Source organism: Mauremys mutica, chromosome 15 (assembly GCF_020497125.1).
Source record: "Mauremys mutica isolate MM-2020 ecotype Southern chromosome 15, ASM2049712v1, whole genome shotgun sequence".
Taxonomy (NCBI): Eukaryota; Metazoa; Chordata; order Testudines; family Geoemydidae; genus Mauremys; species Mauremys mutica.
In genome coordinates this window covers 27582541-27654629 of record NC_059086.1, presented here as the reverse complement: position 1 = coordinate 27654629, position 72089 = coordinate 27582541, and the positions used below count along the sequence as shown (strand labels likewise).

The following is a 72089-nucleotide window of genomic DNA, read 5'->3' as shown; positions in this document are numbered from 1 at the left end:
TCCCATAGAAGTGGCTTTTCTCATCCGAAAGTTCTGCAGCCACTGCTCATCATCCCAGACTTGCATGATAAAGTGATACCACAACTCAGTGCTTGTTTCCAGAGCCCAAAAGCAGCATTCCATGGTGGTGAGCATGTCTGCGAATGCCACAAGCAATCTTGTCTGGTATATGTTACTTGAGTCAATATCATCGTCAGAGTCCTCACTGTCAGTTTGAATCTTAAGCAGTAACTCAGCTGCCAAACAGCAGTTCGCCTCCATTCCTACAGCCCGAAAGGGAAGACAGAGTGCACAGTACAAAAAACATTGAAAGATGGTGCCAAATGTGGTCAGAATCACAGGGATTGCTGGGATGCAAACCGACGCATCACGAGGCATTGGGACAGGACCCAGAATGCCCCTGCCCCCTTCCCACAAGCCACAGTGCCAGAATGGGAAGAGGAGCTCTGTTGGATAGCTGTGGGATAGCTGCCCATAATGCATCACTCCCAATGCCGCTTCAAGTGCCGCAAATGTGGCCACGCCAGTGCACTTGCAGCTGTCAGTGTGGACAGATTGCAGCGCTTTCCCTAACGCACTCTCCGAAGGCCGGTTTAACTCAAAGCGCTCTACATCTGCAAGTGTAGCCATACCCTGAGTGATCTCAGTGCCACTAGATGGGACTGAACACCACACCCAGGAGGTGTGTGGGTTACATTTACACAAGGAAATGGACTAGCAGGACTATACTAGTGTAACGAAACCACTGCAGTCATTTTGGGATAACTGCCCACAGGGACACTCTTATTTCAGAATCAGAGAGCCTTGGCAGGGTTCGTTTACACCACTTTCAAAGTGACATAAGTGTGACACTCTGTACCTCAAAGCGGCACCCTGGAACCCCCATATCCACCACTGTCATATAATTATTGTATGTTTTGTACAAAGTTTGCCTTGTGAGGTGTCATTTTAAAAGGCTTGATTTGTTGAGCATTAATATCCTGTTGGATTGTAAATGTTATCACTGTATGTGAAGTTATGAGGTATTGCTCTATGTGTTACTGAACTATGTTGTGAGGTTGGGAGATGCCCAAAGCCAGCCTTTTAGTAGGGACAAAAGAGCAGCCACCAATGGCCAGACAAGAATTAATGGCTCGTCAAGACCCAATCCACCATCCCAGAGACTTCTCAGAGAAGGCAAATACGCCAAGGGAGCAAACTAACCCAGGTCACAGCAAGGATCTTTCTAGCAGCTGGAAGTATAAAAGCGGGAGACTGACATCACCACTTGTCCTCTGTCTCACCCCCACCCCCATGTCAACACCTGGAAGAACATCTGGAAGACAAAGACTTTGAATTGGGGAAGATTGGTCCTGGGCAGGAGGGGGGTCCAGTCTGTGTATTGACAAGATGTAACCTGCTTGTACCATCTGTTAGGGTGAGAGACTGTTTGATTCAAATCTTGCTTAGTCTGTTTAAGTTAGGGTTTAGACTGTACATTTTTGTTTCTTAGGTAATGCACTTTGATCTCTATGCCTGCTACTTATAATCACTTAAAATCTATCTTTCTGGAGTTAATAAATCTGTCTTATATCTTACCTAACACTCTGGACTTGATTCATGGGTACTGGCAAATTCCCTGAGCTGCTGATGCCCAAGAAAAATCCACTTTTATAGTGGAATTTGCCAGCTCTGCCGGGCTGGGGTCTGTAAAGCACCAGATCCCTTGGGCTATGAGCAGTTGATCCCAAATAATGATGGACTCACTATGACTAACTCTATACCTGCCCCTTTGGGAATCTGCCATCCTACATCCTGCCCTTTGCCATATGTGAGGCCCCTGCGACCTCCTAGGGGCTAGTGGGCATTGGCCTGAAGGACTATGAGAGCTTTTCCCCTCTGGCCAGGAGGATGCTCTGATCCCCAGTGACACCTGGGAGGACCCTTGAACTGCTGTTCTGGGGGCAGACACGGATCAGGGCAGGTGTACATGGGCCCAGTGGGACACTGACTCTCTGGGCTGTGCGCTGGCCAGACCCCAGATAGACACAGAGATCCCAGTGCTCCCACTGGCTGAATCTCAGAGACATGTGAAGTCCTGCAGAGCCTCATTGGATGGTTTAGATGCTTCATCCCTCCCCCCCCCCCGTGAAATAGAGCCACCCCAGAGGCATGTGACCGACAGGGCTGGGAAGCCAGTGGGGCCTAATGACACAAAGGGAACCAAGTCTTCTTGGCGTCACTCATGCTGCTGCCTTCAGTCCCGAATATGGGGGAAAAAAAGGGGAGGGGGTAACAAAACTTTGAATTTTTAAGACGTTTTTGTTTTGAAAACCCGAATCGACACCAACCGTTTTTCTGGGCTGGAATTTCATGTCTTAACGTCCAAAATATTTTCTCCAAATAAAAACCGCAAAGCCACCCCCAATTTCTGACATCCCCCCACTTTTCAGCAGGAACATTCCAAAGGCAAAGCCTTTGGAGCAGTTCTACCCATGAGCCCCTGGGGGAGAGCCTGGGCCACACAGAGGTGACCTTGGATACAGGCCATAGGACGCTGATGGACCTGGAAGGAGCCCGTCTTGGAGGGCGGGTCCAGCCGGGCAGGGGCTGGAGGGAGATACGGGAAAAGAGGAAATGGGGCCTGGAGGGTCCCTGGGGCTCCAGAATAGCCCTGGGGCTCCTCCTGTCACCCCCCAAATGTATCTAGCTCATACTGGTTTCACTGTGTCCCACTGTTTGCACTGGGAGAGGCTGGGGTTTCGGCTGCAGTCCCTGGGAGCTCAGAACAGCTGAGCATGGGCAATCCCTCTCCAGTGCTTGGCAAAATGTCTGCTGGGCAGGGAGCCGTCAGCGCTGTGTGCTGGACATGACAGATGGACGGGGCATATTTCCTGTGCCAGGAGGGATGTGTTTTCACACCATAACATCCTCCCTGGGGTCCACCTTGACCAGCTACAGGGATGTGAAATGTCCACAGCCCAGAGGTGGCCTTGCCTTCACTAGAATCTGATGAGGGGAGCACTGCCTGGCCCATCTAGTTCATTACACACACATTTTACCTAGCCTGGACCCAGCATTTGTGGGTGGCCCTGCCCAGGGCTCCCCCTCCCACCCCATCGCTGCTGGGTCCCATCATGACCTGCACTAAACCAACAGCCAGGCCTTAGGGTTTAAATGCAGCACACCCAGCAGTAAAGCCAAACACGGCACACAGGGGCATTGGAGTCACACTTTACAGCTCCACACACAGCCACAGACTAGAAACTTACTTTTTATTTGCTTTTAACCAAAACTGAGATTCTCCCACAATCCCAGGACTCCAGGAGCTGGAGCTTTAAAGCAAACTGCAAATACCATGAGACTTGGCAGCACTTTAGCCACTCCCTCCCCTCCCTACAATTTTCAACACCATCTGAACCTCCCCACTTCCATGTTCCATGAGCAGCCTCTGCAGCATCATCCATCCATCCTACTGCCCCATGAGACTAGCCCATCCTGCTAGAGACCCAGGGAGGTCTCCAGTGGTTGGGGGTGGGTTCAGCTCTCAGGGTGCTGCTCAGTGTGAAGCTATCACAATCCAGTCTGACACGCAGAGGGCCCGATCCTGTTACCCACTTGCATGGCCTGAGGCTGGCAGGAGCAGCATGTGTGTGTCTGCAATGGGAGTTAGACAGTGACACTGCAAGACCCTTCCCCTCTGCATCCCCCGACTGACCAGTGAGTATTGAATTTGCTACATTTAACCATCAAGTTAATGCAGTTCCATCTAATTAGCACATTCCGATGTAACTGGGTGTCGGGTCAAAGCATTATCACGAATCGCTGCAGTTTTCCTTTGAGGTCAGAGGGAGGAAACATCTGACATGTCGCCATTTCCCCACCTTCCCTGTGGGGCAAGGTTCTTTCCCAGGTGTCCGCATTTGGGTCTGATTCCCCAGTGATATTTCCTGGCCCTGGTATCCCAGGAACAAGAGTCAGCTCCAGAGACCCCTCGGGAGTCAAGTTCGGACTGTTTTTCTCTGCGTGATTTCCTGGGGTTTGGCAGGGTGAGTTTCAGTCCTGGGGGTTTTGGCGTTTCTTTCCCCCCTTCTCTTTGGGGGTTATTTCCAGTTGTGGATGCTCCTGCTCTGTTTTATGCCTCTTCCTCCACTTGTGGATCCAGTTGGGGGACAGGAGCTTTTGGACATTTTCTCTCACAGTTGGCCCTATGCTGTTTCCTTTCACTTGCTTGTCTTCAGGGGCTGGGGCTGTTTCTCCTGTTGCAGGTGTCCCTGTGTTGTTTCCTGACCCTGGATGTCTCTGACTAACAGACCCACTAACTATTAGTTCCTAGTGGAAATCCCATTCATTCGGGGGGAAGATGCTGAGGGGTTTCCCCTGGTCCCTCCCTGCAGAGTGACCAGGGCTGAGGAAGGGGAACAATCTCTCAGAACCTTCCACAGGAAGCTCCAGGATAAGGGCCATTGAACTGACCCTATAGAATGAGAGACTCCCCACTTCTAGATCCAGATACACCCCAACCACTGTCGGTGTCACACCCCAGCTCTGGATCACAGTGTCGGCCTCCCTGGGGTGATACAACCCCTCCGATCTCCCCAGAGCCCAGCACTCCCCCTCAGGGAGTCTCTCCAGCCTTTCCTGTCTCACTCTGTCCCTCATAGACTCACCCAGCTCCCAGTCTGGGCTGTCCCCTACCTCTACCTCCCAGTACCCCCTGCAAATCCTGCCCTCCCTACCATGATCCCTCCTGGCCACAAACCCCTCCCTCCCCACTGCAACCAGGGCCCCAGAGGAGGCAGCTGGCCCTGGGAATAGGGGGTTATGTTGGACTATTCTGCCATCTGCAGACACAGTGAGGTCGGGGTGTTTGTCATCTGGATTCAGGGTGACGCAGACTGGGGAGAAAAACCAGAATAACTCCATTAGCCAAAGGTCAGTCCCCGATCCCACAGGAGAGCGATTCCTGCCAGCACAGCTGAATTGAAGGACAGAGTATTAAGGATTAAGTATTAAGACTATTGGGACTGACACCGCTAGCCTGGATCCGGCTGTGGGCTCCAGGGAGCTCCAGGGATGTGGTTGGGCCTGGCCCCTGAGCTGGTGCTGAGGTGGGGGGAGGTGCAGTGGGGGCTGTGCTCCTCGCATCCATCCTCTCACTCTCCCCTGCACAGGATCTGTCCCTGAGAGGTATTAGGGTTCTGGGGGTACATGGAAGGTGTCCAGGGAGTGAAGACTCTTCAGGCTGTGGAGGGAAGGCTGAGTGGAGCTGTTGGGGGAGCTAGGATGGGGATGGATCATTGTTGAAGGGCCATGGGAGATGGAGGAGCATCAGGACTAACCAGGGGGTGGATTGTGAGGGAGCTTCCCAGGAGTGAGACTTACAGCTCAGAGAAGCATGTTTGGGACCATTCATGGCATCCAGCCCCATGGCTCTGCAGCCAGCACACGCCCTGCCCCGCCCACCACATGGGGACCCCACCCCTCTGACAGCTCAGCTACATAATGCCGATACTGCTAACCCCAGTGCAGCGTCTGCTCAGTCCCTTGCAGCCCCACTCACCCATGTAGCTCCGAGCACTCCTGAAATCTGCAAGGAACCCAAAAAAACATGGTCAGGGGCCCAGCAAATGCGGGGAACTCGCTCCCACAGGAAATGCTGTTCTGGGAGTGGGGTCATTGTCAAATAGAAAGGAAACAAGCAATGTGAAATGTGACATGACAACACGTCCTTTTTCCTAGCTCTGAACTCTTACCTAGCCTGAACTGGAAAGAGACGGAGTTATCCCCTGTCATTTAGGCAGAGGGCTCAGTTCTGGGGGCTGCTCTGTGACCATGTGATTGCTTTACACGTGGTTCCTGGGCCTTCACTGCAAAAGGAGAAATGGCCCCACTCCCAGTTGTGTGAAGTGAGAAACAGGCCCTTCACCCAGAGATCTCTGCTAACATCAATGACCTGTTCTCAGAGATGCCTTTATATTGCTCTCAGTGATGCTGCTGTAAATCCACAATAACTCCATATGCTTCACTGGAGCACATCTGGATTTAGAGTGGTGTCATCTAGCCAAGCCTGTGAGAAGCTGGCTGTGGTGGCCCCCAGCAGATTGGGGGAATTTGAAGGGACACTAGTAGGATAAAATTCAGGTTCAGATTTACAAAGAAGTTAACCTTGTGTTGTGTATTTGGTTGTCATGGGTTTTGTTACTATGGCAACTGAGTTAGACTATTAAGGGATAGCTCAGCCGGTTTCAACCGGCTGAGTGAGCTCTCTGTCTCTGTAAATAAAATGGAGGTTTTGGTTAGCTGTCTGCTCTCTGGCCTCAAGTGATTTCTTCCTAAACCGGCTGCCCCAAGGATATAACACTGGCGACGAGGGTGGGATCCTGGTGCTGCTCCAGTAACAGAAGGAAGTAGAAGTCAAGGTAAAGACCAAACAAAGTAAAAAAGCTGCTTGTTTGCACTGACTGTGAAAGTGAAACTAAAAATCATGGCTACTCTGACCAGGCCCCTGGAGCCTTTTGATGAGTATACAGAGCAGTGGCATGTGTATACTGAGCGTTTTGAGCTTTTGGGTATTGCAAATGACATTACAGAAGCGAAGAAGGTGCCAATATTCTTAACTGTTATAGGGGCTAAAACCTACTCTCTGCTACGCAGCTTACTGCACCCTGTTAAGCCTGAGACTAAATCTTACAGTGACATTGTGGAAATCCTGGGGTCTCATTTCTCCCCAAAACCACTGGTAATTGCTGAAAGATATAGGTTCCACAAAAGAGACCAAAAGGAAGATGAAACAGTTGTACAATTTGTAGCCATTTTAAAAAAGCTAACAGAACACTGTGAATTTAAAGAGATGTTAAATGATGCCCTGCGTGACAGGTTAGTGTGTGGCCTCTGCAATGAAGCTATACGGAAGCGCCTACTGACAGAGGCTCAGCTTACATTACAGAAGGCTGTTGATATTGCTATCTCCATGGAACTGGCTACAAGGGAGGCATAATACATCGGTGCATCCCCTAGGGTGTAAAAAGTGTCACAAGAACTGACCCACAAAACGGTGCAGAGTCAAGAATGTTACCGCTGTGGTAAGCTGGGTCACCAGGCATCAGAATGCTGGTGTAAGGACCTGGTGTGTCGACACTGTGGCAAAAAGGGACACATCGAGTATGCCTGTAAATAAAAGAAAAAGAGGCCTGTGGTCTGGCCGACAAAAAGAGGAACCTTGCATACCCTAGAGCAGATCCAGGATGATCAAGGTGACACCTCCTCACAAGAGGAAGTGCCACTGCATGTTTTGTCTTTGGCAGCGGGCTCACATGAATACTGGGTAACCCCCTTATTGGAGGGCAAACCTATACGCATGGAACTAGACACCGGTGCAGCTGTCTCGCTGGTTCCTGAGACTGTGTATAAGGAAAAGCTACAGCATCTTCCGCTTAAGGCAACAAAAACTGTTCTGAAGACGTATACAGGTGAAGCTGTGCCCATGTTGGGCACTATTGATGTTAAGGTGGAGCTCAATGGACAGGCGGCTAAATTGCCACTGTTTGTGGTGAGAGGTGACTACCCAGCCTTAATGGGTAGGTCTTGGCTTGGGAAGATTCAGCTGAACTGGGCAGAAGTGCACCGGATGACTAAAGAAGAAACCAGTCTAACCCCTATACTAAGGAAACATGCTGCTGTTTTTGGAGATGATTTGGGAAGTATGAAGGGAATCACTGTGACATTGAACATTAAACCTGGCAGTCCACCAAAATATCTGAAAGCCCGAACTGTGCCATATGCCATCAGGCCAAAAGTTGAAGCAGACCTGGAGCGCCTGGTCACCAATGGAGTCCTAATACCAGTTACCCATAGCTCATGGGCCACTCCTATCGTTCCAATAGTAAAGAAAGATGGCTCTCTCCGGGTTTGCGGTGATTTTAAAGTCACTGTCAACCCAGTGTTGTGTGCAGAGCAATACCCGCTTCCCCGCATCGATGACCTCTTCGCAGGCCTGGCTGGGGGACAAAAGTTCAGTAAGATTGATCTGAGTCAAGCATATTTACAGATGCACGTCGATGAAAAGTCCCAAGAGCTGTTGACTATTTTGACTCATAAGGGGCTTTATCGATACTGTCGCCTACCCTTCGGAATCACATCGGCTCCCGCCCTGTTCCAGAGGGCTATGGACCAGATCTTGTGTGGCTTGTCAGGAGTTCAGTGCTATCTGGATGATATCCTGGTCACTGGAAGAAATGAAGAGGATCACTTAAAGAATTTAGAGGCTACCCTACAAAGACTGGAAGAGTATGGCCTACGAGTTCGCAAAGACAAGTGTGAATTCTTCAAGCCCTCTGTTGAATATTTGGGACACATCATCGATTCTGCAGGTCTTCATAAGGCCCCTGCAAAAGTTAAAGCTATTGTGGAGGCTCCCCCACCTCGAAATGTAAGCCAGCTGCGCTCATTTCTAGGACTACTGAACTATTATGGGAAGTTCATCCCACAGTTAGCCACACTGCTAAAACCACTTCATGAGCAACTTGGGCAGAACAAGGCCTGGAAGTGGACTGAAGCCTGTGATGTTGCATTTAACAAAGCTAAGGATGCATTGTTAAATTCTGAAGTTCTAACGCACTTTGATCCGTCCTTACCCCTGCAATTGGCCTGTGATGCTTCCCCTTATGGAGTGGGAGCGGTCGTGTCACACATTATGCCTTCGGGAGAAGAAAGACCTATTGCTTTTGCTTCACGCACTCTAAGCAAAGCAGAAACTAACTACGCCCAAATCGAACGTGAGGCATTAGGAATTGTTTTTGGAATTAGGAAGTTTCATCAGTACTTATTTGGGCGAAAGTTTACTCTTCTTACAGACCATCGACCTCTGACATCAATTTTTGGACCCTACACAGGCATTCCCCCATTAGCTGCTAGTCGTATGCAACGTTGGGCATTGATACTTTCTGCACACACATATGAAATCAAATATCGGAAATCCACTCTGCACGGCAATGCAGATGGCCTCTCAAGGTTGCCTTTACCGGTCAAACATCAAGATAGTGCCCAAAAGGAAATCTTCTACTTTGAACAGGTAGAGAATACACCCATCACTGCTACTCAGATAAAGAAGGCAACCCGCGTTGACCCAGTATTATCCCAAGTTATGGACCTGGTGATGCATGGAAAAATTCGACAAACCTCTCCGGTCTCACCCGACCTTGTTCCCTACATGTCCAGGCGGACGGAGTTATCGGTCCAATCTGGTTGTTTGTTGTGGGGGAGGAGTGTCATTATTCCACCACCCCTGAGATCACAGATGTTAGAACAGCTACATTCCGGTCACTGTGGAATAGTGCGCATGAAGGAAATTGCACGAAGCTATTTTTGGTGGCCTAGATTGGACAGTGCTATTGAAGAGAAGGCAAAAGCTTGTATGTCATGTCAGGGTGTAAGAAATGCACCCCAGTGGGCACCCCTACACCCATGGGACTGGCCTGAAAACCCGTGGCAACGTATTCACGTTGACTTTGCTGGCCCCCTTGAAGGAAGCATGTTCTTGGTGGCAGTAGATGCCCATTCTAAATGGCCAGAAGTCTCTATAATGCAGTCCACTACTGCAGAGAGTACTATCCAAAAACTACGAGGACTCTTTAGTCGTTTTGGTCTGCCAGAACAACTTGTGAGCGACAACGGACCGCAGTTCGTCTCTCAGGAGTTTCAAAATTTTATGAAGGCAAATGGGATACACCACATCACGTCAGCACCATATCATCCGTCCACCAACGGATTAGCTGAAAGATTTGTGCAGACAATGAAAAACGCTTTGAAATCAGCAAAGGGACAACACTCCATTCAAAAGCGTCTGGATACCTTCTTACTTTCCTATAGAAACACACCTCATGCTACGACCCAGGCTTCCCCAGCCTTTCTAATGATGGGACGACAGCTGCGCACTTGCTTTGATCTGCTGAAACCTTCTGAACCCAGACAAACTGTGCAACATCAGCAGCAATATCAAGTCATCAGACGGGCACCCAGAGCAAAAGACCGAACCTTTAGCCCAGGACAGCCAGTTTTGGCTCGGAATTATACTTCCAGAGCTAAATGGGTCCCGGCCACAGTCATAACTCAAACAGGACCTGTTTCCTATACAGTCCGGACTGCAGAGAATCTTACCTGGCGGCGACATGTAGATCAGCTGTTGCCAGGTCATGCCAGTCTACAGGACCCATCTGCAGTTGAGGGGTCTGACTTCACCCCTCCTGGTGAGACACCGAATCATGAGTCACCTGTTCCTGACTGTTCTCCTCCATTACTGCCGGCAGCTGAGATACCCCTTTGCCCAGCACGAGCTGATACCACCTCCTCACCTATTCGTGCTGCGGACCCTGAGCCTCTAGTACTTTCGGGTGCAACAACACCAGAAGTTCGCCATAATCCACCTAGAGACAGAAGGCCTCCTCATCGGCTGGATCTTTAGTTAGGGCGAAACCACGGTTATGGGGCAAAATAATCCCCAGGGTTTAGCCGGTAATGGAGGCAGTCTACCCTCCTTCTCTAGTTTAGTGTGTGTTTTATTTAGGGGATGTTCTTATTAGGGGGGGAGGAATATGTTGTGTATTTGGTTGTCATGGGTTTTGTTACTATGGCAACTGAGTTAGACTATTAAGGGATAGCTCAGCCGGTTTCAACCGGCTGAGTGAGCTCTCTTTCTCTGTAAATAAAATGGAGGTTTTGGTTAGCTGTCTGCTCTCTGGCCTCAAGTGATTTCTTCCTAAACCGGCTGCCCCAAGGATATAACACCTTGATGGTAAACATGTGACTGGATCTATACAGCTCTGACATTCTCAACACTTCTATCTAAGGAGAATTACTAACAGCCCTTTGGAGCATCAAAGCTACACACTCCAGGTATAACTAGGGGATGGACGGGCCGATGATTGGAGCTTTGATCTGGCCTTGGCAACAAAGCATGGAAAGGTGAGCCTGAGGGTACATTTACACTTACCTTCCCGGTCGACGCGGTGAGTTCGACTTCTCGGAGTTCGAACTATCTCGTCTGATCTAGACGCGATAGTTCGAACTCCGGAAGCGCCGCGGTCGACTCCGGTACTCCGCCACTGCAAACGGCGGTGGTGGAGTCGACGGGGGAGCCGCGGAGTTTGACCCCGCCGCGTCTGGACGGGTGAGTAGTTCGAATTAGGGTACTTCGAATTCAGCTACGCTATTCCCGTAGCTGAATTTGCGTACCCTAATTCGAACCCCCTTTTTAGTGTAGACCAGGCATGAGTAAGGTCTCTGCTCGTCTCCACATTCAGGTAAATGGCTCAGAAGAGCCTGCACTGCAGCAGGCTTTTATAGAAAGCAGCTGGCTCCCTTCTCCTGCATCAGAACAATGTGATTGGCATTGGCTTGTTACAGGCCAGGTGACACCTGTCTGTCTATCCAGGCATGAGAGCAGGTGACCCTGTGTCTGCCGCAGAGAGCTCACAGTGCTGCAGTGGGACTGGCAAAACTAATGTGACTCTGATTTCAGACCAAACTGTTCCTTCAGCTCTGCCCTGTGTTGTCTGTGCATCTGGATCTGCTCAGCACCGTGTGTGGCCAGGAGCCTCTGCCCAGAGGTTCTCTAAGGGAAGGTGGATGAACTTACCAAGCAACTGATGCAGCTCCTGCAAGTCTGGGGAGAGAGGAAAAGGAGATCATCATGGGTTCAGTATATGTCATTCTGAGCACAGTGACGTGAGGCTATTCCAAACTCTGGGTACAGCTACACTGCTGTGGGACTGGGATGACTCCAATGTGACTCTGATTTTGGCCCAAACTGTTCACTCAGCCCGGCCCTGCTGTGTCGGTGCTTCTGGACCTCTGCCCAGGGGCTCTATGGGGGAAGTGGATGAACTTACCTATCGTCATACGCAGCTCCTGGCATTCTGGGGAGAGAAGAAAAGGAGATCATCCCAGGTTCTGCATATGTCATTCTGAGCTGAGTAATGTGGGACTGTTCCAAACCGGGTACAGCTACTCTGCAGCTGGGAGTGAGCTTCCCTGTTTGGACAGGCAAACAGGTGCTAGCTCTGTGCTAAAAGTAGCAGGGTAACTGGGGGTAGCACATGCAGCGGCTTGTGCTAGCCAATGCTGGACAAACCCACTCAGACCCCCGGGTACTCAGGAGGCTACCCTGAGCCGCTGCCCCTGCAATTCCAGCCACATTGCCATCAAGCAGACCTAGCGTGTGTCTGGCTCTGGCTACCTCTGCTAGGCAGCTCGCTCCCAGCTGCACCCAATGAGCCCAGGACCCTGAACTGACAGGACATGGCAGACAAAACTGTTGTTAATGGACTACAAACAAGGTCCAAGATCAGTCTCTAAGCAGAGCTCACAAATTGTCACATGGGGCAGCACCTCCAGGTGACGTCACTGCTGAGAATGAGGGAAGAGGGCATCCCAGCATGATCAGACCATGTATCAGATAGAGAGAGGCCTGCACTGCTTCAGCCTGTCATCCTGGCCTCAGACCTCCTATTTCTGTGCTGGGCAACCCCTTTGTGGTGCTGATCTGCAAAAGTGTGTAACTCTAGAGTTAGCGGTTTGCAGAAGCTTTGCTGGGGAAGAGTCTGTGGGGCTAGATGGCCTTGGATTTACAGTCCAGCCCTAGAGCCATGGGGTAAAAGGTCCTGTCCTGGCTTCTAGTAGAAAAATGCAGGTGATGGGGCCTATCAGAGGGCACCTTACAGAACTCACACAGAGCATAGAAGGGTTTGGAGGCTCTGTTCATTCGAGGCCCAGGCCTAGACTTGGAGGGAGGAAAACAGGACAGAACTGTGGAGCTGACTTCTGGGATAGCCGAGAGGCTGTGTGTGAGGACTGAGGGATGCCAACAGAGCTGGGGTTGGGGGAGGAAGCCCAGGGCCGGGATACAGGGGGCTGTAAGCAGTGGAGGTATTTGTCCCATGGGGAACTCCTTGCACAGCTCAGTTACGGGGCCTCGACCAGTGACTTGGCATGTATGGTGTGTACCCCCTCCAATGTGATATGGCCGTTAAAAAAGCTAATGCAGTTTTAGGATGCATCAGGCGAGGTATTTCCAGCAAAGATAAGGAGGTGTTAGTACCGTTATATAAGGCCCTGGTGAGACCTCATCTGGAATATTGTGTGCAGTTCTGGTCTCCCATGTTTAAGAAGGATGAATTCAAACTGGAACAGGTTCAGAGACGGCCTACTAGGATGATTCGAGGAATGGAAAACCTGTCTTATGAAAGGAGACTGAAAGAGCTTGGCTTGTTTAGCCTAACCAAAAGAAGGTTGAGGGTGGATATGATTGGTCTTTATAAATATATCAGAGGGAATAATATTAGGGAGGGAGAGGAATTATTTAAGCTTAGTAACAATGTGGACACGAACAAATGGATATAAACTGGACACTAGGAAGTTTAGACTTGAAATTAGAAAAAGGTTTCTAACCATTAGAGGAGTGAAATTCTGGAACAGCCTTCCAAGGGGAGTAGTGGGGACAAAAGACATATCTAGCTTTAAGACTAAGCTTGATAAATTTATGGAGGGGATGGTATGATGGGATAGCCTAATTTTGGCAATTAATTTGGCAATTGATCTTTGATTATCAGCAGGTAAGTATGCCCAGTGGTATGTGATGGGATGTTAGATGGGTTGGTATCTGAGTTACTACAGAGAATTCTTTCCTTTGTTCTGGCTGGTGGGTCTTGCCCACATGCTCAGGGTTTAACTGATCGCCATATTTGGGGTCGGGAAGGAATTTTCCTCCAGGGCAAATTGGCAGAGGCCCTGGAGGTTTTTCGCCTTCCTCTGCAGCGTGGGGCACGGGTCACTTGCTGGAGGATTCTCTGCAGCTTGAGGTCTTCAAACCTCAATTTGGGGACTTCAATAACACAGACATAGGCTAGGGGTTTGTTATAGAAATGGATGGGTGAGATTCTGTGGCCTGCATTGTGCAGGAGGTCAGACTAGATGATCATAATGGTCCTTTCTGACCGTAAAGTCTATGAGTCTATAAGAGGAAGTGCCACTGCATGTTTTGTCTTTGGCAGTGGGCTCACATGAATACTGGGTAACCCCATTGTTGGATGGCAAACCTATACGCATGGAACTGGATACCGGTGCAGCCGTCTCGCTGGTCTCCGAGACTGTGTATAAAGAAAAGCTACAGCATCTTCCGCTTAAGGCAACAAAAACTGTTCTGAAGACGTATATGGGAGAAGCTCTGCCCAAGTTGGGCACTATTAATGTTAAGGTGGAGCTCAATGGACAGGCTGCTAAATTGCCACTGTTTGTAGTGAGAGGTAACTACCCAGCCTTAATGGGTAGGTCTTGGCTTGGGAAGATTCAACTGAACTGGGCATAAGTGCACCGGATGACTAAAGAAGAAACCAGTCTAACCCCTATACTAAGGAAACATGCTGCTGTTTTTGGAGATGATTTGGGAAGTATGAAGGGAATCACTGTGACATTGAACAATAAACCTGACAGTCCACCAAAATATCTGAAAGCCCGAACTGTGCCGTATGCCATCAGGCCAAAAGTTGAAGTAGACCTGGAGCGCCTGGTCACCAATGGAGTCCTAATACCAGTTACCCATAGCTCATGGGCCACTCCTGTCGTTCCAATAAGGAAGAAAGATGGGTCTATTTGGATTTGCGGTGATTTTAAAGTCACTGTCAACCCAGTGTTGTGTGCAAAGTAATAGCTGGGGGAGGGATAGCTCAGTTGTTTGAGTATTGGTCTGCTAAACCCAGGGTTGTGAGTTCAATCTTTGAGAAGACCATTTAGGGATCTGGGGCAAAAAGTGGTCCTGCTAATGAAGGCAGGGGGCTGGACTCAATGACCTTTTGAGGTCCCTTCCAGTTCTAGGAGATTGGTATATCTCTAATTATTACCTTTATTACCTGCTTCCCCACATCGATGACCTCTTCGCAGGCCTGGCTGGGGGACAAAAGTTCAGCAAGATTAATCTGAATCATATATTTACAGATGCACATCGATGAGAAGTCCCAAGAGCTGTTGACTATTGTGACTCATAAGGGGCTTTATCGATACTGTCGCCTACCCTTCGGAATAACGTCTGCTCCCGCCCTGTTCCAGAGGGCTATGGACCAGATCTTGTGTGGCTTGTCAAGAGTTCAGTGCTATCTGGATGATATCCTGGTCACTGGAAGAAATGAAGAGGATCACTTAAAGAATTTAGAGGCTACCCTACAAAGACTGGAAGAGTATGGCCTACGAGTTCGCAAAGACAAATGTGAATTCTTCAAGCCCTCTGTTGAATATTTGGGACACATAATTGATTCTGCAGGTCTTCATAAGGCCCCTGCAATAGTTAAAGCTATTGTGGAGACTCCCACACCTCGAAATGTAAGCCAGCTGCGCTCGTTTCTAGGACTACTGAACTATTATGGAAAGTTCATCTCACAGTTAGCCACACTGCTAAAACCACTTCATGAGCTCCTTGGGCAGAACAAGGCCTGGAAGTGGACTGAAGCCTGTGATGTTGCATTTAACAAAGCTGAAGATGCATTGCTAAATTCTCAAATTCTAACGCACATTGAACCATCCTTACCTCTACAACTGGCCTGCGATGCCTCCCCTTATGGAGTGGGAGCAGTCGTGTCACACATTATGCCTTCAGGAGAAGATAGACCTATTGCTTTTGCTTCATGCACTCTAAGGAAAGCAGAAACTAAATACACTCAAATCGAACGTGAGGCATTAGGAATTGTTTTTGGAATTCGGACGTTTCATCAGTACCTGTTTGGGTGAAAGTTTACTCTTCTCACAGACCATCGACCTCTGACGTCAGTTTTTGGACCCTTCACAGGCATTCCCCCATTAGCTGCTAGTCGTATGCAACATTGGGCATTGTTACTTTCAGCACACACATATGAAATCAAAGATTGGAAATCCACTCTGCACGGCAATGCAGATGGCCTCTCAAGGTTGCCTTTGCCGGTCAAACATCAAGATAGTGCCCAAAAGGAAATCTTCTACTTTGAACAGGTAGAGAATACACCCATCACTGCTACTCAGATAAAGAAGGCAACTCGCGTTGACCCATATTGTCCCAAGTTATGGACCTGGTGATGCATGGAAAATCTCGACAAACCTCTCAGGTCTCACCCAACCTTGTTACCTACATGTCCAGGAGGATGGAGTTATCGGTCCAATCTGGTTGTTTGTTGTGGGGGAGACGTGTCATTATTCCACCACCACTGAGATCACAGATGTTAGAATAGCTCCATTTCGGTCACTGTGGAATAGTGCGCATGAAGGAAATTGCACGAAGCTATTTTTGGTGGCCTTGATTGGACAGTGCTATTGAAGAGAAGGCAAAAGCTTGTATGTCATGTCAGGGTGTGTGGAATGCACCCCAGGGGGCACCCCTACACCCATGGGACTGGCCTGAAAACCCGTGGCAACATATTCACGTTGACTTTGCTGGCACCCTTGAAGAAAGCATGTTCTTGATGGCAGTAGATACCCATTCTAAATACCAAAAGTCTCTATAATGCAGTCCACTACTGTAGAGAGTACTATCCACAAACTACGAGGACTTTTTAGTCGTTTTGGTCTGCCAGAACAACTTGTGAGTGACAACGGACCACAGTTCGTCTCTCAGGAGTTTCAAAATTTTATGAAGGCAAATGGGATACACCACATCACGTCAGCACCATATCATCCATCCACCAACAGATTAGCTTAAAGATTTGTGTAGACAATGAAACACGCTTTGAAATCAGCAAGGGGACAACACTCCATTCAAAAGCGTCTGGATACCTTCTTACTTTCCTACAGAAACACAGGAATGACAGCTGCGCACTTGCTTTGATCTGCTGAAACCTTCTGAACCCCGACAAATTGTGCAACATCAGCAGCAAAATCAAGTTATCCGATGAGCACCCAGAGCAAAAGAGCGAACCTTTAGCCGGGACAGCCAGTTTTGGCTCAGAATTATACTTCTCTGCCACAATCATCACTCAAACAGGACCTGTTTCCTACACAGTCCGGACTGCAGAGAATCTTACCTGGCAGCGACATGTAGATCAGCTGTTGCCAAGTCATGCCAGTCCTCAGGACATATCTGCAGTTGAATGGTCTGACTTCACCTCTTCTGGTGAGACACCGAATCACGAATCACCTGTTCCTGACTGTTCTCCACCGTTACTGCCGGTGGCTGAGATAACCCATTGCCCAGCATGAGCTGATACCACCTCCTCACCTGTTCGTGCTGCAGACTCTGAGCCCATGGTACTTTCGGGTGCAACAACACCGGAAGTTCGCCGTATTCCACCTAGAGACAGAAGGCCTCATCGGCTGGATCTTTAGCTAGGGTGAGCCCACAGTTATGGGGCAAAATAATCCCCAGGGTTTAGCCAGGAATGGAGGCAGTCTACCCTCCTTCTCTAGTCTAGTGTGTGTTTTATTTAGGGGATGTTCTTATTGTGGGGGAGGAATATGTTGTGTATTTGGTTGTCATGGTTTTTGTTGCTATGGCAACTGAGTTAGATTATTAGGGGATAGCCCAGCCAGTTTCGGCCGGTTGGGTGAGCTCTGTGTCTGTAAATAAAATGGTAGTTTTGTTAGCTGTCTGCTGTCTGGCCTCAAGCAATTTCTTCCTAAACCGGCTGCCCCCAAGGATATAACAAAGTGTTAACATCTATTCATGCACAGGACTTTCTTTCATTCCCAAATATTTATTTGGCCGTTTGCCCTTGTTCCCTCACTTGCTTAATTAGTCCCGGTGAGTCCGTCTGTCTGTCTGTCCCCTCACACACTCAGCCCTCTGTCTCTCTATTTACAGAAAACATTTCTAGCCTCCAGACACCTCACTCAGGGTTCACGGCCCCATCATGCTAGGTGCTGCACATCCCTATGTGAAGTTCTGGTCCTTGCCCCCAAAGAGCTGACAGTCTCAGATCTGACATTATCCCCCCGGTACCCAGCTGTGCTGAAATAAGAGGCTGCTCTAGAGCCATTGCCCAGACCCCACAGCCCTTGAGCAGGCAGAGCTCCTATGGAGGGGTGACAGCGCTATGGAGTGACCTGCACTATGCTCTATGCACGTGGGCTGTCCCAGCCATCGCTTGCATGCGTCCATGGATCCCATGCGGCATTCACACCCCACTCAGCATGGTCCCTGCTACCCCGCTCTTGCATTCAGTTACATTAGCAGCCGTGCCTTCCCAGGATTGCCTGGCACTACTCCAGGGGATTGTGGGTAATTGCAGTGACTTCACAGTCACCCAGGGGGATTGTGGGAAGAGAGGCCAAACTGTCCAGACTGCCACAATCCCACGTGGAACATCCTTGGCTCCCCAGGGGCTATCCCACAACTCCTCCACAGCCAGTGAACCGCTTAGCAGCTGCAATCTGATTCCACGGCAACCAAATTCCTTTAGCAAACTACTCCCTGGGCTCCCCCCTGGAAACACACACCTCTGACAGCCCTATTGACGGCTTTTACCAATTCCCCTTCCAGGAGCTCTCCCTGCCCCAATCTTCTACCTGAAACAGACATTCCCCCGGAAGGGGGACACCGTGCTGCTCCAGTGCTCTGTGTTCTCCCGGACCCCAGCCACCCGCGTCATCTTCTGCAAGGACGGGGAGGAGATTTCGTCCCAGAGGGGCTTGGAGGAGAAGATCACGTATGACTATGTCCATGCTGTGTCCAGCGGCAGCTCTGGGAATTACTCCTGTGGGTACGAGATCAAGGAGAGCAACAACTGGGTGAATAGATCCCAGCTCAGCCATGCCAAGTACCTCAGTGTCACTGGTAAGGGAGTGATTGGCAGAGAAAGAACAATTGTCCATGTAATGGCAGAGAAAGACACTAGAGTCAGATAGCTGCATGACAGGAGTGATGGGCAGAAGTAGGAGGTTGTTTTCCTCTGTGTGTACCAGCACCTATATGGAGAAACAACACTCACTATCTGCACCTATAGACAGCAGTGGGAGGTTGGCTGGCTCTGGGAGAAGATAGTGGCTAGAGGCAGCATAGTCAAGCACATAAATCTGGCACATTCCCTGTGAAAGGCAGTGAGACGAAGTGGATGATAATGAGGTTTGCCATTTTAGAGCCCTCTGCTCTATTCCCAGCTCTGCTCCCATGACCCTGTACAACTCTTTGTGGTCCATACAAGGGATGAATGATGGTGTCACCTGTACCATGGGGGCATGAGCTCTTAGCTAGTACTAGACGCTGAGAAGAGCACAGAGAAATTACTAACACTCAGTGGAAGAGCTGGGCCTAGAGAACAGGGTCTCCTGGCTTGTAGCTAAGTGCCATCCCCAGGCTTCAGGAAACGTTATGCGGAGTCCATTCCCACACACAGCCTCTACGCAGGGTGACAGGGCTGCCAAATGCGCATGATGTTTGTGACACTTGACAGGTCTGACAGAGCCAGGGGGAGCCCCTTTGGGGAGGTTTCCATTCGGGGAACAGTCATGTCCCATTTGACTGGTGAAGGGGGCTGGGCTCAGCCATCACAGCCGTGTTTCTCACACACTGAGTGTCACCTGGAGGCACTGACAGGCCCAGATTCTCCTTGTCCCCAGTGCACAGGCCAGGTGAGCAGCAGTGGAGAGGAGTCAGACCCCACAGCTCTCGGAGACGCTCTTGGGCCAGACCCCGGGGATCCGAGCCCGGCTCTGTCCCCCCAGCTCTCCCCTCACTGCATAGAGACTTCAGGCCAAACTTACCCCTGGGGTAACTCCTCTGCCTGCAGCACTTACACTGGGCGAGACCGAGCTCTCTGTAGTGAACCCGGCCTGTGCAGAGGGGCCAGCCCCAGGGCCAGGCAGCACTTAACTCCCCTGAACCCTCAGCACTGTGTGTGAGCAGGGCCTAGGCCTGGTGCTGCCCCAGGCATAGGACGGCTGGGGAATGTCGCCCATGCACACAGCCAGGGGCGGCTCTACCTTTTTGGCCGCCCCAAGCAGTCATGCGCGGGAGGCGCCCCGGAGCCACGGGAGCAGCGGACCTCCCGCGGGCATGACTGCAGAGGGACCGCTGGTCCCGCGTGGCTCGGCTGGACCTCCCGCGGCTGCGGACGGTTCGCGGGTCCGGCGGCTCCGCTTGAGCTGCCGCAGTCATGCCTGCGGGAGGTCCAGCCGAGCTGCGGGACGAGCACCCCCTCCGCAGTCATGCCTGCGGCAGGTCCGGTCGTCCCGGGGCTCCGGTGGACCTCCCGCAGGCATGACTGCGGCAGGTCCGCCGGCCCAGCCTGCCGCCCCCTAGATTTTGCCACCCTAGGCACCAGCTTGTTTTGCTGGTGCCTAGAGCCGCCCCTGCACACAGCCTATCACACAACCCGCTCTGCCCACCAGGCGAGCCCAGGGCTGTCTGCAGGGAGCAGGGGTCTCCCGCACATTCAGGCTCCGGAGGGTGCTCCACAGACAAGGGAAATCCTGGCTCAGGGCTTCCTGGGGCATTTTCACCCCCGTGGGGCTTCTACTTCAGTGCCAGGTGCCAGGGATCAGTGAAATGAGGGTTTGTTAAATGGACAGTGACGTCCTCCCTGAGTCTGCAGTGGGGAAACTCAGTGTGAAACTCAGAGCAAGAGATAGAGTCCAGGGACCAGCTCCTCAGCTGGAATAAACTGGCAGAGCCCTATGGACTCCACTGGAGGGACACTAATTTACAGCCAGAGGGGATCTGGCCCCAGTCACTCCTGCAGAGTGATGCTGATTTACATCCACTGGGGATCTGGCCCATTGACTCAAGCAGGGTGAGGTTGATTTACACCCGGAGGAGATCTGGCCCTAGTGGCTGGTAGAACCGTTCTGTCTGTCGCTGGGAGGCGCGTCCCTGTGGAGGCTGCAGGCGTCTCTCCCACATGGTGCGATTCTCTTTGCCCTTGTCATACAGGCAGTGGAAGCAGCAGCGGAGGAGGGGAGGAGCCGACCTGCACAGGTAACGGGCTATTGCTCTGTCACACCCTGATTATCAGAGCCTGGCTCTGTGCCCCCAGCTCTGACTTCGAGGCATAAAGTCTGGGTCAAACTCATACGAGGGTGGCTAACTCATCGGCCTGCAGCACAGTCACCTCCAGCTGGGCTGGGCTCTGCCGGTGCAATTCCCCCAGGGCAGAGGAGTAGCACAGATCCCCACATCACTTACATCCCACTTCCACCCTCTGCTTAGCACACAGCTGGGACCCAGGACTTGTGCTGCCCTCTGCCCGGTGGGGGGGGGGTCACCCCCATGGTAAACTGCCAGCCACAGTGGACAGGGGCGAGAGGGTCTGGGCTGCTGTGTCTGTTGCTGGCTCTTGTGAGGACTTTGCAGAAAATCCCGATGCAGCCTGAGCAAACCTGGGCTGTTCCCGTCTTCTGTGAACCCTCAGGGCTGTTCTCAGCAAAGGGAGGAGCCTCCCCAACAGCCTCCATCACTTCAGCCCCCCGTCAGGGGAACTTGCCCCTCTGCAATATGATCCCCCCTTAGGCCTCTGGGAGCTCACATGGGGTCCCCATTACACTGCAGCTGCTCTGTGTTCTAGTGCTGGCACTGCAGTCCCACACGGCTGTCACCATGTCCCTTTCCATGTTGCAGAGCCGTCCATATCCCTCATCATCTGGGCTGCTCGTTGTGCCCTGGTTCTGCTGCTCCTGGTGTCTGCACCTGTCATCACCTTCGTACTGGAGAAACGGGGCTTGCCTGAGCCTGCAGGGCTGGAGGAGACTCGTGTGGAAGCATCATGATTGTGGGGGGAGGGAATGGGGAAGCACCATTGACCAGATGTGAGCAGGGGAAATACCAGTGACCATCTCTGAGCAGGTGTTGGGGAGACACCATTGGTCAGTGCTTCACAATAGGCCCCCGCTGTAACAGAATTTGCCCAGTATTTGAAATGTAATAATAAAGAAAAAGTCATCTATATTTTGCCATTCTCCGTTTTTTGTTTGTAACAAGGTTTTTCATTTATATACTTAGCTAATTAACAATTTAATTAATCTTAACTAAATAATTCCACAGTCCAACAGATGAGGAAAAGTCTCCATCTCTGGCCTAGGATTTCTCACATCTACACAGGGCCTTCAGCGATACACACTCAGCGGCATTTCACATCTGGGAATGTCGATAGTGGAGCCAGGGTTCTGTTGTGGGGTTTACAGACAACATGCAATTCTTAAACTAGGGCAGCAGAGATCACAAACCCCTGGAAATATTTCATCTCTGCCCCAGCACCCTTGTCCAGGTGAAGGCACCTTCCCACTCTCTAGATGGGGCTTTGTATCAATCCCATTGGAAAACTCCATTTTACTTATTATTTCCAGTCATTCATTCATGCCACAATCTATGGCCAAAAATTATAAGGGCCAGTGGGGCCCAGGCTTTCCATGGAAACCTCACATGTTGCACTTTGGTTAACCATCTCCAGACTTAGGGCAATAAACCCTCCCCCACCAAAAAAGAAAAGAAAAACTCAGCAGAAGTAAGAAGAATGCTGACAGAAGCCCAGCAACAGAGTAGGGGCTGTCCAGCTTATTGCACTGAATGCAGCATGTAGGATTACCTGCCTTGTGAGTGGGTGGCATGTGTGCACATCTGGTGCAAGGAGCTCCTGGCTGTCAGAGACCGTGTACAGGCTTTGGAGACCAGAGAGGCTGAACTGGAGGAGCTAAGGGAGACAGAGCGGTACATAGAGGAGACTTTCCGGTACACAGTGGAGCAGAGGGCATCACAGAAACTTGATGGAATGACGATAATCAATAGGACATGATAAAACCAGGGTACAATATATATAGGAATGACAGAATAGGTCATGCTGGTGACACTATATGTGAAAGAAAGCCCAGAGTCAAATGTACTCAAAATCTTAAATGAACCAAACTGTACCATAGGATCTTTATGGCTAGAAAGTCCATGTTGACTAATACGAATATAGCGCTAGGGATATACTGCCAACCACCTGACCAGGATGGTGATGGTTACCATGAAATGCTCAGGGAAATCAGAGAGGCTATAAAAACAGGAAACTCAATAATAATGGGGAATTTCAAGTATCCCCATACTGACTGGGTACATGTCACCTCAGGACAGGCTGCAGAGATAACATTTCTTGATATCATCAGTGACTGCTTCTTGGAGCAGCTAGTCCTGGAACCCACAAAGGGAGAGGCAATTCTTGATTTAATCCTAAATGGAGCACAGGATCTGGTCCAAGAGGTGAATATATAACTGGACCACTTGGTAATAGCAACCATAATATAATTACATTTAACATCCCTGAGGGAGTAAAATACCAAAGAAGCCCACCAAAGTAGCATTTAACTTCAGAAAGGGGAGCTACAGAAAAATGAGGAAGCTAATTAAACTGAAATTCAAAGGCATGGTCTCAAAAGTGCATGGTCTCAAAAGTGCATGGAAACTTTTTTAAAACACCATAATAGAGGCACACATTTAATGTATGCACCAAATTTAAAAAAAAATAGTAAGAGGAGCAAAAAAGTATCACCATAGCTAGACAACAAAGTAAAAGAAGCAATTAGAGGCCAAAAGGCATCTTTTAAAACTTGTAAGTTAAATCACACTGAGGAAAATAGAAAGGAACATAAACTCTGGCAAGTCATGTGTAGAAGTATAATTAGGCAGGCAAAAAAAGAATTTGAGGAGCAAGTAGACAAGGACTCAGAAACTAACAGCAAAAAAACCCTCTTTACATCAGAAGCAGAAAGCCTGCCAAAAAATCAGTGAGGCCACTGGATGGTCGAGATGCTAAAGAAAGACAAGTCTTTTCTTTGCATCAGTCTTCACTGAAGAGGATGTGAGGGAGATTCCCATCCATGAGCCATTCTCTTTAGGTGGCAAACCTGGTGAACTGTCCCGGACTGAAGTGTCAATAGAGGAGGTTTTGGAAAAAATTGATAAATTAAAGTCAACCAGGACCAGAAGGAACTGAAATATGAAATTGAAGAACTAATAACTGTGGTATGTAACCTAACATTTTACGATCAGCTTCTGTATCAGCTGACTGGAGGATAGCTAATGTGACACCATTTTTTAAAAAAGGACCCAGAGGCGATCCTGGCAATTACAGGCTAGTAAGCCGAACTTCAGTACTGGGCAAATTGGTTGAAACAATAGTAAAGAACCAAATTATCAGACACATAGATGAACATGATTTGTTGGGGAAGAGTCTGCATGGCTTTTGCTAAGGGAAATCATGCCTCACCAATCTATTAGAATTCTTTGAGGGAGGTTGTGGATGATGGTGATTGAATGGATATAGTGCACTTGGACTTTCAGAAGGCATTTGGCAAGGTCCCTCACCAAAGGCTCTTAAGTAAAGTAAGCTGTCATGGTATAAGACTGAAGATCCTCTCATGGATTAGTAACTGGTTGAAAGACAGAAGACAAAGGGTAGATATAAATGGTCAGTTTTCACAATGGAGAGAGGTAAATAGTGGAGTCTCCCACAAAGATCTGTATTGGGACCAGTGCTGTTCAACATATTCATAAATGATATGGAAAAAGGGGTGTCAAGGCTGATTCCCCAATCTGGCACTTCGAGTGCAGAAGGTGGGGCCCACAAGGATTTTTAAAATTAATACTGGCCACTCCGGGCTTGTATTAAACTCCCAAGGTTACCGCTTCTCTCTGACCTTGGATGGGTAGATGTTCCCAGCACCCAAGTGCAAAAAATCCTTTGAAACCAGAAAGGCACACTTGGGCATTCCTTCCTGTGAAGTACCCTCAAGCCCTCTCACCCTCCCTGCCCCGCACCCTCTGGGGAAGAGTCGAGAAAGAAAAACAAAGGAAATCATCCGTTGCGATCAGCTAATTAAACAACATGCCCAAACTCCTTAGGACACCAAAAATCCAATCCTGTTCTTTAAAAAGGTAATTTTATTAAAAACAAAAAGAAAGAAAATACATCTGGAACTTAGGCTTTTGCTAGATTAAAAAAAAAACACTTACAAAAATTAAACATCAAGAATAACCTTCTTGAGGTCCAGCTTAAAGATTACAAGCAAAACAAAAACATTTGGGGTTAGCACAGAGGAGTCCACAAGCCAATAAGACATAAAAGAAATAACCCTAATTGCATCCTCCTAGACATTCCCTGATTTACTTACATCTCTGGGGTTTCAGATAAGCAATCTTTAGGTATGAGTTGATGGTTTTTCATACCTGGCTTAAAGCTCACAGCATATTTGCTGCCCTGTTCCTCTCTTCCCCGGAGGACCACAACACACAGACAAAGGGAAGTTTTTTTCCCAATTTTAAAAAGTTCTAGGCCTCCCATTGGCTCTTTTGGTCACATGCCCACTCCTTTCCTTTTACCTGTGGGCTTGTTAACCATTTACAGGTAAAGCAAATATAGAACAACCACCAAGATGGCTGGATGTCCACAAAAGGGAGCTATCCCCACCTCTCATTTATCACAAGGGGTAAACAGTCAGGTGGCAAAATTTGCAGATGATACGAAATTACTCAAAATAGTTAAGTCCAAAGCCGACTGCAAATTTCAGCAAGTGGAGCATTAATAACATCTGTCCCGCTGCAGAGTGTTGGTTGCGTATGTCCGTGTCTCTTTTCTCTGGGGTGGTGGAAGCTTTCAGATAAGACACTTTTTCTGCTAAACTAGCCTAAGCCAGAAAATGCCCCTCTGACATCAGTACTGAACGTACATCAGGAGCAGCTGTAATGGGGCATCTAGGCTGGGAAACACCAATGTCCCCACTTCTTACATAACCACCCCGCCCTCAACAGCCTTGGTCTGGCCCTTTTCTGCCCCCAGTTAGGACAGCTGGGCTTTGTCCTGACACCTGCCAGCTGGGCAGAGGAGCCCTTCTCCCTTTCTCCATGCCAGCCGACACCCTAGAGGTAGTGCCGGGTTCTCCCTGTGATCAGGTGTTATTATCTGAAATAAGGATTCTTCTGTGCTACAGGTAGTGTAATGTTTTTCCTGTCCAGTTTCATATTTTAATCACTGATGTTATTAATGGTGATAGTTATAAGGGTTCTAGACAATTTTTAGTATATTATTCTTATCCTGGAGATTGGGTGGCTCCCAACAAGTGTGTCTCTGATCTATGGGCAATCACAGCACGTTGCTGAATTTGGTGGCTGTGATAAGCACCTTCCATTCAGGCTAAGTAAGGGAACCACTGAATGCCCCTTTATTTAGTTTCAGCTGGCTCAATGGAAAACCATCACCCAAGGACTACACTGCAGAAAAGCATGGGCATGGCAGGGCCATATAGTCCAGGAGGGTTCCTCTGGATCTGACACAAGCAGCAGAAATACTTAAGAAGCAAACAGAGAAGGCAACAAGAAAGACAGACACAGCCAGAGAAGCACTTGGTTCAGAACGCTGAGAAAAAGCTGAGACAGAGAGAGACCTTTTGGGCAGAGTGCTGGCTGGAAAGAGACTTGGAGTCAGGGGCAGTCATAAACAGACAGTTAAGGGTTAATGTCTCTTTTACCTGTAAAGGATTAAGAAGTTCACCTAGCCTAGCTGACACCTGACCAGAGGAACCAATGGGGGAACAAGATTGGTTCTTGGAACTTTTATAGTGGAATCTACCAGCTGTACAGGGCCGGAGTCTGTAAATCACCAGGTCTCCTTGGGCTGTGAGGCACTAGTCCCTAATAACAACCAGCTCACTGTGATTATCCCTATACCGGCACCCTGGGGGAATTGCCTTTTGTCCTACATGAAGCCCCTGCGACCTCCTAGGGGTTAATGGGTGTTGGCCAGACAGGCTGTGAGAGCTTTTCCCTCTGGCCAGGAGGATGCTGGATCCCCAGTGACACTTGGGAGGAGCCTTGAACTGCTGTTCTGGGGGCAGACACGGATGGAGGCAGGTGTACATGGGCCTGGTGGGATGCTCACTCTCTGGGCTGTGTTCTGGCCAGACCCCAGATCAATTTGTAAAGAGATCCCAGTGCCGCTGTTCCCTGTAAGCTGTGCGCTTGGGCGGCCGCCCAGGAAAGATTCAAGCGCCGTACAGGTGATTAGCAGCATCCAGCCCGGAGGGTGTGTTCAGGTGCCCCTCCCTCCCAGTGCTCTGCAGCTGCTCCTGGAACCCTCCTGCTGGCTGTGCAGAGCAGGGGGGTGGGGAGTGCTGATATCAGGGTGTCCCCCTGCCCCTCCCCCAGCCCCTGTACACCATCTCCACAGAGCAGGGGATAGGGGACAGGGCTCAGGACTCACAGCTCTGAGGTCTGAACAAGCCTTCAGGTGAGTGAGTGCCTTAAAGAGACAGTGCACAGTCTCTCAGACTTCCCCAGCAGCCAGCACACTCTGTCTCTGTCTGTCTGTCTCTCTCTCACACACACACACACACACAGTGTCTTCCCCTCCCCCTGCCCATATACCCCATCTTGGCAGTGCAGGGGAGAGGGCCGGGGGACATGACTCAGGAGGAGGAGAGCTTTCAGTGAGTGCCTTAAAGAGACAGCGGACAGGCATCTCTCAGAAACTTCCCCAGCAGTGAGCACACACAGAGACTGTGTGTCACACACTCACATCCACATGTAGAGTCTCTCTCTCTTTCAGACACACACATTGTCTATGTCAAACACTTCCCAACACTGTTGTTGTTACTTCTTGGCATTTCTTGCAAGGCACATATATTCTCTGTAATTTTCTTCTTTCAAAGTGCATTATCAGTAGAAACAAAAAAAACCTAGATAACATATACCCGAGCTGTGGAAAGATGCTCAGAAACCAGAGTTAGTGGCTGGGGTTAGAGCCTGGTGTACAATTGTCCCAGCGGAAAATCAGGTTTCTCTGAAATCAGGATTTGCCAATGGTAGCTGGGATTGATCCTGCAGGGGAATTCCCAAGTGTGAGAATGGCAGAGGGACACTAAACGCTGCCATCGATTCTTCTTGAGACAGCTAGAAACCAGTAACCAAAGTGTGGGAAAGTCTGTATGCCCCCACCCCCTGGAGTAATATGGAGGGTCCAATGGGAACATCTCACATGATAATTGTTCCTGAGAAAATTCTCCCAGGAAAATCCCCCTTTCGTGGCAGCCCTAACTGGGCTATTGCACAAACCTTGTGTTACATTTATGGGACTGGCTGCTCCTCTGTACCCTCTCTGGGTGACCCTTCAGGCCTTCCCCTCTCTCAGACAAGTCCTGTGTTACAGTTCCCCATGCACTGGCCATGCTGAGTCCCAGCAAGTCTGACTGGATGCAATACCTGTGGTTCTACCACCAGGAGCTGAGAACAGCCATGACTGCAGTGGACCCAAACACCTTCTTACACAAAGTCTTGTTTGAGCTCCACAGCCAGAGCCAGGCACAGCCAGAGAACAGAGTTTCACACAGTAAAGGGGCTCCCTGCACCTGTACCTCATCCCTAGGCAGCCTGTCCTACCCCAGACTCTCACCTCTGGAGCTGAGGCCATCTGGTCCCCACAGTCTCTGCCTCCCCCATCCTTTGGGGCATCTCTCACTGCAGCCCAAGGTCTCTGTTCCCTCCTGTGTCCCTGAGCCTGGTTAATGGCTGGGTGGCTCAGCACGGGGCATCATAGCAGATAGCTCTGCAGTGTCTCTCATCCCTTGCAGTGTTTGGGGGAGGGGCACAGCCAATCCTTCACTTTAATTAACCCCTTGTGGCATGGGCAGTGGTGTAATAGGCCATGGGAGGCTAAGCCTCACCGGTGCAGCCACTGCCCACCTACCGCTGGACACCTGGGCCGTGGTGGCCCCTCCTGCGCTCTGCCTCTTCCCATCCCTGCTCCGCCCCTTCCCTGAGGCCCCAACTGCCCGCCACTGCCTGGCTGAGTCCCTCCTCTCCTCCACTCCAACTCTCCAGGCAGTCCCCCGCCTGCCACGTCCCTCCTCTCCTCCACTCCCTTCCCTTGCTCGAACCCTCCACCCGCTGCAGCCCTCCTCTCCTCCATTCCACCCCTCACTTCTCCATACAGCACCACTGCCTGCCTGAGTCCCTCCTCTCCTCCACTCCACCCATCCGGAGATCCCCTCCTGCCCACCGCAGCCCTCCTCTCCTCCATCTCCTGAGACTGACCTGCTGGCTGTGTCCCTCCTCACACCTCCGCCATTACAGGGGAAGGAGATAGAGAAGAGGAGGGACACGGAGAGTGGGAGCAGTGAGGGCCTCACAGGGGAGGGGGGTACAGGAGGAGGGATGCAGTGAGGGCTGAGCATGGGGGGGGGCTTGCAGGGGCGAGGCGGGGACTGAGGCGGAGCAGGGGCGAGTGTGGCTGGTACCATGGGCAGAAGAGCAGGACAGGCAGCTAGCATCCCCCAGGGGAAGCTTCACTTGCCTTGTGGTCATGTAGTGACCCCCGCAGAACAGTCAGACAAACAGAGCAAAGTTCAGAAATTATTACAGAGCAGCTCCAAACTCATAACACCCCGTGATTGTCCTTTCTTCCCCGAATATCCACCTGCCCCCCTCTGCCCCCACCCCTGGCAGCCAGTGTCCTGCCTGTTCTGAGAAGCCAATTGCTGGCTGCTGCCGGGGTGGAAATGGATGGTTTGGGCACTGCCTGCAGCAGGAGAAAGATGTTTTCACATGTAACAGCTCCCTGGGGTTCACCTCCACCAGCTACAGGGAGGCAAAATGCCGACGGCACCGAGGCAGCCCAGTCTCTGCTAGGATCTGACGGCGAGAGCACTGTCTGGGCCCAGCCAGCTCATCACATTCACACCTTTCACCTACTGTAGATTTAGCTTCTACGGGCAGGACTGCCCAGGGCTTCCTGCCCCCCATTAACTGCTAGGTCCCATCACGACCTGCAGTAAACTGACAGCCAGGCCATAGGGTTTAAATGCAGCACACCTAGCAGTAAAGCCAGACATGGCACACAGGGGCATTGGAGTCACACTTTACAGCTCCACACCACAGCCACAATGTAGAAACTTACTTTTATTTGTTTTAAACCAAAGCTGAGATTCTCCCACAATCCCAGGACTCTAGGAGCTGGGGCTTTATCATGGGACATGGCAATGCTGCAGCTGGCAGCCTGCACCCCACCCTCCTCACTACAGTTTCCAGCTGTGTCTTAATTTCCCCATGTCCTTATTCCATGAGAGGCTTCTGCAGCATTGTCCATCGTCCTGCTCCCAGTGAGACCAGCCAGCCCTGCTAGAGCCCAGGGGAGGGCTCTGGGTTTGTGGGGGGCATTCAGTCCTCAGGGTGCTGCTCAGTGTGAGGCTATCACAATACAGTCTGATACACAGATTCTGTCACCCACTTGCACTGCCTGAGGCTGGCAGGAGCAGCGTGTGTGTGCATAGGTGCCGACTCTGTGGCTGCTCCCGGGCTGGAGCACTCATGGGTAAAAATTGGTGGGTGCTCTGCACCCACCGTCAGCTCCCTGCCCCCCCCCAGCTCACCTCCACCTCCTCCCCTGAGCACATCTTCCCCACTTCTCCTCCCAGCGCCTGCCAACGCATAATAGCTGTTTTGCAGGCTAACAAGCTGTGGGAGGGAGGTGGGAGGAGCGGGAACATGGGGCGCTCAGGGGAGGAGGCAGGGAAGAGGTGGGGATGGGGCGGGAAGGAGTCCAATAGGGACAGGGAGGGGGCGGAGTTGGGGAAGGGGTTGGAATGGGATGTGGGGCAGGGGCGAGGCAGGGGTGGAGTCAGGGTGGACCCAGGGGGCACGAGCATCCACCGGTGCCAGGAGAAGTTGGCACCTATGCGTGTGTGTGCAATGGAAGTGAGTCAGTGCCACTGCGAGACCCTTCCCCTCTGCATCCCCCAACCGATGTGTAATGAATTTCCTACATTTAACAGTTCTGTTAACGCAGTTCCCTCCAATTAGCACATTCTGATTTAACAGGGGATTGGTTTAAAGCATTATCATGAATTGCTGAGGTTCTCCTTTGAGTTTGGGGTCGGGAGGAAACATCTGATGTGTCGCCATTTCCCCACTTTCCCATTAGAGCAAGGTTCTTTCCCAAGTGTCAGCATTTGGGTCTGATTCACACAACGTATTTCCTGTCCCTGGTATGCATGGGAGAAGAGTCAGCTCCAGAGACCTCTCTTGGTATTTTTCTTTCATGAATCGCTTTGCCCATGGGAGGAGTTCGGCAGGTGGGTTTCAGACATGGGGGTTTGGGCTGTTCTTTTTCCCCTTCTGTCTGGGGGGTGTTTCCGATTGTTGATGCTCCTGCTGTGTTTTATCCCCTGTCCTCCGTTTTGTGGAGAAGAGCTTTTGGAAATATTCTCCCACAGATGGCCTTGCCCTGTTTTTTTCCACTTCCTTGTCTGCAGGAGCTGGGTGCTGTCTGGGCGATGGGGCTGTTTTACCTATGGCAGGTCCTGTGCTGTTTTCTGCCCCTTCCCTGTCATTCGGGGCAGGGGTCTGTGCAGGGGCTCTGGAATCTGCCTGACTATCAGACCCACTAACTCCTAATTTCTGGGGGAAATCCCAGTCACTGGGGGGGCAGATGCTGAGGGGCTTCCCCTGGTCCTTCCCCGCAGCATGACCAGCGCTGAGGAATGGGAACAATTTCTCAGAACCTTCCACAGGAATCTCCAGGATAAGGGTCATTGAATTGACACTATAAAATGAGAGACTCTCCCTTTCTAGATCCAGATACACCCCAACCACTGTCAGCCTCGCACCCAAGTTCTGGATCACAGTGTTGGCCTCCCCGGGGTGATACAGCCCCTCAGATCTCCCCAGAGCCCAGCACCCCTCCTCAGGGAGTCTCTCCAGTCTCTCCTGTCTCACTCTGCCCCTCACAGACTCACTCAGCACTCCCAGCTCCCAGTCCAGGCTGTTCCCCACCTCCACCTCCCAGTACCCGCGGCAAGTCCCTCTCTCCTTATCATGATCTTTCCTGGACACAAACCCCTCCCTCCCCACAGCAACCAGGGCTTCAGAAGGGGTAGCTGACTCTAGGGTGGCAGGGTCCTGTTGGATTCCTCGGCCATCCTTAGAGATGGTGAGCTCGGGGTGTTTGCAATCTGGATCCAGGTTGACAGGAACTGGGGAGAGAAACCAGAATATCCCCATTAGCCATGGGTCAGTCGGGGACCCCACGATCTGACAGGAGAGAGATTCCAGCCAGCACAGCTGGAGTGAAGGACAGGCTAAGGGTTGGAGTGGCTAGTGGAACTGGCACAGCTAGCCTGGATCCAGCCTTGGGTTCCAGGGAGATCCAGGGCTGTGACTGGGCCTGACCCCTGAGCTGGTGGTGAGGTGGGGAGAGCTGGAGTCGGGGATTGGACTTCCTGTATACTCTCACTTCCCCCTGTACAGGATCTGTCCCTGAGAGGGGCTAAGGCTCCTGGGCAAAGTTCCTGCTAAGCTATGCGGCTGCGCAACAGGTGATCAAGGGCTGCACAGGTAGGGAAAGGCACCTCTCCCCTGGCCCAGCTCAAACCCAGAGCTGCCACAGGCCAGGAGAGGCACCTCTCCCCCAGCCCAGCCCCAGAACTTCCATGGCCTGGGAGAGGCGCTTCTCCCCTTGCCGGGAGCTGCTGGGGCAAGAGAGGTCTGGGGGGAGTCCTCTCTCCCTGCTGCAGCCCCAGGGCATCCTGCATCCCAAACCCCTCATCCCCAGCCCCACCTAGAGCCCACACCCCCAGCCAGAGCCTTCACTCCCACCCCTCACCCTCCCCCTGCAACCCAACCCTCTGCCCCAGCAATGAGCCCCATCCCACACTCCAAACCCCTGGGCCCCACCTCCTCCAGACATCACCTCCATATCGGTGCACATAACAAAATTGATTCTGCACATGGATCTAAAACATCAGAGGGAACATTGCTCCTGGGGGCCCATGGATTGTGTCCAGGGGGCTGAAGACTCTGCAGGCTACAGAAGGAGGGCTGAGTGGGGCTGTAGGGGAAGCTGAAAGGTTAGGGATCATCACTGATGGGTCAGATCATTACTGACAGGCCAATGGAGATGTGGGGGTGGGGATCAGGACTAAGGGTAGATTGGGAGGGAACTGCCCAGGGGTGAGACTTACAGCTCAGAGCGGCGTGTTCAGGGCCCATACATAGCATCCAGGCCCATGGCTCTGCAGCCAGCACCTGCCCTGCCCTGCCTGCCCCCCCCCCCCCAACTCTGACAGCTCAGCGACATCACGGTGATACTACTAACCCCAGCACAGAATCAGCTCAGCCCCACTCACCCATGTAGCTCCGAGCCCTCCTGAAATCTGCAAGGGAAGAGGAACAAATATGGTCAGGGGCATGGCAAATGCAGGGAACTCGCTCCCATAGGAGATGCCATTGGGGGGGGGGGGTGTCATTGGCAGATATCAAGAAAACATGCAATGTGAAATGTAACACGATAACACATTCTCTTACCTAGCTCTCTCACCGCTTTGTCTGAAATAGAAAGAGACAGTGTTATTCCCTGTCATTTAGGCAGAGGACTCAGTTCTGGGTGCTGCTCTGTGACAATGTGATCACTTTATACATTGTTTATGCTGCCTCACTGCCGAAGGAGAAATGTCCCAGTTCACCCCAGGTACCAGAGATTTCTGGTAATTGCAATGCCTGTCTCTCAGGGATGTCTTTATATTGTATCTTAGTATCAGGGACTGGAGCAAATGTTGTTCTCAGTGATGCTGCTGTAAATCCAAAATAACTGCGTGTGTTTCACTGGAACAAATCTGGATTTACACCCATGTCACTCAGAGGAGAACTCAGGCCTGTAAGAAGCTGTTGTTTGGCTGTGGTGGCCCCCAGCAGACTGGGGATTTTAAAGACAGACTGACAGGATAAAATTCCTGGGTCGGATTTGCAAAGCATCCCACGTTGATGGAAGGTGTGTGTCTGGAGCACTCTATGGCTCTGAGCATGCAGAAGATTTGAGCTTAGAGCTGGGATATGGACTTGGCAACAAAGCATGGAAACGTGAGCAACATTGTGGGAAATGGCCTAGAAGTGCCTACACTGCAACAGTTGTCTACAGAAAGCGGATGCCCCCTCCTGCTACATGGTAACAATGTGATTGGCATTGGATGGTAAAAGCCAGGTGACACCTGTCTGTCTAACCTCGGGTGGCCATATTTCCCCAAGGGAAGACAGGACACCGTGTGGGCCCGGCCCAAGGCCCTCTTCCCACAGGACAGGCCTCAGCTGCTTGCCTGAGGCATCCATCCCCCCTAAGACTGTCACCGTTCGCTCAAAACCTGTCTGGCCCCTGCTTGAGGCTGGCGCTGGTCACTTTGAACCTTACTTACCCCCCATGCACTGGAACCCTTCCCCCCCCCCTCCAGCCCAGCCTCCCTCTGCTCGGGGCTGGCATCTCTGTTTGCCCACACACACGTTCCTCTGCACCGCACCCCACTTTTCTGACAAAAGTGGGCATTTGCCCCGTTGCTCTTCCCAACTGATCAAGTTTTCAAGAGCAAATGGGACAAATGCCTTATTTTGCCAAAAAAGTTGGGTTGGCTGGGACAGGGCTTAACAAAGGGATTGTCCTAGCCAAAATGGGATGTATGGTCACCCTAGTCTAACCAGGCACAAGGGCTGGTAACTCTGTGTCTGCTGCAGAGCTCACAGTGCTGCCATGGGACTGGAGTGACTAATGTGACTCAGATTCAGCATGGGTCATTGTTCCAAACATAGGGTACATCTGCACTGCAGCTGGGAGTGAGCTTCCCAGTTTTGGCAGGCAGACACATGCTAGTTCAATTCAAGCTAGTGAGCTAAAAGCATCTGGATATCTGGGGGTAGCTCAGGTGGTACCTTGGGTTAGTACAAATCTGCCCAGACCCTCTGGTTACACTGAACCACTGCACCTGCTATCCACAACCACACTGCTACTGTTAGCATTACCTCAAGCAGAACTAGCGTGTGTCTGGCTACCCAAGCTGGGAAGGTCGCTCCCAGCTGCATTCAGGGCGTATTTAGGGGGCAGCAACCCAGGCGACCACTTGAGGTGCTGGGATTGGAGGAGGGGCACCAAGTCTAGCGTGTTGTTTTTGTTGTTAGCAACAAAAGGGAAAATAGAATGTTCGAAGTAACATGTTTCAGGTATTCCATATGAGGATTCATTTTTCACTAACCTACTAGAATGTTCTAGACCTTTGTAGAATCTTGTGGAACCTTCCAGACTTTCTGAGAACTACATTTTCCTTGAACCTTCTAGAATGTTGTCAGCCATGCCCTCACAGATATAGAAGGATGGTGTCACCAGTCAGTCAGTGAGCTATAAGAACGAACTAAAGTGAAATGGGAGCCCAGCTGTGATATTGTGAACCTTGTTGTATTGTGTACTTGTGAAAGTGTACTTGAAGAGGTAAATATTGACTAATGAAGGACATATTTAAGGAGACACCAGAGATATCTATCAAATCCCTATGTACACAACAATATAAAATAAATACTTCTTTTGCCATGCTTAACATGTAATGTTTGAAGACTTTCTAAGCTCTGGTCTACACTACAGAGTTAGGTCGAATTTAGCTGCGTTAGGTTGACTTTAAAATGGATGCATCCACACAACCAACCCCATTCCGTCAACTTAAAGGGCTCTTAAAATCTACTTCCGACTTCTGTACTCTCCCTAATACTGTCTGTCTTCCCCCATAGAAAATAAAAGATGCCCCCGAAGAAGCCTTCAGGAGCTTAGTATAGGAAGCAAAAATCTCAGTTGCAATCTAGTTTGCAGTAAGGGACAAATTTGATTGGAAAATATCTGAAACAGAACAACATAGACTGGGCTTTAGGCACTGCAGAAGAAATTGAGGTGTGAAGTGTAAATGATGGAAATCCTATTTCTAAGGAATTATCAGATTTATCTGAAGACAAAGAATGGAAATGTGAGGAAAGTGATGGAGAATTGGCCTGTTTTCCTGGCAGCATAAAGGAGAGTGATGATAAAGAAGAATGTGGCTTGAATGAAAAGGAGAGTAATGACAAAGAAAAATCTGATTTACATGAAAAGGAGAGTGTCGGAGAAAAACCCTTCTGCTATGTGGAGCCAGCAGCAACCAGAGCCGTTCAGTATCTAGGGGTTCCTTTTCAACAATACAAAACAGAACCAGCCAAGTCCCCACCCAGTAACCTAGGAAAATTACACACCACCCCGGGTGCTTCTGAGAGGCAATACCTCCCCACTCTGAAGCAGAGTCTGAGTCTAGAAAATAAACTTTTAATGAAAGGAGGGAAGTCACCTGACATTAATTAGGGAAAATGCACAAACACGATTCATAACCATAAAACTGTGAGCAGGACACCCGTCCCAGAGTATGTGGGGCAGTGCCTTCTGCCTCACGTTCTTGAGTTCTACAACCAAAAGTTTTTTTTCTGTGCCCTCCTCTGCTCCCTCACCATATGCCACTTAAAGTTGTTGTCCTTGGTCAGTGAAGACCCAGGGTTCAGAGGTGCACCTATGTGAGTTCACCTCCCACCTGAGGAAGAAGGCACCTTACTTTCTCCACCCTCTGAGCACTTGCTCTGGCTGGCTGCCCTTTCAGCTATCTGCTCACCAGTGGCTGCCCATCAGTCATCTTCTATTGCCACCTCTTTGCTGTGACTGCTGCAGGTCAGTTGCTTAATGATTTTTAGCTCTTAGCAAGCAGGGCAGAAACCACCACAACTGATTTCAACCCTGATTGAGCATTTAAAATAACAAAGAGGCTCCTAATGGAGCCTATTTAATTATTTATTTGAATAGTGGGGAGGAATAGGTTAAATCAGACTGGAGACCCATAGAGAGAGTCAACACCTTCTGGTTGGGACCCCTCTTCCCACCCCTCTTATTTTCACAGGGCTCTGATATTGAAGCCCCTGGCTTAACGAGGTCCTTTCAGCTGAGGGTGAGCCCTTCATTTGGGACAGGTTAAGCACAGTTCTGCTCCCCTTTATTAATACAATAATGACAACAACATTGGTAACAGCATTCCACTACCTCTGCATTCTGTACTAAAGTGATTTGTAACCCATCACCAGCCAACGTTGATCACTTTGAGTAACACAGCTCTATCTGGTGGATATCTAGGCAGGGTAGGTATGTTCATGTAAATACAGTTTGCTCCTGAAGTCTCTCCCCCTCCCAGCTAGCTATCAGGGGAGAGCTCATTCAGACCGTACTTACATGAAGAAGAATCTGCCTCGCATGATGACAGAAACAGCAGTGAGAAAAACTGCACACCACAAATCGATATATCTGATTCTAATTTATGGACAGCAATCCTAAACTCTGCCAATATGGATCGTACAATTTGAATGGGCCGGGCAAAATCAAGGATATGACATACCCGGTAAATGAGCAAAAGTGACATATCTCAAAGTCACACTGCAAAAGAGTGCCTGAGAATGGTGAGAAACTGAATCGGTGTTGGCTACTTTACTCAAAATCAACTGACAAAGTGTTCTGGTTTTGTTGCAATATATTTGACAAGAATGCCAAATTGTTGCTTGCACTTTCTGGGTACAACTACTGGCATAACGTAGTTGATGCTCTGAAGCAACATGAAAAGTCACCTGACCATTTTACATCCTACTCCAAATGGATGGAGGTCAAGTCCAGGCTCAAGCTGAATAAATAAACTGAACTTAACAGAAATGTCCTTGTTTTGGTAGAGCTCCTTGGGAAATACGGCGATGTTATGCATAAGCACCTATGTCGAGTAGTTTGTAAAGAAGCTATGGACCATTACTGTAGCAAAACCATCCAAAACAAATTCATTGATCTTATGGCAAGGAAGGTGCTTGATAACATGCAAAGTACTACTCTGTAATAATAGACTGCACTTCCGACTTCAGTCACAGTGAAAAGATGTCATTTACAGTAAGATTTGTTGACAATAAGGATGGCTGTAAATAAGTAAAGGAACACTGTTTGTCTGTGGAGGACACTATTGGAAAAGGCCTAACAGAACTGTTTATGAATATTTTGAATGAGAATAAAATAAAGCTTTGGGACTGCCATAGCCAAGGCTACAACAATGGTGCAAACATGAAGGGAAGAAACAGCTGTGTCCAAGCAAGGATTATTGCACTAAATCCAAAAGCTGTCTTCCTGCCTTCTGCGTGCTATTTCCTCAACCTGGTTGTGTAAGATGCAGTAAGATTCACTCTCTCTCTTTGGAGTACTGCAAAAGATATACATCCTCTTTTCAACATCAAGTATCAGATAGAAGATCTTCACGGACAATGTTACAAATCTGACCATGAAGCTGCTAAGTGACACTCACTGGGAGAGCTGCATTGACAGCATAAGGCCAGTGAGGTACCAAGGAACTGAGATTTACAACACCCTCCTGGAACTGGCATAGTTGGGTAAAACTGAGGTCAGAATTCAACGAGAGATGCAAAACCTGCCAAACCATATCACTGACTTCACATTTCTGGTCTCAATTGTGGTTTGACACAATATCCTGTTCCAAGTAAACATTGTAAGCAAGGCATTACAAACTCAGTTGATGGACAATGCAACCACTACCACTTTGATGAGAAGCTGCCTTGATTTCATTGTGACCTAGAGAGAAAACGGATTTGAAGATGCCATCACTGCTGCCAAAGAAATGGTGGTAAACTTAGGAGTTGAGACTGTCTTCAAGGAAACTCGTATTCATCAGAAGAAGAGAGAGTTTGGTTATGATGGCAGAGATGAGATAATAGAAAGATTGGAAGAAAAATTCCGGAGGTAGATTTTTTGATCGCTTGTTGACACTGCTTGAATGTCCATTGAAGAAATATTCAAACAAATGAAGCACCACAAAAAGACCTGGGAGGTTTTGTATGTGACTTTAGTAAGCTGCTGATAGACAGGAAAATACTCTTGAACAATTGCTCAGACTTTCACCGGACACTGACACACGGGGAATGTTCGGACGTCAATGATAAAGACCTCTATGTTGAATTGGACTATATCCATTACATTTTGCCAGGTGGAAAGCACTCACCACTCCAAGCTCTCCAATTCATTCATGATGCAGAGCTGAAGGACACTTTTCCTAATTTGTGGATAGCTTTGGGGATTCTGCTCACGCTGACGGTCACAGTTGTGAGTGGTGAACGTAGCTTTTCCTTCCCTGAGGCACCATTTGGTCTGGCCCTGGTTGCAGTGTAGATGTACCCAATGAGTTAAGGGTCTCAGAACTGACAGGACATGGCAGACAAATCTGTTGTTAATGAACAACAGACAAGGTCCCAGATTAGCCCCTAAACAGAGCCCACAAATTGCCCCTGGGGCAGCACCCAAAGCTGCTGGCATTGCCAGGAATGAGGGGAGGGAGCATCACACCCGAACACGTATCACATAGAGAGAGGCCTGCACGGCTGCAGCCTGTCACCCAGCCTCACACCTCCTATTTCTGGGTCGTACAATCCCTTTGTGGTGAAGATTTGCAAAAGTGTGTAACTCCAAGGTTAGTGGTTGGCAGCAGAAGCTTAGCTGGGGAAAGGCTCCATGGGAATGTGTAGCACTGGATTTAGAATCCACCCCTGGAGACATGAGGTCAGGTGCTGTCTCGGCTCCTAGTGGAACAATGTGGTTGGTGGGGGTCATCAGTGTGCATCTCACAAAGCCCATATAGAGCATAGCAGGGTTTGGAGTTTCTGTTCATTCGAGGCCCAGATCTAGACTATGAGGGGGGAAACAGGACAGGGCTGAGGAGCCAAGGGCTGGAATAGTCAGGAAGCTGTGGGTGGGGACTGAGGGAAGCCAACAGAGCTGGGGCTGAGGGAGGAAGTCAGGGCTGGGATAGCAGGGGACTGCAGTCAGTGGTGGTGTTTTTGCCGTGGGGACCCCCTGCACATCTCAGTTCCAGGTCCCTACCAGTGACCTGGCATGCGTGGTGTGTGCGAGGTCATGCTGTGCGGAGGACACCATTCAGAGCCCTGGGCAGCACTGAGCAAGACCGAGCAGCTGACGCCTGGTGGGCCAGATCTGGCTTTCAGAGGGCCCCTTGCAGCCTTGGGGTTCCCTGCACTTGTACAGCTTGCAGGTGCCTAACGCCACCATTAGCTGCAGGTCAGGATTGAGGGCACTGGCAAAGCTATCTGGGAGGCAGACCATGGCTGAGATAGCAGGGGACTGCTGGTGGTGTGACTGAGGGGCACCGTCAGAGCTGTAGGTGTGGGAGGCCAGGATTGTATAGCAGTGGGCTGCAGGTAGTCATGGAGGAGAACTGACAGAGCTGTGTGTATGCAGGGATTTTGCAGGTCAGAACTGAGATGTATCCATAGAATTGCATGACATTTGCCCAGACCCTGACTAAGTCCCACCATTTCATATACACTAAATTCACTGTCTGTTGCTAAGGACAATACTGAAATTTGAGCTGCAACCTCTGGAGTGTTTGTTTATTTCCAGGGCAGGGGGAGATGATCATGAAGGTGATTGAAGTCCATACATTGTGTGTGTAGGTCATGGGCAGTGGATGGAGTCCCACTTTGGGGAGGCTAGCCCCTGGCTCCGCCCCTTCTGCCTGCGCCCCCCTGGTGGCCAGAGCCCTCAGCCCCCCCGCTCCTCCCCCTCAGCTGGAGGAGCCCCGGGCAAGCCTCAGCCAAGTCCAGGGAGATTACTGAGGAACCCAGGAAGCTGAATAGCACATATTGCTTCCTGAGCCACCCCTGCATGGGGCATAATAAAGGAAAAACTTCACCCCAAACCCCACAATGTGCAGAGCCTCCCCTGGCCTATTATACCTGCTGCCCATGATACTGGAAGTGATTTTTTCTATCTTGTCATGGTGTGAAAGCACAAACACACGTTTACTAGGGATTATCCAAGTACCTGATTCCAAGGCATTCCTCACATTCTCTGAAATGGGGAAGAGAAAAGGGTTAGAAACAGAGACGTGCTGTGTGACCCATAATGACTGGGGTTAGTTACAGACACCCCACAGCCACACTCCCAGCCCTAGTGCAGGAGCCAGCAGCTTTGATAGAAGCAGGGCTGGCGGTTAGGTTAGGAGCCCTGGGATTTGCAAAGCATCTCACCTTGATGGAAAATGTGGGTCTGGATCCCGATACAGCTCTGACATTCTCAACCCTTCCGTCTAAGGGGAATTCCTTTTCTGTGTTACTAACAGTCCTTTGGAGCACCAAAGCTGCGCACTCCAGGTATGAGTAGGGCAGAGGTTCTCAAACTGTGGGTCAGGACCCCAAAGTGGAGCATGACCCTGTTTTCACGGCGTCACCAGAGCTGGCATTAGACTTGCTGGGGCTGGGGCTGAAGCCAAAGCCTGAGCCCCACTGCCCAGGGCTGAAGCCTAAGCACAAGGACTTCAGTCCTTGGTGTGGCTGATGGTTACAGGTCCCTTGCTTTGGGCTTCAGCTTTGACCCTCCTGCCTCTGCCCTGAACAGTGGGGCCTGGGCTTTGGCTCTGATCCCCCCAGCCAGGGTGGTGGGGCTCGTGAGGACTCAGGCTTCAATCCATCCCCTCCCCCCTCCACCTGGGGTCATGTAGTAAATTTTATTGTCAGAAGGAGGTCATGGCACAATGAAGTTTGAGAACCCCTGAACTAGGGGACAGCCGGACCTGGAGGAGATTGGAGCTCAGAGCTGGGATCTGGCCTTAAGACAAAACATAAAAACATGAGCCTGAGTCTGGTCTCTTGCTCATCTCCACGTTCTGAGAAATGGCCCAGAACAACCTGCACTACTGCAGTCATCTGTGCAAAGTGGCTGGGCCCCTCTTACTGTATCAGAACACGTGTTTGGCATTAGCTTGTCACAGGCCAGGTGACACCTGTCTGTCTATCCAGGCATGAGGGCAGGTAACCCTGTGTCTGCTGCAGAGAGCTCACACTGCTACGGTGGGACTGGGGTGACTCTAATGTGATTCTGATTTTCTCCGAACTGTTCACTCAGCCCTGCCCTGTGGCATTGGTGCCTCTGAATCTACTCAGCACCATGTGTGGCTGGGAGCCTCTGCCGGGGCTCCAATGGGAAGGTGGATGAACTTACCAATTGTCTTAAGCAGGTCATCTCGCTCTGGGAAGAGAAGAAAAGAAAAGGAGACCATCATGGGTTTAGCAAGGGTTGTTCCAAGAACAGTAACTTGGGGTTGTCTTTGGGTGCATCTACACTGCAGCTGGGACTGAGTTCCCAGTCTGGGCAGGCAGACAAGTACTATCTCTGCTTGACCCAGTGTGCTAAAAGCAGCAGGGTAGGCAGGAGGAGCATGTGCAGCCACTTGGGGTAGCAGCTGAAATGCAAACCCACTCAGACCCCCTGGGTATGTACTCAAGTGGCTACCCTGAGCCACTTCCCCTGGTACCCCAGCCACGCTGCTATTGTTAGTGCACTAGCTCAAACACAGCTAGCATGTGTCTGGCTACCCACGCTGGGAATCTCACTCCCATTTGAAGTGTAGACGTACCCAATAAGCCAAGGATCTCAGAACTGACAGGACACATCAGACAAAACTGTTGTTAATGAACAACAGAGAAGGTCCCAAATCAGCCCCTAAACAGAGCCCACAAATTGCCATGGTGGGTAGCACCCCCAGTGATGTCACTGCAAGGAATGAGGGGAGGGAGTTTCACACCAGAACATCTATCACATAGAGAGAGGCCTGCACTGCTGCAGCCTGTCACCCACCTCGGACCTCCTATTTCTGTGCCGGGCAACCCCTTTGAGGTGCTGATTTGCACAAGTGTGTAACTCTAGGGTTAGTGGTTGGCAGGAGCTTAGCTGGGGAACTGCTCTGTGGGGCCGTGTGGCAGTGGATTTACTGTCCACCTCTGAGTCAGTATGTGGAGTCAGGTCCTGTCTTGGTTCCTAATAGAATAATGTGGGTGGTGGGCCCCATCAGAGTGCACTTCACACAGCTCATACAGTGGATAGTAGGGGTTGGAGTCTCTGTTTATTCGCAGCCCAGGCCTAGACTAGCAAGGAAGGGGGCAGAGGACAGGACTGAGGTACCCAGGGCTGGGATAGCATAGCAGTTGTGGGTGGGGATTCAGAGACACTGGCAGTTCTGTCAGGAGCTAAGGGCTGGAATAGCAGGAGGCTGCAGCTGGGCACTGAAAGGCACTGGCAGAGTGGTGTGCATGCAGGGAGCCCAGCATCGAAATAGCAGGGATTTTGCAGGTCAGAATCAAGATGTAGCCACAGAGCTTCATGGAGGAAGTTTGCCCAGCCCCTCACTAAGGGCTTGACTACACAGCCTCGTAGTTTGGCCTACGTGCAGGGGCTCCAGACCGGAACTGCGGGACCAGCGGACCCTCCGCAGGCACATCTGTGGGAGGTCCACTGGAGCCGCGTGCTGCCGTGCTCGGGGCGGCGAAATGGCTAGAGCCGTCCCTGCCTACGTGACTGTAATTTGCAGCACACACCAAAATGCTGCACTGTAATAGCTCCGTGTGGATGCTGGTGGTACATACTAAATGGTACTTAGTTCACACTGACATAGTCTTCTTCAAACACGACCCTGTTCATGCGAACTAGGAACCTTTTAGTTCACACCAGAGCATCCACATGGGGTGGTTACAGTGCAGCTCTTTGGTGTGTGTTGTTTTTCACATCCCTGAACCTTTGGGCAGTGTAGACATAGCCTGAGCCTCGCCATTCCAGACGCATTAAATTCACTCTTTGTTGTTAAGAATGTGGGCTCCAAAATCTGAAGTGTTTGTTTATTTCCAGGGTAGGGGGAGATGATCAGGAAGGTGACTGAAGTGTGTACATTGTATGTGGTCATAGGTGCCAACTCTGTGGGTGCTCCAGGCCTCCACAGGGTAAAATTAGTGGGTGCAGAGCACCCTCTAGCAGCCAAGATCCCGCTTCTGCATCCCTCCCCACCGCCCCTCTCACCTGCTGGTGGCCCCACTTACCAACTCCTTCCCTGCCCTCCCAGCACTTCCAGAGCACAGCGAACAGCTGATTTGTGGCATTCAGGAAGCTCCAGGAGGAAGTGAGAGGAGTGGGGACTTGGTGCACTAGGGGAAGGAGGAAGGGAAGAGGCAGAGTGGGGGCTTGTGGAAAGGAGCGTGGTGGGGGCAGAGCGGGGGCAGGGACTTGGCGGAAAGATTGGAATGGGGGCGGGGGGCAGATGGATCAGGGGTGGGAAGAGGCAGGGGTTTGGAGGAAGGAGTGGAGTGAGCTGGGGTCCAGCGCGGACGGGGGTGGTCGAGCACCCCATGGCTAGAGGGGAAGTCGGCACCTAGGTATGTGTTGATATTTCTATCTCATTATTGTATGAAATCACAAACACACATTTACTAGGGTTTAGCCAAGTACCTGCTTCCTGGGTCTTCTTCTCAGTCTCTGAAATGGGGAAGAGAAAAGCATTAGACCCAGAGACTGCACACTCCCTAGTGACGGGTTAGTCACAGACACCCCATGCCCACACTCCCAGCCCCAATGCAGGAGCCGGCAGGTTTGACAGGAGCAGGGCTGGTGGTCAGTGATATGCACCAACTCACAGGAGACCTGAGGGAGTCTCTCACTCCTTAGCCCTCGTCTACACACACATTTGCATCAATTTAACTAATTAGGTTTCAAAACACACCTTGAATTAAACTAGGACAGGTCTGTGTGTAGCACAGGCCTGGGGCTGGTGCAGCAGGGCTAGTAGAACCAATTGGGATGGGGTCAGTTACTCCACAGCGACCCCTGTAGCTGGTTACAGAACAGCACTGGTTGCTGGGGGAGCCCCATCCAGCCCTCCCCAGCTGGAGGAATGGTGGCCACAAGGGCGCATGGCAGAAGGCAAAGGAGGTGAAAGAGGGGGAGCCTCAGGGCTCTTCCACGCTGTGATTGCCCTAAGAACCCCAGTCACCGTGCTGGCATGTTCTCTGCACCTTTCATGTATACTTCCATGTGTGTTTGTGCACTGCCCAGCAGAATGGGTCAGCACCACTCAGCACCATCACAATGCAAACCAATATCATTATTAAATATAGAAAAGTTCACAGTGGAATAAATTAGACGTGTGGACTTTTTTAAAAAAGGTGCTGATGTGTCTTTTACCACAGCACAAGAGAGTAAATGTCATAGATTCATAGAGTTTCAGGCCAGAAGGGACCATTAGGTCATCTTCTCTAATCATCTGCAGAGCACAGGCCAGAGAATCTCACAAAGTCCCTCCTTCATTTAGCCCAATAACGTAGATTTAGCTACAGCAGCTTTCAGAAAGGTGCCCAGTCTGGATCTGATGCCATCAAAAGATGGAGAATTCCCCACTGGTCTTGGGAGCTTGTGCCAGGAGTTAATCACCCTCCCTGTGTCCTGTGCATTCGACAGTCACAGGGATGGAATCATCTCACAGAGAGTCATTGACCTTGCAGTGTATTTACCTTTAAGGAGAATAGAACCACCGAGCAATTGTCCATGGTTAGTAGGACAGAATCTGACCCAGATTTGTTACTGCAGGCCTGTGTCCCTGCCCCACCCATATGCAGGGAATCTCATAAGCACAGACTCTTGGGTATCTGCTGTAAAATACACATTTGCCAACCTGTTATCATCAGGGTGTATGAGAATGTGGGGGAATGAGGAAGCACTAGGCAGAAACCTCCCAGTTCCATCTCTTTCATTGCACTGAGCCACAGATAACACCAAGCATCACAGAGCTCAGACATCTCAACAGTCAGAGCAAGGGCTAGAGCAGGAGACCTACCATGGAAGAACAGAGCCTCCTCTTTAGAGCGTTTCTTCTGAGAGGCCTTTTGCTTTGCTGTAAGACAAAGAATCAGACATTGCAGTGAGACAGGGAAGGAAGGGGAAACACTGAGCAATACGCTAATACAGGTGGAGGTGGGGACCCTAGTGTGTTTGTTAGTTTGGTTTATTTCCTAAAACCAACCAAAGGTCAATATCTGAACAATAAGATACTCCCATGCCCCAGCCCAGTGTCCTCTAGGGCCAGGCTCTAAACATGCAAATAACACATTCCCATTACCTGTGTATCCAAAATATGCACAAGCTCCAGCAGCAATGAGAACCAGAGTGAACAGTATCCAGAATGCAGCCAGCCAGGGAGAAACCCGGGGGAAGATGTCACCTGGCAAACAGAGAGCACAGAGTGTGAGGAGCACGGTCCCATTCTGGAACTGGAGAATGGGGTTTGCCACTTGGGTTGACAGCTGAGTCCTGGATCAGGAAGCCCAGAAATCCATGGGAATGAAGGAAACATCCCCTCCACACTCAAATCACAGCCACATATGGAGCCATTGAAACCGGAGAAGCCAGAGCAGCAACAGTTCCAAGAACCAGGACTCTGCTCTGCCCAAATCCCTCCCACTGCTACAAGCCAACAGCCAGCGGCTCCATGTCCAGCCTGCCCAGCCCTGCCTGCACCAGCTGGCTGCTCAGATAGTCACTGTCACACAGCTCCCAGTTCTCAGTCACCACGTCCAGTCCAGATAAGTTCAGCAGAGAACATTTTTTCCTAGCTGGCCCCAGTGTGTTATGAGTTGATGGGTTCATAGATGTTAAGGCCAGAAGGAGCCATTATGACCATCTAGTCAGACCTCCTGTATAACCCAGGCCAGAGACCCTCCCACACTGATCCCTGAATTCAGCCCAGAACTTCTGGTCCAGCCACAGCGGATCTTATAGAAAGAGAGACCCAGTTTGGGTTTAAAGATTCCAAGTAAGGGATAATCCATTACATCTCTAGGTCACTTGTTCCAATGGTTAATTCCCCTCACTGTTAAAAATGTTCACCTTATTTCTAGTCTGAATTTGTCTAGCTTCAACTTCCAGCCATCAGACCTATCGACTGTCAGAAATCTTCCCCCTGTGTAGGTACTTACAGACTGTGATCAAGTCACCTTTTAACCTTTGCTTGAATAAGCTCTATAACTTGAGCTCCTATGATTCTGATTATGAGGCAGGTTTCCAGACTTCGGATTGTTCTTGTGGTTATTTTCTGAGCAATTTACAATTTGTCAGCTTCCGATATGAAAGTGTGGGCATGAAGCATGGCGCGCACTCACCGCTGCAGCGCCTTCTGCTGGTTGGTATTGGTGGTCTTCCATCTTCAGAGCACCTCCTGCTGGCCAGTGTCTCCCTTGCTGCTGCCTGCTCCTCCCCTTATCTCCATCACTCTTTAGTTCAGGCCCCATGTCCCTACAGCCTGGCCCCTGGCAGTACCACACACTCAGGGTCCTCCCCTCCCTGGGGAATCCCAATCCCCTAATCCCACTTTGTCTCAGTGACCCACTGCCAGTCTTCATCTAGTCCCTTCCCTCAGGGACAAACTGCAGTCTGAAGTGGCCAATCATCATTGGCAGGGGGGTGTTGGACCTGCTGCCTTTTCCTGGCCTGGCTGTACCACTGCAGCCTCAGTACCCCAACAGGTCCTTTTAGCTTGGCCTCAGCCTGGAGACTCGCCTGGCCAGAGTTCCCCAGTTCCACCTGTCCTTCCCCAGCACTGCTCTGTTTGGGATACCCTTGTCTAGCCAGCAGCTAGGTCCTTCCCACTCCACCAGTGGAGTGAGACTCCCCCTACCTAGCACCCAGCCCTTTTATCAGGGCCAGCTGGACCCTAATTGGGTGTGGCCACATCTGCGGTTGCCTACCCAATCAGCCTCCCTCAGCTGCTTTCAGCCCCAGCCCTGGATTTTAACCCTTTTTGAGCCAGAGCAGGGTGACCGCCCCGCTACAGGACACCAGAACTAGACACAGTATCCAGTCCTGCTCTGACTAACACCATGCATAGAGGTAATGTCACCTACTTTCCCCTGCTAGCTATTCTCATTCATACATACAAGGATTGTGTTCACCATCTTAGCTCTAGCATCGGTCTGGGAGCTCACGTTCAAGTCCTTTTCAGAGTCACTGCTTTCCAGGATATAGTCTCCCATCCTGTAAGTGTCACCTGTATTATTTGTTCATAGATGTGTGACCTGGCATTTGACCATGTTGAAATACTTGTTTGACAAAATAGGAATTTTCACTCAGGCCATTGCACTGGTCCTGTGGCTCCATGACACCGTGTTGTTGGTGTGAACCCATCTTTCCAAGCAATCCACATCAGTCTGTAGTACTGACCTGTCCCCATCATTATGTACCACTTCACCAGTTTTGGGATCATCTGCATATTTTACCAGCAATGATTTGATAAAGCTATTGAATAGCATTGGCCCAGAACAGATCCCTGTGGAACCTCACTAGAAACATCCACATTGAAAGATGATTCGTCATTACAATTACTTTGAGATCTATCAGTTAGCCACTTTTTAATCCATTTAATATGGGCTACCTCGATTTTGTACAGTGCTAATTTTTGTTATCAGAGTTTCATGCAGAACTTGTTATGTAAAGCCTCTGCTCAAATGCAATTGTAAGATCTGTAACTTGTATCATTAAGTTCTGCAACCTTTTTGCAGACTTTGTAACTTCAGTTATTGTTTTAGCATAGCCTTTTAAGTTTTGTAACCTTTGCAAGCTCTATTGCCTTTTCAGGTTGCCACTTGTATGAACTTCCAAGCTTTGTAATATCCCATCCCTCAGAGAGAGTGTGCACGAGGGAGTGTGAATAAGGGAGTGTATGTGAGACTGGGCGGAGAGGAACTGCAAGGAGAGAGAAGCCCGGACACAGGAGACAAGAGCCAGGTGTGTCTGATATAATCTGCCCTGAGAAGGCAGTCAAGAAGTGCTGTAAAGAAAAGAAGAACCTGTATGCATGAAAGGAACTGGTCTGGGAATGCTTCTCGGTGATGGACACAGAAAGGAAACTCAGTGTACGTGACAGGAGCCGCCCAGTTCCAAAATAAGAGGAAGAAGGCATGCACACAAGCCCCTGCTTCTTGACCCTCTCAGCAGCCTGGATTCGGGACCGCAGACAGACACACCAGATCTACCATGCTTCGGCTACTCGGCCTCCATGCTGTCTCCGGTAACTCTCTGCCTGTGTAAGTGTGTGGGTGCATGAGGATATGAATGCAGTGAATGTGTGTGTGTATGAATAAGTTCCATCTCTTTTCTATCTGATCTAACAGCAGCATTGTAATAAAACTAATACAAGTGTGAACCTGGGTTGGTTTTTAGGGGTACCTAGGTAACAGAACTAAGCCAATGCTCTTACAGAATCTGAGTCCTAGTCTACACTACAAAGTTAGATTGGGTTAATTACATTGTTAAGGTCTGTGAAAAATTTCTCTCCCTGTGCAATGTATTTAAGCCAAACTAAGCTCCTGTGTAGACACAAGGTCGATGGAAGAGTTTTTCTATCAACCAAGCTACCGCCTCACAGAGAGGTGGATTTATTACAGCCACAGAAGGGCCCCTTCTACCACTGTATTGAGTGTTTACCCTACCACATTGCTGCTGTAGCATTTCTAGTATAGACACACCCTGAATCTATGTCAGCACAGTTACCTTTATCAACCAAATGTGCCAACTCCTCCAAGAATGATATTGAGTTCATTTTACAAGACTCAGCCCAGAACTTGACAGGCAGTTTGTCCAGATCACAGAAATCTCCATCATTAATAGCCCCACAAATCAGGTTAGAACATTTCCTCTCTCAGTACCAGAAATAGGCTCTAGCTGAGTGCAGTTCTCAAGTGACTCAGGCCCCACATTCCCATGTAAGCCTTGCTGGAGCCCTAGCTATAACTAAAAGGCTGTGAACCAGAGTAGACTGGGCCTTGGAAAAATAACAGCGCACCAAGTAAGCACATTCCTGACTGGAGAGGATGGTGCAATGATACAACAGATCTCTGAAGTAACTATGTAAACACGTTCCTAAGAGATGGCACAGGAAAACACTGACCTCTTGTAGGATAACGATGGGATGACAGGATAATGAATAAGGGTTGGTCACTAGCCATGTCTGGAGTGTTTGTAGGAGAAGTCATAGAAGGGGCATCTTTGTACTAGTCTCAGGGACAGCATCCTGGTGAACTGACTGAGCAGGTATCATGTCACAAGCACACACGTTTTAGTGTAACTGTAGCTCCTATGAGCCAATAGTACCAACTTTTCTTGACCATAAACCTGGCTGAGCACCTTCAACACCGAACGGAGCCTGTGATCTTTCGGATGAATAACACTGACGTCTGAGCAATTGATATGCTGCTCCAACTTAAGAGCATCCGTGGAACTTCAACAACAGCAACACTGGCAGCAATAACAACTTAGCAGCCTTCACAACACTGGGCAGTACTAACAACAACAACCCATTCTGCATGGAGGGCTGGGAAGGAACTCACCTGAGAGGTGAATGGCAGATCTCTGCTCAGTCTTTAACAGGCCATTCCGCACTATGCAGCCGATGTCTCCATTGTCCTCCCCTTCTGTGACAGTGACGTGACTCACAACAGTATACAGGTTCTCCCTGTCCTGAATTACGTTGGTCACAATCTCTATCGACAGGTTCTGCCCATTCTTTCCAACCCACCGGAGTTCGGGTTTGGGGAACCAGCCTGCGGATCTACAGGCCAGACCAATCCCATGGCCCTGGGGGCCCAGCACATCAATGAACACAGGAGCCACAGCTGCAGGGAGAGACAGAGAGTGTGTGTATCAGGAAATTGTGTCTTTGGTTGCACCATGTGATTCCCCAACTACTGCTGGGTAGAGGGGGTTGTGGCTGGAAAACTCCATTCCCTTATGTGCAAAGCCTCCCTGGGATCCCTCATCCTGACGACTGGAGAAATTAAATAATGCCATCTTGCATTTCCACAGAGCACTGTACCGTGAAATCTCGCTGAGGAATGTACAGGGTGAAACTGCTACACAGAGATCACTGCACCAGCTGCTGAAATGCAGCTACATCTGGGATGGAGCCCAGCAACTGTCAGAATCACTTCACTTCAGTACAGAGGAGGAAGTGGGGGATGGTGAAACTGCCTACATCACTGCTACGACTCCTCCTGTGCCACCCTCCTAATACTGTCCCCTCTGGTGTCCTTCTCCTGCACTGCTAATGGTGCCCCAGGCCAAGCCACCCCTCCTGCTTAGATTTCTCTCTCCCTGTGCTGCACACAACCACCCTCCCCTCCTTTAAATCTCTCCCTAAAAGCACATGTCTCCTGCGGAGCCTTTGGACTAGGAGCCACCAAAGATGAGAGATGATTTAAAACAACCTCAATATTCTGCATTATCACAGGAGGGCCCCTAACGGGGGGGGCTTGATGTTTCTGAACTGTATTGTCTGGGGCTACGTTACTCAGTGAGCTCAATGGGCAGAGACCATCCCTTCCACTGCCCCTGTGCAGCACTGAACGCGGGGTCACTTCCAGGGAATAACAAACAATATCCCAGCCCTAGGACACTGCAGGGAGAGTTTTAGGGAGGCCGAATATAATTGTCACCTGAGCTGGGATTTGGGCAGAACATGGGGGTAAAGGTCTCACTCCCTCAAACAGCACCACCATGAACATGAGACCTGAGGACTGTAGATTTACATCTCATTGAAATGAGGCCATTTAATGCAGCATTGACCCTGCTTGTACCACAGTGGGGTCAGTGCTGACTGCAAGAAGAAAGTGCCCCCTACTGAGTCCTGCACACAGCTCCCTGCAGCACAGGACCCTAGGTGCCATGCTGGGCTCAGTGTTGGGGTGCCCCAGGGGTACAGGATGCTCTGGCTGCCCAGGCTGAGCATCCTCTAGTGCTGCATCTCACCTGCAACCTGTAGCTCAATGGTGGCTTCCTGGGTCCAGCCTGGGTTCCTCACAAGGCACTGGTATTTCCCATCATCTGACACTTGGAGCCGTTTCAGCTTCAGGGAGACGTTCCCACTGCTGAAATCCTGCAGGAACAGCTCCGTTCGGGTCTGGTAACCCTCCCCCGGCAGGTCCTGGGAACCCTCATCCAAGTACTTGTGAACCGGGATAAATCCTGATCCAGTTTTCCTCCACTGCACTTCCATGCTGGGCAGCCGGGACGCGGGTGAGAGCTGGCAGGGTAACACCACATCCCGGCCAACTACCCCCACCACGGGGTGCGGGGAGCCAGCCAGGGAGAACTGCTCTGCAATAGACAACCCCAGGAGCAGAGTGAGTGAGAGGAACGAGGAGAGGGCATCACTGAGCCAGGGCCCAGCCGTACAAACACAAAGTAAGTCAGAGGAGAGGGCGTCACCGAGCTAAACAGAATTCCCTCAGCCATGCACAGCTTGTAGCAGAAGGTTCCCAAGGTTGAGCCATGTGTAGCTCAATTAAGTTACTCTCAGTGTGGACGCAGGGCAGTGCAGCCAGACCACAGCTGGCACAAGCTGGTCCTCCAGTGCTGTCCTACAATCCCCTGGAAACTCCTCCAAAGGTGCCTGTCTTGCAATCTACCTACACTCTGTTGGCAAGGGATGGCTCCATCTAGAAGCCACCTGCCAGTTTATAGCACCCTGCACAGCCCCATGGCACCCAGTTACAAGCTCTTTCCAGTGTGAGCAACTTCTTTGATGGACCGGTTTCAGATCTATGTAGCTCCACAATGGCTGCTGAGAGGCCACCTCAGAGGGCTTCTGCCTGGCCTGAGGGTATCGGGTCTTTGATGGCCCTTTGGACCGTCGCACGTCCCTTCTATGGGTTCAATACCCCAAACAGAAACTGGCTTAGAGGGGGAATCACCCTTCTGGAGATTGGTGTCTGGGGGAAATTAAGCATCTGAAGGTGATTTACGTGATGTCTGCACCATAGTTGTGTCTGAAACAGTGGTGCCCAAACTTCTCCTGTTGTGTCCCCACTACCAATAATAGAATCTCTTCACACCACCCTCCATTACTGCACAGCCAAGACTTTCTCAGCTTGGGCTGATGGGGCAGCTGGGAGCAGAACTGGGGGTAGGGATGGAGCTGGGGCTAGAGGTGAAACTGGCCTGAGCTTGGAGAGGGAATGACAGGAGAGTCGGGCTGGAGGCAGAGCAGGGGGCAGAGTGGAGCTGGGGCTGGGGCTGAAGCTCGGCTACAGCTGGGGCCTGGAGCTGTGGCTTTGTTCAAAGCTGCACTGGGAGCATAGTGGAGATGCGGCTGGGGCTGGAGCTTGGCTAGGGCTGGGGGCTGGAGCTGTGGCTGGGGTCAGAGCTGTGTTGGGGGTGGAGCGGAGCTGTGGCTGGTGTTGGAGCTGGGCTGGGAGCAGAGCTGGGCTGGGAGCAGAGCAGGGAGCATAGTGGAACTGTAGCTGGGGCTGGGGCCTGAACTTTTCTGAGGGCAGAGCAGGACTGGGTGGCACTCCCTCCCCATCCCCCATGGGGTCCGGCCTGAGCCCCGCTGCCCCCCCGAATGTTCCTCCGTGCTCCCCTAGAGGACCGTGCCCCACAGTTTGGGAATGACTGGTCTGAAGGGTCTCCACACTCGTCTGTCCCACCATGGGTCAACTGTACAGCAATTGGTGCCAAGCTGCATCACCTGACACTCACTGTGTGGCTTCAGGGGGAGGGATGAGGGTGAGATTTTGAAAGCCACCAAAGAGATTTTCATACTAAGTGTTGCCAGCTCTTGGGCTACTATGTGTGTTTCATAAACCCCAGCTCCTGGAGGCACGTGATTCTGTGAGAATCTCAGCTTTCATGTAAAACAAAAGTCCGTTTCTAGCTCTAGTGGTTGCAGAGAAAAGCTTGAAAATGTGACCAGAGTGTGACCAAAGGCTCAAAAAAGCAAGAGAAATAAGAACCTAGGGAGGAGTCACTGGGCCTCTGATGCTCCTACCCAGCCCAGCAGGGGGCAGTGTACATGGGGGACAGGGAGGGCAATAATTGGGATTCAAACGTTTTTACCAGAGAGAGAACACGGCACCAGGAGGAGGATCCCCAGGCTGCACACACAGCGCCACCACCATGTTGCCATGGAGACACCCTGGACAGGGACCTGTAAGGAGAGAGCAGGGATGGTTAACACTCCCCAGACTGCGTGAGGGGTCGGCACTGCAGGGAACATGCCCCATCCATCGTCTGATCTGATCCACTCTGCTCCCAGGCAGAGCAGCTTCCCAGGGACAGGAGAGGATTTCACCCCACCCAGGATGCTCTGCTGCCTGCCCAGGCCTGGCAATAGGAATTTCCACCGCCTGGCAGTGCCGTGTATCCACCCCCATTTCCTCCCCTTGTCGGGTCTCTGACCATCCATTGGTGCAGGTGCCCCCCCAATTCCAGTGCAGAGGAAGCCTGCAGCGGAGCAGGGCCACTTCTGAGCTAACCCCAGTATTACCCACACCACTATCTCCCCTGCAGAAGGGGCTTGGCTGTACCTACCTCCAGCTGGGACAACACAGCCAATGCGTGACCTGGGGCTCTCCACAGCTCACTGCATGCAGCTCTACAGCGTGAGCTAAAGAGCCAGGCTGTGCAGCTGGGGCTGTGTGGATCAGCCCCAGAGGGGCTCGTCTCACACCTGGGTCAGTGGTGACACCTAGGCACCTTTCTATAGATCAGCCTGCCCGGAAGCCACCAACCTCTGTAAGTGACGCTGCCAAGTGACAGGGCCGGGGCTGGCAGTGGCTGTGACAGACACTAGGGGGCGCTGTCAGCTACCTGCTCCCCCTCCTCTGACATCAGCAGAAGACCATCCCATCAGTAGACATTACAACAAGATACACTGTGGGGGTCAGCAGGGGCTGTCTCAGCTCTGCTCAGTGCCTCAGATATTCTCCTCCCCTTCAGTTCTCCAGCCTGTGTACACAGGGTCAGACTGGATGGATGCAATGGGCTCTTCTGCCCTTAACATTTGTCAATCTATTTCTGTTTCACTTCCAGCTCCCTCCAAGCCTGTCCATCATGCACTGAAAGCTGCAGAGCCAATGCTAGCCATAAACAGACTAACCAATTGCTTAGGGACCCGAGTAGCTCAAGGGAGCACCCTATTTGCTTTTACTTATAAGAACCTGCTTGTTTTAGTATGGGGGGCAGTATTCCTACTTAGGGCCCCCAGTGTGCTAGCACTGGCTTTGAAAAACTATTGGAGTTGTAAGCTGTCTCTGTAAATGGGGGTTTTCCTGGTCCTGTTGGCAGGCAGGGGTCTATGCAGGGAAGTGTGTGATCCAGGTCCAGCAGCAGACAGATGTAAACAGCAGCCTAGAGAAAAGCGGGGTGACCTGGGCTTCTCTGCTTTGTCTCTCTCTGATTTGGGTCCTTGTGTGTTATCGTTCTGGATTCCAAGCATTAAAGCCGTATTACGCTGCAGCCTTCCAGCCAGAGAATCTATGTTTATGTAAGGGGACTGTTGCCCCCTTACTGACATTCAGTGGGGGTGTTTTGGCTGCTGGCTCCCAGCACTAGGGGGGGAGGGATTGATGGCAAGTCGGGACCCTGGGACTGACAGTCCCCGGGAACGGTGGCAAGAGGCCAGTGCTCCGGGTCGGCCTGATTGACAGGGTGGGCCGGCTAATCGGGGAGACAGAAGGCCAGTGTGGGTCCCGTCCTCCGTGTGTGAGCAGGAATGTGCCGGAGTCAGACAGAGTGGGGCCGAGCTAAGGAGGAAGCAGGGGCCCAAGCTGAGCTGGAGAACAGAGCCAGGCCAGATCCAGAGGGGCCAGAGCTGCAGCCAGAGAGCCAGAGGCACAGCCCAGAGAGAGCAGATCCTGTGCTGGGAGCGGAGCTGCAGCCAGAGAGCCAGAGGCACAGCCCAGAGAGAGCAGATCCTGTGCTGGGAGCGGAGCTGCAGCCAGAGAGCCAGAGGCACAGCCCAGAGAGAGCAGATCCTGTGCTGGGAGCGGAGCTGCAGCCAGAGAGCCAGAGGCACAGCCCAGAGAGAGCAGATCCTGTGCTGGGAGCGGAGCTGCAGCCAGAGAGCCAGAGGCACATCCCAGGGAGAGCAGATCCTGTGCTGGGAGCGGAGCTGCAGCCAGAGAGCCAGAGGCACAGCCAAGGGAGAGCAGATCCTGTGCTGGGAGCAGAGCTGCAGCCAGAGAGCCAGAGTGTGGTGAGCAACTGGGGCCAGCCAAAGGGGGGAACCTTGGTAAAAGGGCCCAGTGCAGAAAGACGCTCCAGCCAAGGGTCCATGCAGGCCAGGCTGGGAGGGGGATCTTAACCTGACTGGGGGGCTGGCACTGGGAAGAAGGATCCCACCACCCAAAGCCCGGAGGTGTGTGGTCACCACCATTTCAAGTGTCCCACCCACAGCATCCCTGCAGCACAGCCAGGGCCTGAGAAGGAGGTCTGGGGCCTACAACGAACAGACTGCAAAGTGCCTTGATGTCCAGAGACATTGTTTGTAATGTTCCCTGCCACAGAGCAGGGTGATGTGTTTCCCTGTAACCGTTCCCATTTATTCTTATTCTTTTCTTTAAATTGATTGTTAAGTAAACAACTTGTATTTGCTTTAAATTGTATGGAATAATCAGTGGGTCAGGGAGGTGCCCAGTGCAGAGAGGGTACCCCGGAGTAGGGACACCTTAGCCCCTGTCCTAGATGGCCACAGCAGGGTTGGGGGTTGAGCCCCCCAGGAATCCTGGGCCCAGTCTTGTTGGGGCTACGAGAACTCTGCCAAACAGGAGAGTCCTCAAGGGCAGGGAGGCCTCTGGGTAAAGGAAGTGGGAGCGAGGACTCAGATCCTTTCGCTAGCCCACTTCACCGGGGTAGCACAGAAGCCAGGAAAGTTCCCCACAATAGCGGGACCATTCCCCCGCTTACATTTATATCTAACTCCTCTGTGTGTGTCTCCCTTCTCAGCCCATCCAAGTCACTTGGGAATATCATGAACTGTTGGAGGAAATGGTTAAGGCCTAGGCATCAGAGGGGCCCAGCAGACTCATGTCTTGTGTTTAAAAGAAAATGTAAGTTTCCTGGTTTCATGTGTGAGGAGAAAAGCTCAGAATCGTGCCCTGGGTTTAGTGGTCCCAGCAATTCCTGCCTGAGTCTGCAGAGAGCCGGGGGCCAGAACTCTGAGAGGGGAACTGCCCCATGCAGCTCAGAGGGAGGTTTATTGCCAACCCCACCCACCAGGGACTGTGTGTTTGACACGAGGGGAGAACCCTACTAAGCACTGCTGTAATGATCTTGGGGTTCATTAAACAACAAACCAGTGAATGAGAAAGTTTTTAACAAAGTTTTATTCCTAACTAGAGAGCTTCTGTGGTGACCTGCTGTGCACTGTGCACCCTGCTTGCAGGCCAAATCAAAATTCCTATATTCATAATACTGACACTTATAAGGGACTGTCTCTAAATTATAATCTTCCACAAATATATCTCTACATCTTCCATCCTTAAAAAAACATTAGCTCTTATATACCCATATATAAACACCTAATGGCTATCTAATGACACATACCTTAAATTCTCCACCCATCTAGTACATTTCCATAAACCCAATGTGTCAATTACCTAGAGAGGAGAGATTACCAGCACATCCCTCTGGAGTGAATCTTTACCACTCATGTTCCTCAGTTACCCCTTCTCCAGGAAGGTTAACAAGTCTCTCAGTCTTTTGGGTTGTTTCATCTCCTCTCCGATCTTCTCAGTATCAGCCTTTCATTACATAACTGTCTGGCCATAAATATATTGATTGAATCTCTCACAGGCAAACAATATTCCTAAAAGTGCCTTCTAAATCTGTGTGCATCTGCTTTCTGCATCAGACACTGACTGATTAGGATGTGTACCCCACTAGTTGCATACAATCCTCATGTTTTTGTACAATCACTGCACCTAACCCAGACTGTGAAATACCTGCTGACATTTTAATAGGTCTGCCTGGTGCGTAGAACTTCAACACTGGCTCTTGTATCAGTTGTTGTTTCAAACTGTCTCATGATTCCGCCTGTTCTGCATCTCAGAACCAATCATTTTTAATCTCTAGCAGTTGCCTCAAAGCCTCTGCTTTTGTAGATAGATTAGGTATGAATTTTCCAAGAGAATTAACCATTCCCAGGAACTCTTAGACATCTTTCTTTGACTGGTGATGTGGCATCATTTCAATGGCTGAAACCTTCCTCTCACCAAGTTTTATACCTTCCTTCAAAATAATATCTCCAACAAAAGTCAGTTCTGTAACCACTAAACACATCTCTCCCTATGTAGTTTCACATTTGCAGCTCTCATTGCATCCAAGTCTTCCCAAAGTCTACAGTCATGCTCCTCTTTAATTGAGTCCCAGATGGTGATGTCATCCATTGAGGCATCGACACTGTTAATGTGTTCATAGATCATATTATGGTTTTGTGGGACATTTCTGGTGCTGAAGCTATGCCGAAGGGCGAGCGTAAAAATCTATATCTTCCAAAGGGGGAATTAAATGTGACAGTTTTGAGGTTTCTTCAATATTTATAAATAAATACAAAGTTTGGGATTAGGTCCTGCTTTGAGCAGGGGTTTGGACTAGATGACGTCCTGAGGTCCCTTCCAACCCTAGTGTTCTATGATTTTTAGCTTCCAAAATCCTGAGGATGCATCCAATACACTGAAATATTGTGCATTCACAAATTGAGTCATAATCTCTTCTCTGGTTGGCAGTTTGAAATGTTTTCCTTTTACAGCCTTGTTGAGGACTCTAGATCTAAGCATATGCATAACTAGCCATTCTTTTTCTCTACAACAACTAGAGAGCTCATCAATTCCACTGGCTCTTCAAATTTTTGTGTTACTCGCATTGCTTCCATTCTTATGAGCTCAGCCTTCAGTTTATCATGGAATGCAAATGGCACTTTTCTGTATGGATGGATAACTGGAGGGACCTGCTTGTTTATCTGTATTGTATGTTCACCCTGCAAGCAACCCAACCCTTGAAACAGATCATGATATTCCCGAACGATTGCCTCATAGCCAGGTTCAGCATGGCCTTGGAGTGAAAATACTGGGTGCTGGCTGGTGAGTCTTGCCCACATGCTCAGGGTTTAACTGATCGCCATATTTGGGATTCGGAAGGAATTTTCCTTCAGGGCAGATTGGTAGAGGCCCTGGAGGTTTTTTGCCTTCCTCTGCACCCTGGGGCACGGGTAACTTGCTGGAGGATTCTCTGCAGCTTGAGGTCTTCAAACCACAATTTGAGGACTTCAGTAACTCAGACATAGGTTAGGGGTTTGTTATAGGAGTGGATGGGTGAGATTCTGTGGCCTATGTTGTGCAGGAGGTCAGACTAGATGATCATAATGGTCCCTTCTGATCTTAAAGTCTATGAGTCTATGAGTCTATCTGTTTTACCAGGTTGAGTTTTTCACAGGCAGCCAGGCCTAAAATTGGAGTCACCTCCTTTGGCACCACAATGAATGGGAGCCTGTACAGGTGTTTTTATAGTTAATGCTATCAATGCACTTCTCCTTCACTGGTATATTTCTTCCAGAAAAAAAAACAGTTACTTTTATTTTTGTTAGTTCCAGTTTGGATCTTATTTTCCATGTCTCATAATCTTGTTCAGACAGAACATTAACCTCAGCTCCTGTGTCCAGTTTGAGTGGAATAATTATTTCATTCACTTTCAGAGGCAGTCTCCAATTACTCTCATCAGGTTTGCGTGATCCCAGAATGTCTCTGTAAAACTCCTCAACCAGATTGTCTTCAGCTGAGTACACTTGACTTTTCTGCATTTGGGATCTGCAGCATTTTGCAAAATGATTATTTTCCCACATTTTTGTCAGAGTTTTCCATGTCAAAACACGTTTTGGACCACGCCATGAGCCACACCTTCCACATAAATGTCTGTATTCCGTGTCCCCACTAGCAGAAGTTTTCATAGCGAGTGGTTCCACTTTTTGATTTGAGCTTTTCTGGCTAAATTCTTTTGTAGTTAGTACATGGAAACCCCTTCTGGTGAATTCAGGTCTTTGGCTTATGCTTTCATAGTTGATGCTGCCCTGCAGATTGGGAGAGCTTTTTCTGAAGAAAAATCTTCACAGAGCAGTCTCTCTCTCTCTTAACATGTTGTCTTTAATGCCACAAATTATTTCTAATCAGAGATTCTGTCAGTCCAACAAAGTCACAGGTTTAACTGAGTCTTCTTAATTGAATGTTCTGTGGTGTCATAAGTTTTTTACATGTGTGTTTCTCAAAGGTCTTATTTTGTTTTTGGCATGCAATGTTCCTCAGATTGAGTCAGAATACTTAGCTTCATGTTTCACATTCTTCAAACTTAAACTTATTATAAATATCCAATCTTTCCTCCCCCAAAACATGCAAAAACATTGATGATTTCACTTTATCATTTTTTCTCCTTTGTCCTTATAGCTGCTAAATGCAATTCAAACAGCTGTCAGAACTTCTTCCAGTTCTGTGCAGCATTGCCTGACAATCACAGACTGGGTGGAGCTTGCAACACCATCCATATTTGGCTTTCTTCCCTTCTTCAGCTAGCTAAGCTATACTATGCTCATAAAATACATACAAAAGCTTTTGTTTATTCTCTGGTTGCTGCTCCACCTACTCCCTTTTCCTCTGCTTTCAGTTTCAAACACAGGAGTTAACCTCAAAATGTCTGCTGCAGACCCTCTGTCACTCGGCACTTCTGGCACCATGGAATGATCTTGTTCACTCACAACTCAGTGAGTGAACGAGAAAGGAATAAAACTTTTAATAAAATGAACTAGAGAGCATGAGTGGTGAACTGCTGTGCACAGCTACACTGTGTTCTCCACGTCTGCTTCCAGGGCCTGGCTCAAAATTCCTACATTCATAATACTGTCACTTATGAGGGAGCCTCTCTAAGGCTTGTCTACACTGGCACTCTACAGTGCTGCAACTTTCTCACTCGGGTGTGAAAAAACATCCCCTGAGCGCAAATTTCAGCGCTGTAATGTGCCAGTATAGACCGTGCACCAGGTGCTGTTATCACTCAGCCCAACAGCATGTGGAGCCCCAAACACCGAGCTAGGTTGCATGAATGCTCCCAGAGCCACTCACAAATCACAGAGAGAAAAGCACCAGCCAGTTCCCTCCAGCTCCCCAGCCTTGCACCCTAGAGACAGAAGAGGGAGCGTAGCAGGGAAGCAGAGTCCCAGCTGGCCCCTAGCCTAGCCAGTGCCAGAGGGCAGCACTATATAGGCCCCATGGCGGAGGTAGCTCCGAGGGGGGATTTTGAGGAGGGGAAGGTGGTGGCTTTGTGAACACTGATGGGGAGCTGTTCCCATGCATGGCAGCTGGCAATGTGGGAGAAAGCACAGAGGTGCTCGAAGGGACAGGGACAGGCTCTTCAAGGCTCTTATTATTGGCAGAGCGTGAGCTGATGGCTTGATGAACTACTAGGTCTGACAGTTGATACATTATCTAACAACACACATTCCTCCAGCACAGACCAGGCCCCTGCATTCAGCATCCTGTGCTGGGTTAACACATGTTCTAACACAGTCCCATGGAGACAAGGCTTGAAAAGGTCTGAGCCCAGCTAGACTCAGCTACACCTGATTGCCAGACTGAGAGCTCTTTGGGGCCAGGGATGGTCTCTCATGGTCTGTATGTGCAGCATCCAGCACAATGGGGCCCTGATCTCAGAAAGAGTCTGTGCAACACCTGGTGCAGTGGGGCTCTGAGCTCATTTTGTGATCTGCGCAGCACCCGGCACAATGGGGGCGGCGATCTCAGCTGGGGCCTCTAGGTGCTACTGAACTATACATAACAACAATAACCAGGGAGGCACCTTCCATTTCGATCTCTGAGCCAAATGACCGTCCCCCTCCCCTCCACACACACACTTCTGGGTTGGCAGCCCCTACTCCGAGCAGGGCCTTTTGAAGAGGCACCAAACCACCCATGCGCCCCATCACACCCTCCAGGGAAAGGCCACAAGGAACCGCAGATGACCACACGAAGCAGTGAGGGGATAATGGGCTGAGCAGTGACTCACACCCACCATTGGGGTTTGTCTAGCACTGGGAGGTGAGAACAGGCCATGGCAGGGGGGATGTGATCCCTGGGGCAGGAGTATGAGCAGCCCTAAGAGTGAAGGAAAGGGGGTAATAACGGGGAAGGACCTACCTTAATGATTCAGCATGTCCCAGGTGATACCATGCAGCAAGTCAGGGGTCCCAGCCCCACAAGAAACACCCATGGAACTGAAGTGACGTGTTGGGGCAGAGGGGGAAATGGATCCTGGAGCTGTGTGTGAACTCTGGGCAGGGGAAAGTGAAAGCACCAAGGCACCTGTTACACATTAACCAGGGTGGGGCCATATCTTTTATTGGACCACAGTCTGTTGATGAAAGAGACGAGTTTCTGAGCATTCAAACACTGCGACCAACACATTAACCTGGCAGAGGTATGATCTGGCCAGGACCCAGGTGTTCGGTTACCTGCGGAGACAGGGGGAGCAGTGAAGAGTTTATATACCGATGGGTTCCTGTTCTTCCTCCCATCCCATGGGAGGCCCTTTGTAGGTCTGCACTGAGTGCTGTTACACCCCTGCCCTTGATCCACTCCCCATCCCTGGGGCCTCCATGGCTCTGAAATCTGGCTTTGGGCAACTGTGATCCCTGCCTCTCTTCATGGCTCCCTGCAGCAAATCCAGTCCAGACAGACCCCGGCAGGAAGCATTGTTCCTTTGGGGCACAATGCTCTCAGGGAGGGTGTGCAGTGACCCCTGGCTCTGAAGCTCCCCCTCCCCACCTTGCTGGGTTTCAGAGCCCAGGCTCCAGCCCAAGCGGTAATGTCTGTGTGACAGGTTGGACCCCTTGGAAGTCACCTGATGTGCTGAGCTACCACTGTGTCTCCCTGAGCTGCCAGCATGGGCCCCCTTCAACCTGTCTTGCTGAGCCAGGCTCTTAAAACCTCCTCTAACACACCCACAGGCAGGGCCACACCCAGCTGCAGATCAGCTCTGGAAGACTCAGCTTAAGGGACTTGCTCCAGCACTCAGATGTCCATCTGCCTTGGGGTACAGACCCAAAGATATATTATATTTGCCTCTTCCCTCCTTCACTTTGACCCTGCACTGCAGTGTGTCCCGGGCATGGCCCCTTTCTGTCATGCATTGTGAAACCTGTCCATAGGTATCATAATTCCTATGGCTGGAGCGCAGCTGGGACTGGACGGCCTCCTCTCCTCAAATGGTGATGAGATCAAGCAGCTTGGCATTGCTCCAAGCAGGGGATTGCCTGGTGCATGGAGCAGGCATGGTCACCTGGAAAGACGCGCTGAAACCACTGCTCACATCACTTAGCAAACAGGAAAGGGACTTTCAAACTTCCAAAGGAATTTACGGGGTGGGGGTGACGGCTGGTCACCTGAGGGCAGGGCACTAGAGTTCAAACCGAAGACCAGAGAGACAATAACAGGCATTGTGGGACACCTCTCGGAGGCCAATCACAGCGCTGTAATTGACCAGGGTGCCTACCATTGTAGCTCCGATGCAGAAAGCTGTACACCTCTCGTTGGGGTAGTTTTTTTATAGCACTGCAACTGCGCACTAAGTGGCTTGGCAGTGTGTACTCCTTGGGAGTTACAACGCAGAAAGCTGCTTTACTGCACAGAAACTTGCCAGTGTAGACAAGGCCTAAGGAAATAAAACAGAGCACGCAAACTAAGCTTAATACACAAAAGAAACTGGTTACATGTGAGTTCTCACCCTAAAAGTGGTTCTAATAATCTTCTTCACAGGCCAGACCCCTTCTAGCCTGGGCCCAGTTCTTTCCCTTGTTCAGTCTTATTGTTTCCAGCAGTCATCTTGGGTGGGGTAGCAGGGGAGAACTGAGGACCAGGATTACCTCACTACCCACCCTTACATAGGATTTGCATAAAGCGGGAGTCCTCTGTTTCCTAGTTTGACCCCCCTTCCCTCCCTGTGGAAAGTTACAAGAAGTCCCAGGTAATGTTTTAGTATCAGGTGACAAGATCCCCTGACTCTGTACGGCCCTTGCAGCCGTTCTTCACAGGCAGAGCCACAGGTTCACAGGAAGACTAAGCTCTGTTACAGTCCATTGTCCTTGTTCATGGGCCATCCGCCCTGTCTGGCTTTTCCATTGTTGCGCCTGAAGTGTTGGCAGTGGGCATCACCCAAAGTAGCATAGCTGAAATACAGATCCATAGTCAATATTCCTAATTTCAGATACAGAAACGATACCTGCATACAAATAGGATAATAACAGTCAGTAAATCATAACCTTCCCTATATCTCACATGAGCCATCCAGCATAAAGCATATCTCAGTTATGTCATATTCATGTCATAAGCACATTTTCATAAAGAATATGGAATGATACTTCACAATCTGCATGGCTATTTTTAGCCCTGTAGCTTAAGCCTCATGAGTCAGTTGACCCAGGGTCTGAGACTCGTTGCTGCAGGATTTTTTGCAGTCTGCACGTGCCCTTTGTCTCCCTTCCTTTGTGTAAGTGGAGGAATGGTCCTGCTATTATGGGGAACTTTCCTGGCTTCTGCACTACCCTGGTGAAATGGGCTAATGAAAGGATCTGAGTCCTCGCTCCCACTTCCTTTACCCAGATGCCTTTCCCTTGAGAACTCCCCTTCCACTCTCCTGTCTGGCAGAGTCCTCATAACCTCAACAAGGCTGGGCCTAGGATTCCTGGGGGGCTCGACCCCCAACCCTGCTGTTGTCACCTAGGACAGCGGCTAGGGTGTCCCCACTCTGGTGTACTCCCTGTGCACTGGGCACCTCCCTGACCCACTGATCATTACATAAATTTAAAGCAAATACAAGTTGTTTAATCAACAATTAATTTTAAAAAAAAGAATACGGAAAAATGGGAAAGGTTAAAGGATACTCACCATCCTGCTCTGTGGCAGGGAACGTTACAAACAATGTCTCTGCACATGAGGGCACTTCACAGTCTGTTCCTTGTAGGTCCCAGGCCTCCTTCTCAGGCCCTGGCTGTGCTGCAGGGATGCTGTGGGTTAGACACTTGCAATGGTGGTGACCACACACCTCCGGGCTTTGGGTGGTGGGACCCTTCTTCCCAGTGTCAGCCCCCTGTCAGGTTAAGATCCCCCTCCCAAGGACCCTTGGCTGGGGGTATCTTTCTGCGCTGGGCCCTTTGCCCAGAATCCTCCCTTGGCTGGCCACAGTTGCTCACCATACCTGGCTCTGTGGCTGCAGCCTTGCTCCCAGCACAGGAGCTGCTCTGTGGGCTGCTTCTGTCACTCTGCTCCCAGCTCTGACCTGCTTCCTGGGCTGCTTTTCTGGCCCCTCTGGCTGGCCCGGCCCTGTTCCCCAGCTCAGCTTGGGCCCTTGCTTTCCCCTTAGCTCGGCCCCACTCTGCCTGACCCAGGCAATTCCAGCTCACAGGGAGGATGAGGACGGGATCCACCCTGGCCTCCTGACTCCCTGATTAGCTCGCCAACCAAAACACCCCCACTGAATGTTAGTAAGGGGACAACTGTTCCCTTACATTTGTCTAAGTCCCAGGTGAGCCGGTATCTCTGTAGTGTTTAGAAATGGGAGCCGGTTTGGAATCTTTAAACCGAGAGGGGACAACTCTTTCTACCAGACAGGCTCCAGCTCAGATAGAAGTTAGCAGCTCAATGCAGGGATCCCTGGGGGAGGCTCTCTGGCCTGGGCTGTGCAGACGCTCTGACTAGATGGTCCCATTGGTCACTTCTGGCCTTTAAATGTACAACTATGAAAATAAACTGCCCTGGAAACCTCAGAGAACAGACTAAATGGAGAGAAAGAGAAAAAAAATGAGGCAGGTTAATGTGCAAGGACAAAAATAACATTGTGTGAGCGGGTTCTTCAATCCCACATCATAGAGTGTGATACGCCCCAGCCCCACAGGGCTGCTACCTTGGGGTCAGGCCTGGCGAGAGCTCACTGCTGGGCGGGGGAAGAGGAGTCTGCACAGGGGACTCTGCAGATGCTCAGGGTGCTGTCGGCTCATCCTGTGGTTCCCTCCCTGCACGGCTGCCTGGAGCAGCTGGACTGTTTTTTCAGAGAGTCACTGAGCAGGAGCCACAATTCACGGCACCAACTCTCCTCTCCCTTCCCTCTTCCGAGCAACAGCCGGTCACTCTCTAGTCCCGCAGCATCTAGCTCCATCAATACCCTCTTCAGGGCTGGAGATATGGGTGAAATTCAGCCATGCCTGCCATGGGATTTGTGCCAGGGATCTAGCTGGATCTAGTTCAGAAGGAACAGAGGGTGAGACTGTCTGTGAGATCAATTAAATCCCCTGTGGCAGATTTTCCAGCGTGTGTCTCTGACATTTTCCCTGTTTCCAAGTCCTGTCCCATCCAGGCTTTGGCTGACATAACCCAGGGTCATTGGCCTTGCAGGCAGGTACAAGGCTGGTCATCGTCACCCAGGCTTTGGGGGGGTTGGGGGCTGAAGGGAGGAAGGATAATATTTACCCTTTTCCACCTTGCTGTTTTCTGGACACTGGTTATAACAGGTAGTCTCAGACTGACCCTCACTTGAGCATCTGAGCTCCTCCAAATATCCCCGTCTAGCTGCTCTGCAGAGCTGACTCCATCCCAGTGGTGAAATGTGCCCAGCCACCATCCCAGGACAATCCACTTCTGCATCAATTATACTCTGCAAAGTTGATCTCCAAAACTGTTCTGCTTTGTACTCCTGACAGATTTCCCTTGCAGACCTCGGTTGCTTGCAGACATATGTTAATGTCTATTGACAAAACTTTCTTTCTGTCCCACGTTTCTTTGGCCTTTTGCCCTGATTCCCCCTCTGCTTAGCCACACTGATTCCAGCTCCCCACCTGCTTAGAGGTCACTTCTGGATGCTCTTGCTCAACTGCCTTGTGTTCTTCACCATCCATCAGTGACCTCACAGCGGGACAGCAGACCCCTCAGGAGCCCAGAATGGGGAGCGGGAGCAGTCAGGGCAGAAGTGGCTGAAGCTGGGTGTGGAGGACGGGGTGGAGGAGACTAAGCAGGTGGGGAAGTCCTGTGATAGGTGTCCTTTGGGGGTGGGGGAGAATTCACCCCCCTGCAGAAGATCCCACACAAGGCCCAAATTATGTCTCTTTTATGCCCAGAAGGTGAATTTTCCCCTGGGGTAGCTGGGTCCTTCTCACCAGGGACTGGAGTCCAGGGTGGAGGCAAAAGGTTCAGGCTCCTCCAACATCCCAGGCCCCTAATCACCTAGTGACCTTTCACCCTGAGCCAACTGTGCCTTCAGCCAGGGGGCTGACTCAAGTAAACTTGCGCGACTGTCTGTTGTCCATCCAAGGGGTGAATGACAGCTGTCATCTATACCCTAGGGGCATGAGCTCTTAGCTAGTACTAGCGGCTGTGAAGAGTACAGAGAAGTTACTAACACTCAGTAGAAGAGCTGGGCCTAGAGCTCAGGGTCTCCTGGCTTGTAGCTGAGAGTCACCCCCAGGCTCCAGGGTGCCGTGTGGGGAGTCCTGCCCACACACAATTATTATGCTTATGGGACAGGGCTGCAAATACCCATAATGTGCCTGACACTTGGCAGGCCTGACAGAGCCAGGGTGAGCCCCTTTGGGGAGGTTTCCATTCAGAGAACAGTCATGTCCCATTTGACTGGTGCAGGGGGCTGGGCTCAGCCATCGCAGCCGCGTTTCTCACACACTTGAGTGTCACCTGGAGGCTCTGACTGGCCCAGATTCTCCTTGTCCCCATTGCACAGGCCAGGAGAGAAGCAGTGGAGAGGAGTCAGACCCCACAGCTCACAGAGATGCTCTTGGGCCAGACCCTGGGGATCTGAGCCCGACTCTGTCCCCCCAGCTCTTCCCTCTCTGAATAGAGACGTTGGGCCAAACTTACCCCTGGGGTAACTCCTCTCCCTGCAGCATTTACACCAGGGAGAGACCCAGTTCTCTGCAGTGAAACTCGGCCTGTGCAGAGGGGCCAGCCCCAGGGCCAGGCAGCACTTAACTCCCCTGAACCCTCAGCACTGGGTGTGAGCAGGGCCTAGGTTTGGTGCTGCCCCAGGCACAGGGGTGGCTGGGGATTGTCGCCCGTGCACACAGCCTATCACACAACCCACTCTGCCCACCAGGCGAGCCCCGGGCTGTCTGAAGGGTGCAGGGGTCTCCAGCACACTCAGATCCCTGAGGGTGCTCCACAGACAAGACCATCTGACTGGGGAGCAGGGAAATCCTGGCTCAGGGCTTCCTGGGGCATTTTCACCCCCATGGAGCTTCCATCTCAGTGACAGGTGCCAGGGATCAATGAAATGTTGGTTTGTTAAAAGGACAGTGACATCCTCGCTGAGTCTGCAGTGGAGAAACTCAGTGTGACACTCAGAGCAAGAGAGAGAGTCCAGGGACCAGCTCCTCAGCTGGTGTAACCTGGCAGAGCCCTATGGACTCCAATGGAGGGATGTCAATTTACACCCAGAGGGGATCTGGCCCAGTGACTCCAGTAGAGTGATGCAGATTTACACCTGCTGGGGATCTGGCCCAGTGACTCCAGTAGAGTGATGCTGATTTACACCCGCTGGGGATCTGGCCCTAGTGGCTGGTAGAACCGCTCTGTCTGTCGCTGGGAGGTGCGTCCCTGCGGAGGCTGCAGGCGTCTCTCCCACACGGTGCGATTCTCTTTGCCCTTGTCCCACAGGCAGCGCGAGCACCAGCGGAGGAGGGGAGGAGCCGACCCGCACAGGTAACGGGCTATTGCTCTGTCACACCCTGATTATCAGAGCTCAGCTCTGTGCCCCCAGCTCTGTCCTCAGGGCATAAAGTCGGGGTCGAATTCACCCTGGGGCAGGTAACTCCTCGGCCTGCAGCGCAGTCACCACCAGCTCTGCAGGTGCAATTCCCCCAGGGCAAAGGAGCAGCACAGCCCCATGGCATCACTTATGTCCCACTTGCACCTTCTCCTGAGGACACAGCTGGTGCCAAGGCCTCGTGCTGCCCCTCTGACTGGGGCGGGGTCACCCCCGCAGTGAACTGCCAGCCACACTGGAGAGGGGCGAGAGGGTCTGGGCTGCTGTGTCTGTCGCTGGCTCTTGTGAGGCCTTTGCACAGAGTCCTGCTGCAGCCTGAGTAAACCTGGGCCGTTACCTGCTCCTCTGACCCCTCAGGGCTGTGCTGGGGCAAAGGGAGGAGCCTCAATCACTTAGGCCTCGTCGGGGGAATGTTTCCCTCTGCAGCATGATCCTAACTTAGATCCAGGCCTCTGGGAGCTCACATGGGGTCCCTGTTACACAGCAGCTGCTCTGTGACTAGTGCTGGCACTGCAGTCCCACACGCTGCTCTGCAGATGGCTGTCACCGTGTGCCTTTCCATGTTGCAGAACCAGCCACGTCCCTCACCATCTGGGCCTCCCGCTGCACCCTGGTCCTGCTCCTCCTGGTGTCTGCGCCCGTCATCACATTCGTGCTGGAGAAATGGGGCCTGCCCAATCCCCTGGGGCAGGAGGGGACTCCTAAGGACACCAGCAGCATCATGCAGGAGAGAGGGGCTGGGCACCCCATTGACAGACAAGGTAACACCTGTCAGTCTACACAGACATGAGAGCAGGTAACCCTGTGTCTGCTGCAGAGAGCTCTCAGTGCTGCATGGTACCAGGGTAACTCTAATGGGACTCAGATTTTGGCCTAAATTGTTCACTCACCCCAGTCCTCCAATGTTGGTGCTTCTGGATCTCTGCCCAGGGGCTCCAAAGGGAGGTGGATGAACTTACTGAGCCTCTCACACAGCTCTTGGCAGTCTGGGGAGAGGAGAAAAGGAGACCATCATGGGTTCTGCACAAGTCATTCAATGTGGGACTGTTCCAAACTGGCTGCATCTAGACTGCAGCTGGGAGTGAGCGTCCATGTTTCAGCAGGCAGATACGTGTTAAGTCTGCTCAGGTTAGTGCGCTAAAAGTAGCAGGGTATCCGGGGGTAGCACATGCAGCGGCTTGTGCTAGCCAATGCAGGATGAACCCACTCAGACCCCCGGTAGTCAGGAGGCTACCCTGAGCCGCTGCCCCTGCAATTCCAGCCACACTGCTATCATTAGTGCACTAGCTCAAGCAGACCTAGCAGGTGTCTGGCTCTGGCTACCCCCACTAGGCAGCTCGCTCCCAGCTGCTGTGTAGATGTACCCAATGAGCCATGGGTCTCAGAACTGACAGCACATGTCAGACAAAACTGTTGTTAATGGACAACAGACAAGGTCCCCAATCAGCCCCTAAACAGAGCCCACAAATTGCCCCTGGGGGCAGCACCCCAAGTGATGACACTGCAGGGAATGAGGGAAGGGAGCGTCACACCAGAACCTGTATCACGTAGAGAGACCTGCCTAGCTACAGCCTGTCGCCTGGCCTCAGACCTCCTATTTCTGTGCTGTGCAATCCCTTTGTGATGCTCATCTGCAAAAGTGTGTAACTCTCGGGTTAGTGGTTGGCAGGGTTAGCTGGGAAGGGTCCGTGGGGCTGTGTGGCCCTGGATTTACTGTCCACTCCTAGAGACGTGGGGTAAGATACTGCCCTGGCTTCTAGTGGAACAATGTGGGAGGTGGAGCCCATCAGAGTGAACCTCACAGATCCCATACAGAGCATAGTAGGGTTTGGAGATTCTGTTCAGTCAAGGCCTAGGTTAGGAGTGGGGAAAACAGGACAAGACTGAGAAGCTGAGGGCTGGATAACAGAGAAGTTGTGGGTGAGGCTGAGGGATGCCAGCAGAGCTGGGGCTGGGGGAGGAAGCACAGGGCTGGGATACAGGGAGCTGCAGGTAGTGGTGGTATTTGTCCCATGGGGATCCCCTGTACAGATCAGTTCTGGGGCCTCTGCCAGTGACCTGGCATGAGTGGTGTGTGCGAGGTCACACTGTGCAGAGGACGCCATTTGGAGCTCTGGGCAGCACTGACCAAGACAGAGCAGCTGATGCCTTGTAGGTGAGATCTGGCTTTCAGGGGGCCCCTCGCTCCCTTGGGGTTTTCTGTAAATGTACAACCTGCAGGTGCCTAATGTCACCGCTAGCTGCAGGTCAGAAATGAGGGGCACTGGCACAGCTGTGTGCATGAGGGGAGCCAGCACTGGGATTTTGCAGGTTAGAATTGAGATAAATCCACAGCATTGCATGGAGGAAGTTTGCACAACCCCTGACTGAGTCCCACCATTCCCTGTGCACTTAATTCACTCTATTGTTAAGGACGATACTGAAATGTGAGCTGCAAACACTGCAATGTCTGTATTTTTCCTGGGCAGGGAGAGATGGTCATTAAGGTGACTGAAGTCTATACATTCTAGGTGGTGATTTTCTATCTCGTTACAGTGTGAAAGCTCAGACAGGCATTATCTAGGGGTTTAGCAAGTACAGTACCTGATTCAAAGGCCTTCTCATTGTGTGAAATGGGAAAGAGAAAAGCATTAGACACAGAGATGTGCTGTGAAGCTGTGTGACCCACATTGACTGGTGTTATTTAGAGCCACACCCCAGCCCCAGTGTAGGAGCCAGGAGCTTTGATAGCAGTGGGCTTGGCGGTTAGTGATATTCACCAACACACAGCAGACCTGGGATTTGCAAAGCATCTAACCTTGATGGAAAATGTGGGTCTGGATCCCGATGCAGCTCTGACATTCTCAGCCCTTCTGTGTAAGGGGAATTCCTTTTCTGGGTTACTAACAGCCCTTTAGAGCATATCTAGGAGGTGCATGCACAGGCACTGACTTCCCCTATAGCCAGGGGGTGCTTGACAGCCCCCTCCGCCCCAGGCCCCACCCCCATTTCACCTCTTCCCCCAAGCCTGCGCCCCCACCCTGCCTCTTCCCACCCCTGCTCCACCTCTGCTCCACCCCTCTTGGAGCCTCTGGCTAACTGTGAAACAGTTGATTGCAGCAGGTGAGAGGTGCTGGGGGAGCGGGGGGCAGAGAGGGGAGGTTGGCAGCTGGTGGGTGGCGACCACCCTCTAATTTTTCTCCCTGGTTGCTCCAGCCCTGGAGCACCCACAGAGTCAGCACCTATGCGTGGATGTGCAGATGGCTGGAGCATGGAAATGTGAGCCTAAGTCAGGACTCTTGCTCATCTCCACATTTGGGAACTGATCCACAAGAGCCTGCACTCCTCTGGCCTCTGGCCTCTGACCTCTCCTGCTCCATCAGAACAATGTGATCGGCATTGGATTGTCACAGGCCAGGTGACACTTCTCTGTCTAACCAGACTTGAGAGCAGGTAACCCTGTGTCTGCTGAAGCTCACAGTGCTGCGGTGGGGCTGGGGTAACTAGTGTGACTCAGATTATGGCCCGAACTGTTCTGTGATGTGACTGCGCATTGACAAGTGCTGCATTAATGACATTTGTCCCGCTGCAGAGCGATGGTCGCATATGTCAGTGTCTCTTCTCTCTTGGGTGGTGGATGCTTTCAGATAAAACACAGTAATGTTACATTTCTGCTAAGCAGCATAAAGCCAGAAAATGCCTGTCTGACAGCACCGCTGTACATACATCAGGAGCAGTTCTAATGGGCATCTAGGCTGGGAAATGGCCCCACTTCCTACATCAACCCCTGTGAGGCAGGCAGCTCAGATTTCTCCCTCCCCAGCCTCAGTCTGGCCGTTTTCTGCCCCT

At 50.8% G+C, this 72089-nt stretch overlaps 2 pseudogenes; both read right to left on the bottom strand.

Moving 5' to 3' along the window:
* Positions 1 to 3794: 3794 nt before the first annotated feature.
* On the bottom strand, positions 3795 to 11877 carry LOC123350599 (annotated as a pseudogene).
* An 18845-nt stretch (positions 11878 to 30722) lies between these two features.
* Positions 30723 to 53586, bottom strand: LOC123350598 (annotated as a pseudogene).
* Between the last annotated feature and the right edge of the window lie 18503 nt (positions 53587 to 72089).